General features: G+C 38.5%; 2 protein-coding genes and 1 long non-coding RNA gene across 3 annotated transcripts in view; all 3 read right to left on the bottom strand.

The window, feature by feature from the left end:
- LOC124159702 overlaps window positions 1-6,364 on the bottom strand; it is a 12,599-nt gene extending 6,235 nt beyond the window's left edge. Inside the window, exons 1-2 of the mRNA XM_046535612.1 lie at window positions 4,903-6,364; window positions 368-513 (exon numbers count right to left, since the gene is read on the bottom strand). Coding sequence (XP_046391568.1) covers window positions 368-513; window positions 4,903-6,364 — 1,608 coding nt within the window. The remainder of the gene's footprint in view (window positions 1-367; window positions 514-4,902) is intronic.
- A 99-nt stretch (window positions 6,365-6,463) lies between these two features.
- On the bottom strand, window positions 6,464-8,102 carry LOC124158942. Its single transcript, XR_006864889.1, has 4 exons — window positions 8,092-8,102; window positions 7,911-7,982; window positions 6,677-6,857; window positions 6,464-6,555 (listed from the first exon to the last, which is right to left on the bottom strand). It is a non-coding gene; the product is annotated as an uncharacterized LOC124158942 (long non-coding RNA).
- A 10,163-nt stretch (window positions 8,103-18,265) lies between these two features.
- Window positions 18,266-29,250, bottom strand: LOC124158941 (tyrosine 3-monooxygenase). Its single transcript, XM_046534376.1, has 12 exons — window positions 28,834-29,250; window positions 22,531-22,642; window positions 22,301-22,348; window positions 22,065-22,163; window positions 21,856-21,906; window positions 21,438-21,586; window positions 20,698-21,062; window positions 20,419-20,615; window positions 20,203-20,338; window positions 19,988-20,114; window positions 19,672-19,901; window positions 18,266-19,561 (listed from the first exon to the last, which is right to left on the bottom strand). The coding sequence occupies exons 1-12, from the start codon at window positions 28,897-28,899 to the stop codon at window positions 19,390-19,392; spliced, it is 1,752 nt and encodes a 583-aa protein (XP_046390332.1). The 5' UTR covers window positions 28,900-29,250; the 3' UTR covers window positions 18,266-19,389.
- Between the last annotated feature and the right edge of the window lie 42,839 nt (window positions 29,251-72,089).

Genomic DNA, 72,089 nt, shown 5'->3' with positions numbered 1-72,089 from the left:
TATCTGTTTTCCTTTGGCTATAAACAGAGATACGGCAAATAGAGAAAGCTGTGCTCACAAAAATACTAGTCTTCTGCATCATAGTGATGTAAGTATATGGAGATAAGCTGTTACCTATAAATTAAAGAAACACAGTACATTGTACAATGTGAATTCAATGCTTGATTTTTAACTGCCTTGAGTGGCAGTGGTAGAAAGATAACTCCTACACGAGTGCCGACTGCTGAAACTCTGCGTGGAAAGAGCTTGCTATTTTATTGAAATTTTAACTTGATACTGTAAACTAAACTTCAATATAAGTGTGTATATGTGTATATATTCATATACATAAATAAAATTTAAAAATTAAAATATTCAACATGCTTACATTTTCTTGAACAAATTCTTCAAGCTCGTGAACTCGGGTCCGTAAAAATTTGAGCCCCTCTTCCGCTGTAGCCATTCGTTTTTGCCATGTGTCACTCCTTTCCTTTTCAAGTCTCTCCCGTTCTAGATCATAGCAGTTTTTCGTATCTGGATAGAAGGATTATAGTTAGTTAGTTGAAAAGTATAAATTTGGATTATTTTTGCTATAGAATGGGTTATTACCCAAAATTAATGAAATTGCTTAACATTTATTTCTAGTTTAAGTAATGCGGTCAATTCAGAAAGATTAGTACCCTTATTTACCAATTATTCTATACTTATTGGTTTATGGATGCAAAGTTCACGCACCAGGTTTCTTCCGACTACTTCTAAATGCTGATAGAATATTATATATTTAATATTTAATGTGGTTGGACTTTAGTCATCTACAAATTCATCATTTTTGAAATTTTAAACTTTCGCCATTGAGTGCCGTGCACACGGTCAGCGTCTCCGCGCATTTATATTATAAGGCAATGATTATTAATATCGCGGGAGAACATCTTGCAACTTGAAATCATCAATGAAGTTGTCGCTGGGAGGAGACGCCTGGGCGGCTTGAATGATTTAGTCTCTCTGTGCAACTGAGGTGGGTTCCAAGCTCGAATCCCTTTCTATCTCATTTCGCCTATCCTACCTAAGATTATCTTCTTTTCATTTACCTAAACTGTTTACCTCCATAGTGTTGTCTGGATAAATCTACATCACCTCCAATCTACATTATGTTTGTTTTCAAGCCCTCGATCGTTCGTGAAGAGTCAAAAATATTTTTCTGACTGGTTGAATTTTTGTAATCATTTTATAAACACGAAAAGAAAACCTCGCGAGATATCACAATATCGTGTTGATACTATGTCTTGAGAAATCATGCGAAATAAAACGTGCCCTATTTATCTCTGATAAAGGTAATGAAGTAGTCCACATTTTATGTTGAAATGAATATTTTCATGAAATAAGTTGTTGGATAATATGTAGAGGCCCGTGAAAGTGGTTTTATTTTTTGCTAAAATTCGTTTTAAAACCATGTGATTTCGGTGTTATAGAAAATCTTGGCGGTGTTATTATAATGTTACATTTTTCCCGGTGTATAGGCGTTTTATTATTTTATGGTACTTGTTTCATTAATACCTATACTTTTATTAAGCATTTTACTTAACATTTAACACAATTTCGATAGCACAAAATTTCTGATAAAACAACATGAAAGAAGTGGTTCAGTTTATATTGGTTCAAGGTATATGAATGGTTCAAGTATGTAGTCTTAGCTAATACAATCAGCAAACGGCAAAATCCCCACTACCTTATGTGTGTATACTTCGAGAGCCATTCCGGGATTTTTGCATCGTCAAGTTTCTCTACACTAAATAAAGCCTTTAAAAATGCTTCTGTAGTAGCAACAACAAGCTCCTCCTTTCCTTTCTTTGAGTGAGTGACTGTGTGTTCAAATGATAGCTGTCGTTTTGTGGGTCCCCTTTCTTTCGCACGTTTATGAGTATCGCTACTGATGTGCTTTAACAAAGTGTCACACCTTTTGAATTAAAATCTTTTATCACAAACTTTGCACAATAATACTCTGTCTTTCACATAACATCCTTCTCAACTAAATTCACTTACCCTGGTGTGAAGAGTATCACTAGCTTTTGGCATTTTAAAATCCCTATCCTTCGTTCAATATTGAAAGCTGGAACTACGATAGAAAAAACAGTCTAACCCCAAAACACAACCTATCACGGTGGTGTTTTCAAACTGAGTGCTGGCTAGCTGCAGTACTGTATAACTTACAAATTGTCTGAAATGTTTCATGTCGTGGGTTCCCTTTCGATACCCCTCACCCAGGTGTTGAGGGAAGATGGGACAGCAGCTAGATACAACAAAGTCGCTTAGTTTTGATTACAGCTGTTGCCTATCAGTCAGGAAAGACAGAGAAAGAAGCGCACATAACAAAACATAATCGGATTCAAAGAAACTTGAAAAATTATTTCCCATTTATCGATCCTGAAGCATCTAGAATGAGACGCTTTCTCACCTGAAGAATTAGGTATTAGATTTGGCCAATGTCGAAATGATTTTTTTGCATTGTAGCTCAGAGGAGAGCTGAATATTCGACGATCCGTCTGCAAATAAGGAGAATCCCCTCTCCTCCTATCCTTCCTGTTCCTTCCTTCCCTTCTCCCAACTGCTAGCGCTTCGTGCTTTCAAATAACCTTACGTGTCTATGGATGTCTTAAGACGAATCGAACCGCGCAGTTAACGCACGGTGCCGTTGACGGCCGCCATGGTCACCACGGCGTCCATTTCAATCCGGCCTGGCGGTGCGCCGTGTACGGCGCGAAATACAGGCAGTGCTACATTGAGGCCGCTTTCTGACGAAACGACTTTTCGCCGGCCGCCGCTCACGTCACGACGCCGTGAAATTCAGGCCGCTTTCAGACGAGACGACTCTGCCACGCTGTGGGCCGTGCCGTGAACGGCGGCCCGGTCCCAGCCAGCGGCCGTGTTTAAGTCAACGAAATTGTTACATTAGACCCATACTCAAGGTAATCCTGCAACAAGTTATCCAATAACGCAGTCTAATGCGCCGCGGTGAGTCGCCGGAATTACTGCTCGGCATTGACGCGTATCGGGCGTGTGAGCTTGTATTTCCGCTCCTCCGCGGCCGCGCTAAATTTCTTTCCGCGCATTTTTAATTCATAATATCTAATTCTTCAGGTAAGAAAAAGGCAGTGATAAATTTAACGGAAATTCTGGCGGATAAATCACCACAGTGCGCGATATTACGCGGATGCGCGAGACTAAACGAGCCTATTGACCTTGGAATCGTAATGAGATAGAGCAAATGAACGTCGGCAGCGTTAAACAATGAAGGCTTATGTTTTAATAGATTACGACTCATTGCATATGATTTTTTCGCTAATCCACCTAAAATCGCAAATAACGCGAAATTTCGTTTTAAATAACCGATTTCGCGTTATTTCGCGATATGGCGTCTCGCGAAATTCACGGACCTCTAATAATATGGTGACTGATCTATACATTGTTAAGAAAATCCGGTGAATCTTTCTAGCAGACTGTAACCCTATTCTAAATTGACATTTTCGACATTGCTAGCTTGCACGATTTTTTCTGCTCAGTATTTATTTTACTAGTTGAGAGCGGGAGCTATATATTAACGTCCTGTGGCACCGCTTCTCCTATATGATTATTTATTCGATTCAAATTATTGTTAAATTTCCATTAAACGCTGAGAAAAATTCACATTTAATTCAACATATTTTATTGGCTACGATGATCATGAAAAATCTATGGAATAAAAGTTTTATCCATCCATTGCCTCTAAGATTTTAGGGGATTATTCAGGGCACTTGGTAACATAAATGAAACGTACTAGTAGTTGTTATTAGTTCGATATGAGCGTATTTTAACTATCAAAGATGCATGATATTGTTCTTCAATGATGTTATTTTGAGATACCCTACACATAAATGCATTAAATGCGTTAGAATTTCGAGAAAAATATGCATGTGGTGGTATATGTTCATTGATTATTGCTTCACTATCGTACGATATAAATTAAAAATCAATGGAATCAAAAAGCTATTACAATAACTATTTTAAGGCCATCACCGTTAAAGCATTATTTTCCTTCAATTATTTTCTGTATGAATGAATATCAATTGATCGTCTACAATATGTTCGACTGGAATTAAACCTCTACCAACAATTAGACCTTACGGATAACTTTGGAACCTAAGTTAAAGAAAATGTAAATGTATATTATTTGAAGAGATTTCACATGGAGGAAAGAATTCACCTGTTATTTATATTCGACGTTAGTTATTCGTTGCAGTTGTGTCGCGTAAATGGCATTTAATAATTAAGGCTCTTTCTCGAACCTATGTCAGTGAATGTTTTCCTTTTTGCAAGGAAACAATAACGCAGAATGCTTAGCTCTTTTTGTCGACTGCTATAATGGCCTAATTTTTGCAATCAATACAAGCACCACTGCAGCAAAATTTCAAAACAGGTGAGTCCCGTTCATTAAAGTATTCTATTTGGTATTTAAACTTCCATGGTCACTAGTGTGACGGCACCGACAAGGTCGCGTGCAGTCCAGTAATTTGAAACATATCTGTTATTTTAGTGTTCAATATCGCATGAATTAGATAGCTTCTGACAATATTCCTAATTTAACCCCCATATTCTCAATTGGTTGATTTTCTAGGAATGCCTAGACATTTCCCAAACGTTTTATCTAACCTGGTAACGGCCCTGTTTTTAACTATTATCTGCGTGTCAAATGATCAACTGTTTAGTTATTGTATCTGTGACCCTGAGCCGCGACCTTAACTTTCATACCTAATTGCGATTTTATAGAGAGACTATCGTAAATTTTATGTGGGGTCTCTCGGCACAAGTAAAACTGAGTGACGGACATGATAGTATGTAAAAATAACATTTTTCGTATCGCTATGGTAGCAGTTACGTCTTCGTTTGTACCTAATATATCCTTCAGACGATCCTCCTGGCCCATGTCTTCGGGGGGCGGTAGCCTCCGGTCCTGGCAACAGGGTTCCTTCTCCTTTTGGGCATCACATGGCTTTCTGCCGCCGGTTGCTCCTTCCCCATCCCAGGCCGCCGCATTCGAATCTCTAAAGCTCATTCGCTGACCCCCTACGGCGCCAGATCCTTCACGTCGCTGGCTGAGTGATCTAGTCCTTTCCTTTTCACTAGCGCATGGATCTCCGCGGGATTGGCCCAGTGATCTAGCTCTGTCCCTGCTTCCAGCATCAGGATCTTCAATCTGCCGGTATTGCGACCTGCCTCTATCTCTGACCCCAGCGCATGAGTCCTGTCTTAGTCGGCTACTAGACCTATCCCGTACCCCAGCGCAGGGGTCCTGTCCTTGTCGACCACTATCCCGTACCCCAGCGCAGGGGTCCTGTCCTTGTCGACTACTAGACATATCCCTACCCGTGGTTCCAGCGCAAGAATCTTCCCTCCCATATCCCCCTCTGTGACTAATATTTGCGCATGGGTCTCTATTCTCATTGCTCATAATTCCTGCGCATGGATCTTTGGCTTTATCGTCCTTATATTTTGCACATGGGTCCTCAGATTTGGATTTGAACTGGGCGCAAGGATCTTCCTCCTTGGCCGAAAGATTAGCACAAGGGTCTTTGTCCTCTATACTCATCAGACCAGCGCAAGGGTCGTCATCTTTTTTGGCCAACAGATCTGCACAAGGGTCTTTTTCCTCTGCTGACTTCTGGTCTGCCTCCCCCTCGCAGGCCTCTTTTCCTGCATCCTCTTCGTTTTCACCTGCCCCTTCCTCCGCGGCCCCCTCACCCGACCCCTCTCCCTCGGCAGCGCCCTCGGTTGCATCCCCGGTACCATCAGCATCATCTTTTTCAGTATCTTCCGCACCCTCTTTGTCTTCGCCTTCTTCACCCTCGGCACCCTCTTTGTCAGCAACTTCACCTTCCGTGCCTACCTCCCCAGGGGCTCCGTCTGCCGTCTCTCCTTCTGGTGCCTCCTCCTCATCTCCTTTCTCCCCCTCTACTCCAGCTTCGCCCTCTCCTTTCTCCTCTCCCTCCCCCTCGCCTCCTGGCTCCTCTCCCTCTTCGGGGTCGTCCCTACTAACCGTAGCCCACGCAACCGTAAATATTTTCCTGCTGTGCAAAGGTTGTGTATCCGTGAGTAAAATTCTTTGCGTTAACGAGTGGAATAATTCATTCTTAGCGTCAAGTTTAACCCCCGTGCCAACCCAGGCATCCCCTCCGCCCAAATCTGATGCGTTACGTCTCTTAGTTGCACTCACAGTGATCTTAGCCTTACTGTTAGTCGCCTGCAACGGTTCTTCAGAGCATCCGTCCTCATCCCAAGAATAGGAATCCGAGCACTCGGCATCCTCTTGACAGTCGAAATCATCATCGTCAGGTGGACAATCTCCTGTATCCATCGTCGGACAATCGGGTCTGGCTACGGGACACTGAAATTCTATCTTCTTAGGAGTGGGAAAAAATAGCCACTTCACCGCAAGAGAAGCGAGAAGAAGAATTATAAGGGCAGCAAAGATCTCGCAATTAGTTGCGCGGTATGTATTGGTTCTGGCGAAAGAGATAGTTTCCTTTTTTACTGTTTCTTTACACTCTGAAATGAAAAAAGAGATTATGAACATTTTTTTGGTGATAGCGGTGTTTCAGCTTGTGGCAGGCCCGCCGAGACGAGGGGCATAGGGGCGCTGAACATAATGTATGGAGTGGATACATACCAGTGCTTAACCCCGAGGCCCAACCCGACTCTCAGCGGCCCTGGATTTAGATGATTTTAACTTGAAAACACTAGTCATACTTTAGACAACATTCAGCTTTTGGTCAATGTGTGCGGCACAATGATATTTTTGGAAAACATTTTCATGCACTTGCCATTCACTTTCAGAACTTTTTATTCACCTGTTGAATAATCATGGACTTTCTCTCAGTAATTAAGCTCATGGACATTGCATTAAGGGCCACTACACAATTTAAGATAAGTTGATGGTTAAGTTTAAGAAGATTAAATGAAAAGGATGACACTGACAGATGCGTGATTTCCAAGTACCATTTTTGAAGTTGTGGTAAAAAAGATCGAGTTTTGATCGCACTATTTCTTAAAGAGCCATGTTTTTTCACCGAGCTATCTATTAGTTCTACGGTTGATTGCTAAAGGATTATCTTTAAGTAATAGAGGCGTTACACAGAAGAAATTTTATAAATAAATTAGGGAGAATAAAGTAAGTGGATTTTACACTCTTAGTGTTAAGAAAATTCTAATTAGGAGTGATAGTTAACGAGCGTAATGAAAGGTGCCTGTGGCAGATCATAATTTTGGTATGTCAAATTCCTCAATCCCTTAAGAATTGCGATGAGTACTCATTCAGGTCTTAACAATCCCATACTTATTACCGAAGATTTTCCCGGAAATGTAAAACCTGGGTAGGATATAAATTTACTCCACCCGAAGCGATGCTGATGTTCAGGCATTTAATCTCAGGTTGTGCTTTAAAATTCTCTGATTGCTAATCACTAGTATTATGACTACCTCTTGAAGCTCAATTCTTTCACCATTATATTAAGTACCATTAGAAATAAATCTTCCCAACCTCCGTTAAATTAAGATTCAATTGCATAAAAAACGTAGGAAGAATTTACGTGAAATTGCCATGCACCTATTCATTGTTATTGAAATTCTTCGTTAACTGGCAGATCGAAACCCAAATGATGAAGGATGAAGTTGATCACAACCGGAAAGGTATACTTTAATTATTGTATTTTAAAGTGAAATTGAAAAATAATTACGGACCTACATTGCAGTTAACCTCCTTTTCAAGAGGTCTATGGATTTCTATCGAGGATGCAGTTCAATAATGCAATTGGGTCAACGTATGCGTGAGAACTATCTCCTCTGGAGTATGCACAGTTTACTAACGAAGACATATAATGCAAAATATTTTGACTTTCACTTACCTTGAATACCATTTCGTTCTATCTTGCATTCGGCTGTGACTATGGTGGGCTGACAGATGAGATACACTATTGCTACAATTATAATTTTGGGACAAATTTTGAAATTATGAACATAGTTCCTTAAAAGAGCTTGCTCTTACCATGAAAAATATGAAATTTAATTTGAATTATCAGAACTTACTTAAAATTTTGATAATGAGAGGCATTGCATCCTTCTGCCTTTAACTACATAACAGTATCGTTAATCAAAACAGCAACGGCAACAATGATAAAATGCTTGCTCGGGAAAACTTATCCGGCTTTGAATACGGAAATATCAATGATTGTGAATCGTTGCTCTTATTTTACCTTGCCATTTTAGTGATTGAATCTGAGAGGCCATAATTAGTCATTGTCTTAGTTCTCGCCGTAAAAACTATTTGTTTTATGTACTGCCATTAACTCTGCGTAGGGGAAGGGCCCATCGTGATGATTTTCTGTCGCGAAAAATCGTAGTGGCGCTCTCCGATGTTTATTTCTGTTTCCGTTTTGTTATGGATCTCAAAATAGGTGACAGATCATGCAGATAAATGTAAGTATCTATTTCACTACCGAAATCCATATTTCATGCGTTCAGAGTTTTTTAGATAATGCAGAAATGAATCCAATTCTGATTTTTTTTACATCTGGTTCTCCTTCCTCCGGCCACCTCCGGACAAATCCGTCCTTACTCGAAACTATATGGATGGCGAGTTAATCGCGAAAAACCGGCGAACTCAGTCGATGCGGTTATGTCAATATGCATCTTCAAAATTCGCGGGCAAAGTACAAAATATTGCATAGTTTACATTTAACACTCGTTGTGTCTCAATTACTCCTGGATGGGCTATGATTTTGTTCTTATTTATGTTTGAATATTATATAGATTTGAAAATTGTTATACCCCTCATAATTTTTTCAAAGGCATGTTTACTTACAGTGAGAAATCGCTATGGTTTGTTCTTCTCTTCTTATATTTCTATAGAAAACTAAAATGAAAGCCTTGGAAAACACTCAAATCAAGGATTTTATTACATATTTAAAGTAATTTGAACTATGGAGAGTTTTATTTTAATTTCTTCATAATTTTTTCCTCTTTATCCTAACTTTAGAAATGACATTTATCTTTTGTGTTTGCTTGTTGCGCTTTAATTTTGTAGATGGTATAAATGCAGGAAGATCATTTTTAAAATTAATCTTATTTTAAAATAAAAGCTCTCAGGACGTGAGTCATTCGTTTGAGAAAGTTACTGAAAAATTATCAGCTAATTTGCTGCTCACATCCAATATTAATATACTTCCTTGTTATACTTCTGATGGTTTCAAAATAATTCATGGTAAATATTTTATTGTTAGATTTTTTTATTATTCTCACAATGCAATAAGTCAGCAGCTACGAATGAAAGTTTAAAATCCACGTGTGCTGCTTAAACTTACTCAAAATATAGTTTAAAAAATGGTCAAGAGAAATTGGTTGAATGGCAAAGAGATATTGGTTGAATGGCAAAATTTGAATTAGGGGCATTTCTTATGGTTTTGTGGGACTAAGGGATGGTGGATTTACATAAAAACTGGGAATCTTGTATGGTATATTTAATTTTTGTTTAATTGGAGGCCACATCATTAAGATGAACAATAGGGTGGTTTCCTATTATTTTTTATTGCCTAAATCGAAAGATTATTACTCCTGGAGTACGTATTTGACGCATTTAGATTTTTAAATGACGATATCTATTTTTCGCGATTAAATGAAAAGTGAAAATTTTCAAGCGCACGAAAACGCGACGCGTAAGTATGAATGTCGGGAAATCTCTCCGTGTGACGTATTTCTGGTGCCCGCTGCCGCCCTGTGAGGTGACCTTGAGGCGAGGCTTAGCGCTGATACGACGCAGGCTGCTAGCGGGTAGCTGAGTGCCCTGCTGGCTGGTAGCGCTTGGCTTAAATAAGGATTATTAATACCTTATCAAATGAAGAAAACTTTCCAACCTTAGCCAGTTTTAATAAGTGATTATTGAGATATGTTTCCCTGAGCTCTGCGCCTCATGTATGCATTGGTAACCTCAGACGATGTATAACACCTATCTTCTCCTATAGAAACTAAGTCCCTGTGACGTCACGTGGAGTGGCATCACATGGGCGCCAATCTGGCCCTTTTCAAATGAGGATAAAAATGGACCAATGCCATTCATCTAAACCGGTATTTCTATAATCAGATAATTTGTATATTATGAATACACTAATGGTGGGTAACGGATCGCAATCAATGCCTTTCGTTTTCTTTGATGAAGGAAACTACCCTATTGGCAAAACACATTTCCCTCTGTTTTTTCACAAACTGGTGTTAGTACTCTGAAGTTGATGAATTAATATTGGACAAAGACAGCATACATAAGATGAATAATAGAACAAGATGCCCATGATATCATATGGCAAGAAATCCTTGTTATCAATAACTGCTGCATTCTAATTGGCTTTTGTGAATATGTAGTTAGTACTTCACTGCAATTAATTGAATATCTATCATTGTATGAAGAAAAGGATTGGGGAATAACCATGGATGAAATTTTAATGAAAAAAATCTTGGTATAGCTTATGAAATGAGCTCTTATAAAAAAAACAACATTTTTAGACAAATATACTATTTTAGGCCTTAGAGTGGCAAATATTACCAATATATTAGTAGCATATCTAAGAGCATCTTTTATCAATCTTCAAATTTAAGCTATCTCATCTTTTGCTGTGATTATTATCATCAGATTTTAACATGATGCAGCAGCTAAGTGTAGTCAATTTTTATTTATGAATGTAAAACCAATATATCCAGAACTCCTCAAGTTAAGGAAAGTAGCTGTCAAGGATTAATTGTTTGTCATTAATTAGAGGATACAGTATTTGATGAATGGATCTTGTGAATGAGAGCAAATGGACTGTATTTCTGTTAGCCTTCGAGATTCTGTTGAACATTTTTAGTCACTGCACAAAATTTAGTTAAGCATATTGGCTCAGGGAACAGTTGATTATTAGTCCTATTAATAACTATTCATAGAACTACATTTAATGGCACTAAGGATATTTTCACGATTTGAATTACAGCTAGGTAATTGGTCTGGTGGCATCAATTGTCCAGTGTCTGCATACAAAAACCATATGAATGTAATTTTTATATACAAATTTTTTTCTATGTCTAATGATAGAAAGCAGTTTTTATGTAAGCTTTGTAAAATTGGTGTTGGATTGTGCGATGACTATCACTGGCTAAAATATTCCCCATTTTAGGAGACTTACATTAAAATGCTTTCCATGGGTTTTTAGCACTGGTCCTCTTCATCGAAACTTTTTGTACCTAACAACCTGGCAAGACGTGTCATGTTCTCATACAGCAGATCGGGGTAAGAAGTGAAATCTTTCATGAGAGATGATTCATCAGACAAGGGACAACACTTTAATCAGTTTAATAAGGCTAATCGCTTTTAGATATATGGAAAATCATAGGACTTTTCTTTTCCATAAGATAAGTCTTTCCTTTCTCTAGAAACATTTAATTATGGTTTCCCTAGAAGAATCCCAATTCCAACATTAGGGCCCAAAATGCCCTAATGTTGGAGTTGGGATTATCCCTCTCTTCCATCCCTAGTCTTTCCCTGGAGGTGTTGTCTAGCTGTCATCATGGTGGCGCCTCCTATCCTTTTTCCTTCCTCTGTCTTTCCCCTCCTGAGCTGTGTGGGTGAAAAATCTCGGACTGAAAGATCCAGCCCTCAGGAGTGTAACCCTGCAAGCCCGCCATGGGTCCTCACTTCCATTTGTCTTTAATAGCAGATGATTAAAAATCTTTTGCAAAGGGCCCTGCAGATTTCTACCCACACAGCCACCTTTTTTCATTTTTACATCATAAAATTCTTATGAAAGGTTTGAAGGCTTTATAGGTACTTAAAAACTCTTGACATCATTTTGAAATGCTATCACATTATTGCTTGTATGACAATGAGTTGACCAGCATTGCAGTTGGCATCTTCAGGTTGAATTACCAGTATGATTTCATTTTATACTTTTTGTACTAGTGAGCCGGGATCTGCCCAGGTGGTGGTGACCTATGATTGGTTTGTGGCTGGGCACAATATTCACTTTTAGGTATTGTAGAATCTGTAATATTTTTTCCTGTTGAAGTTGGCTGTATTTTTTATTATTAATTATTTCGATTACATTGTGGTCAAGAGGCCAACTTCATTTGGAAAAAACTCTTTCAAACTCCTCATTATCTGGAGGAGAATAATTAACCCAACCACGAACCTAACAAAAGTCACTTCAGCCTGGGAAGATTCTGCCTCTCCAGCATCAAAAGCGTACAATGAAACCATCTTAAACCATCTTGGTATGACCACATGAAAAAGCCTGCTCCAATTGGGAGAAAATTTTGAAACATATGTATTCAGTGCACTCAATGGAATTCCGAAAAAATGTGAAAACTTCATACTGTGCCATAACTGTACTTCTTACTATTATTTGTTTATCAACTTTGTGTGTGGTTATAATTAAAAATTTTATCAGGCCAGAGATCATGCATCTAAAATGAAAAAATATCATAACTTGCTGTCTGGTGTAGATAATAGTTCAATTCCTATGCTGATTGTTGCTCACACATTTGTATGACAGAATTTGTTGACCAGCCTCTTAAATATTGCAAGTAAGGACAGCTTGAAATTCATTTTCCTTTTTCTGCCGTTACATTTATTATTGTACCCAAATTCTGCTCAATTGTTTCCGTGATTCCCTCTCAGTATTTATAATGTATGTAAATGCAAAAAGAATCAATTCCTTCCTGTTTTCCCAAATAAATTTCACATTTGCTTGAATAATCATGAAGTAGATATTCATTTGATGTGAATGCAACTCACGATATCAGAGATAGTATGTATTTGCAAAATAATTTTGCTAACAAATACTGATGGAGGGAAATAGAATAGAAACAGAATAACAGACATATATATCTATATTTTTATTGAATTTGGGCCTTGAAAATCTTCCGAGGATATCAACTGTGTTTACGTTAAGTTCCTCGGACTGAAATTAGTTTCTTTTTTTGATCTGAAGTTGTGAATAATTTTTTATGATGAAGAGCATATTACTAGATGATTTGTGTTCGTAATGAATGATACAGGAAAAATTAAATATTGTATATTAACTCAATTTTACAATAAAATGCAATGTATATTTTATTTTTCTCAATAGGATGTCGTGAATATCTTATGTGAGTGAGATTTCTGACCATAGGAAAAATAAATCATGCTAAAATTACTTTCACTGGGCTGTAAATTTGTGGGAAAAAACTCAGATACGAATGATCTAACTAGAGGGCAAGAAAATTATTGCTCATCAAAATCGCTCTGATGGCCAATCACCTATGCGACTGTACCTGAGGGTTGAAAAGAGCCATGTTTGTTGTTAAAAAAGATGGATTTTACCTCTGCATCCCTAACCTTAAGCATTCCCTGCAAATCTTTTGCGAGTGTTGTGTCTTTAACTGTGTCTTATGTTGTTTATATTGGTAGGGAGAATGACTGGACAAGCTTACATTTCTGGATGTTGAAATAGGTTGCTGGAAGTTTGAAAAGGGTATAAGTGTAAGGTGGAAGGGATAACAAGTTGGCGAGTAGGAGCGACAATTTCACAATGGAGAGGCAGAAGTCATGAAGTGAGATTTTTGGATGGAATCTAGTAAGCCAGAAGTAACTGTTGATAAATAAGATGTGAAAAAAGTGGATACTTATTTTTGATATTTTCTGTGAAAATATAGTGGTGATGCATTTCCTCTTTGCTGAGAGGTAATTCTTAGTTTTGTCCAAAGGTTTGAGCTTGAAACTTTCATTGTAAAATGTGTAGCAAATACAGTACAGTCTAATTAGGGATAATAGTACAGTCTATTTAGGGATACCTCTTTCCAAAAGGTTCCTAAGCATTGAATTGAAGTATTCGCCCAATGATTTTAAATGGGCTACCTCAAGGTGTGAAAAGCTATAATATTATATTTTTACCCACGGCAGTTATAATATCATTTAAAAATCAGTGACTGTGCTTAGCTCCAAACATATAGCAGAGCTTCTGAAATTGTGATGAAAGAAATATGTTGTTAGGTTCATCTGTTCATGCAATTTCACATGCAAGCCGTAATTACTGAATAATATTTATGGTGAGCACACAAAGAAAGCATGTTCCCTGGTGGCTCTGATGAGCGAGGGACATTTTGGTATCAACAGTTTCTCAGTATAAAGGTGGTGGGTGCTGTAGCTTTAAAATGAAATTTAAACCTGCTGATATATATGCATGCATTTAGCCTATTAAATAAATTATTCAATACAGAAATCTCAAAATAGACAAAATGGCTAGGTTTTGTGCTGTTAATCTAATCTTGAGCCTTCCAAGATACACACAATCTTTGCAAATGCAGCTTTAAACAGCTACAAAAAGACACTTAATGAAAAAAGTATCCGCATTTGTTTGAAGGCTGTTGTAAGAATTCAGGGTTCAGGGAGAGACAAAAAAAATCATCAATTCTTCTTCCTTCTTTCCTCCCAGTCACGCATGTTTCCTTTGTCGCTCATTCCACATTCACCAACCTTTTCCTTGGCCAATCCTCCTTTTCAACTTTGGATTATCTTATCTTGTCACCTTCACCATCCTCTGTTTATAATGCCTGATGATATGCTATGATGTTTGTGTTCATTCCATTCCACCTCTCTTTGAGGAACTCACTGATTAACATCTTCACATTTTCCTCCTATCTACTCATACCTTTCTCTGCCATACACTATTTTGTGAGCAACCCTCCCCAGAATTTTTGTCTCCAAGGTTTCAAGTAATGTTCTGTGATATCTGATCTTGTTGTCCCCTGTTAAGATTTGTCTCACCACAGCCTTGTATATTCAGCTCTTTATTCATTTCCTCACGTACTTGTTTTGCTATATCAGCATATGAAGATAACTAGAAACTGTTTGCTTTTGCCACTTACTCTAACTTATATGGATGGAATAAATTATTGTTCTGGAGGAGTCATAGTGCATGAAATTAGAACTCTATAAAAGGTTGTTTTCGAGAATTTACTTAAAAAAATAATATTTATGAAGCACATAAACTGTAAACTTATCATCATCACTGGTCAACAATCCTTAGATTGGTTTGACGCAGCTCTCCTCTCAAATCTCCTATCAGCTAATATGTTTTACTCCTACTATTTCTTCTTTTTCGCATTCTCTTTTCGCCTGCTCTATATCTTTTAGTCAGGTCTTCTTTTCCCATTTTTGCCTCCCACTTGTCTCTTGACAGTTGTCTTCATCAGGACATCATGTCTCGAGATGTGGCCAATAAGAATTTTTTGTCTTATTTTCTAGGTTTTCATGAGGCTTCTCTTCTCTCCTATTCTTCTTAGGACTTCCACATTACTAACTCGGTCGATCAATTAGATCCTCATCATTCTCCTCCTTTTGAATACCTCCTCCCTTGATTTGTCCATTGCAGTCATTGTCCATACCTCACTAATTTGGAGAAGCATATTCCAAATGTAAGTTCTGATAATATTTTTTTCTTATTTTTATGCTTAATTTTTATGTGAGCAGTAAGCAGATCTTTCTTTTTGTTAATTGCTGTCTTTGCCTTAGCTGTTCTGCTGATGATTTCTATCTTGCTTCTTGTGTCACTAGTTTGTTATTCTTCATCCCAAATGAAAGAATTCATTCACCTCTTATGGTTCTTGTTTCCCTGTTTTAATGCTAGCCTTGACTTCTTCTCTTCTGTTACATGCTTCTTCTTCAAGACCTTCTCTGCCTATGCCATGACAGCTATGCCATCAGATAATCAAAGCATGCTAATTTATTCTCTATAGATATTCACTCCTGATTTTTTTACATTCATTTCTACTGTTTGCATAAGCGTTATATATTGTGGTGGGTATTTTTTTAGCATTGAATTTCTAATAAAACTAATGAGTTGTATGTTTCTATACTTATCCATGGATAGGTGGTAACTAGGAGCACCTTTAACAGAAGCTGCTATACTCAAACTTATTGAACTTCCAATTTTTAGTATTATTAATAATTCATTTCATTGACATTCTTTGTGAAAGTATTTCAGTTCTCCACCTAAAATATATTCTATGTAAACATACTTACTAAATATATTACACATTCAGTTCATTTTGTTGCATAAAAATCATTGTAAGAGTATATTTCTGTAATTAGTTCTATTTTATCACCTAGAACGAAAATCTACATACAATTAAGGATTTATTGACTTAAACCATGTATGTTTAAATCATTATTTTTGTATGAGCATGATTTTTACATATATTCAAGCCAGAATTGATCAATTCAGATACGTATAATGTATTTAAATAATGATTTTTGGATGGACAGGATTTTTAACAAGTGCATAATATAAAAATAATGAAAAAATATTATTCTTATGATATATTTAGAACAAATTCGTGTATAGCAAAATAAAAGTATGGTTCCTATCTTCCACCCACTGACTATGCATCAATGCATTCATTCTACTGATAGCAATCGTCTTCACAGCAAAAATTTATATACAAAAATGAAATTTTGGCACATAAGGTATGTCAACTGTACTGAAAGAATTGTGAGATTCTGTCTCTTAACATTCCAATTTTTGCCAGATGTCTTAATGATGCATACTGTGATTCTCCTATTAGTAATTATTGAAATGAATTGTTTCAATGCTGTGATTGGCAATGATTTAAGAGCACTTAAATGCATATCTCTAACATAACATATTTGAATTTAGACCATGTTTGTAAAGAGAGTTTTACTAAAGTGACTTGTGTTTTTAACAGTTGTTGAAATAGCAAACATACTATCCATATCTAGCACCACACTTGCCATATCTGGCTAGGATAGGTCATTGTTGCAAGACAATATCTGACAATGGCTAATATTATACTACTGACCTAAGCAAAATTTGAAGATATCATTTAAGTCACTAATTTATTTCAAGACAAATTGACCATCGGCCTGAAGTTAAGTTACTATGTTTGAATGATCTAAGGCAAGTTGGCAGTATAATCCAGGGAATGAACTATTAAAAGAAGTAATTCTAACATTGTGCCCGAATAGTGTGGCATTTTTTGAGTATACCTTCCTCGGACAATCTACCCTCCAAGAATCTTCCTCCAGGACTTCAACGCTAAGGATATTCATTCTACGGACATTTTCAACAAGGATATTTGCCCAAAGGACAGCCCAAAAAAGCTGGAGAGACTAATATCGGAACTCTAGCCAGGCATGCCTTCCCACACTGCTTACTACTATGTTATCTCTTACATAGCAGTCCTATGGGTAAATATATGGGTTATAGGGAGTCCAGGGTAGTGATGTCCATAGCAATATTCCTCATTTGGTTATGAGAATCAGTCAACAATTCTTCAACCATTCGTCTATCTCTCCCCCTCCAGCAATCATCCTTCTATTTCACCCCCTTCATGGCTAGCTATCTCTCTCCTGAATGACTCCCTCTTTCCATCTGGTACCGTGAGCAAATGAGTCCGAAGGGAAGTGAATTCAAGGAATCGTTTCCCCACCTGCTATTTTGCCTCACCTCCAGGTTAGTGTTCTACCAGTTTTCTGGTTTTCCCCCAAAATGGACTGACTAGTGAAGTCAATCATATCTTTATTTCACCTCATCCCCATGTCTTGAATCCTCAAGGAACAGTACATCTCTTAATATCCCCTCTCCTTCAGACTTAAAAAGCCAACTTACCCTCCCTTGCCAATCTTCATGAATGAAAGTATCCATTTTGTTTTGTCAATGCCATAGTATTCAAACCGTATCTAGAATTGTCGCTCACCGTTTAAGTTTTCCTTTTGTGTAGTGTAAGAATTGTTACTGAGAATATTGATTTTTATTAATTTTTGAAATTGTGGCTAAAGTAAAATATATTGATCAGTTGATCGTTCTTTCATTTTGTTTGTCTTTGTGGAGTTTTTCCTCATGTGTTGCCAGTAGAAAAAGAGTCATGGGGGTAAATTTAGTAACCTCCTATTTGAAAACTTTCCACCACACTGGTGCACACTATTTATTGCATTCTACATCATTTGGAAGGCACACCCAGAAGTCTCACCGGAATCGAGCAACGAGATCAACAGAAAACTCCAAGAGCTAGTAATTAATCCTCAAAGATGTGTTATGGATTGAGATGGGCAACATTCTTTCCTGACATTAGTGGTTGTATCAGGATGAGAGAATTCATGGAAGGGATAGGGGCAGAGGCAAGCATGCATGTTACAGAAACTATTACTACATGTATCGTAGCAGAGAATAAAAGTGACTTGTTTCAGTACTGACAGTCTGTATATTTTCATTTTATGTACAGGTTAAAATTGTGCACATTTAAAATATTTGAGGATCATACAATCCACCATGGACAAGGCAGAGTCATAAATACATAACACTCATGACTAATACAAATTTGTATGCTACCACACAAATCTTTGGATATAGTGGCAAGATCCAAGCAGACGTGAATTAGCACACAAAAACATACACCTCAAGTCTATTAGAGTCAGCTATTTAACATCAAGGGTTGTACACAACACGTAATACTCCCCAAGAAATTCAAGGTTGTTAAAGGCATAGCTAAAGTGCACGTTGACAGTTCTTATCACACACAGTATCTCATAAAAATAAGTTAAAACATGTTTGGGTGTGTGGCCCAAATAGAAGCCTCACATGGACTACACTATGCTGTCGTAAGTAAAGTATCATGTGTTGACAAGAAATGGAAATAAAAAATAAAATAATACTTATTTGTAATAATACTCATTTTGAGTCATATGTACATGTTCAAAAAATGGAGCACTCTTTTAGATATAATATTCAACACTTATAGATAAATTAACGTAAAGGAAGGGAATACTTTATAAGTTTGCATTTAAATAAAATGAAATGACAATTTGAGTTTAAAAAATTCCATAGTGCTGTGCTGAAAAGGGTGCTTATGAACAGAACCTTGAACAGTAAGCAGAGGGGACAGAAGAGAAGAAGACTGCGACAATAAATAGATTTAAAATCTCCCAAAATAGTCAGCTGGAATTCAGAAAGAGAAAGGGCACTAGCAAAACTGAATGAATACAAAGATTCATTACAAGGTAAATTAAAATCTTGATTATCACCGATGGAAGATTTCCACCTTGTGACTGCTCTGAAGGGAAGAGCTCAATGGGCCGAGTTTGAGGAAAGCATATGAAAATGAGGCGAAAAGTGGAAAATATTCCCGTAGCATTTGAAAAATATGTACATATAAGGAACAATGGAAGCCAATATTTGTAAGAAAGTCATACAGGAACCAATCACTGATGCAACTGTAACCTATGATGTCTTCCTTTCTCTTATGGCTGAAATTTGATTTCCATTAGCCCCATTCAGTCTCTACTTAAACAACATAATGCTTCATGTTTTAACACCCAAATTTTAACTTTTTCAGAGCATTGTTGAGGTGGAGCATTTCGAGATTCATCTGGGAGATGAGGGATTCCAAGCTGTCAACGGAGTCCAAGATCTCCACCCTCTCTGTGTGTGGGTTGAATCTAACCTCAAAGGGCCTGGACATGCAGGTTGAGACCCACCTCCTGAAGAAGAAAAAAAGGTAGGCATTAAATGAAGGCCCAAGCAAGCAAAATGGATAGAATCGTCTGTGAAGCTTGCTAATATAAACACTTTGTGAAAAGACCCTTCTCACCTGAACTTCTCCTTGGCATCTTCAAAGCTGTCTGCAACGTAGTAAACTGGCTGGTATTCTTGGTCCTGGTAGGGTTGGACAGCAGTGCTGGCTGGCTCGAATGAACGGTGCTCAGGCTTGTCAGAAAGGGCATGTAGAAGCTCACCGTAGCTGGAGAGGAGTCCAGCACCATAAGCCTTAACATCACCACCTTCCTTGCAGAGTCCAAACTCGACTGTGAACCAGTAGACCTGAGAAAAATGAAATACATTAGGAAAAGTCGCAGAGGGGAACATTTTTGTAATGGTATGGACTAAGATGAAAACATTCAACTTACTGTTGAGAGCTTTTCAATTTCAGCATCAGATGCACCCAGAGATGCCAATCCAATTTCTTGGGAGAACTGAGCAAAGCTAGGGTCAGCAAGCAGGGGCATGTGTCCAAGTAGTTCATGGATGCAATCTCTGCAAATGGGAAGAAAAGATTGCGTTAGGGCAAATGTTTGAATGTACAAATAATTGGAAAAAAGGAGAGGACAAGAAATATACTCACGGTTCAGGGGTATGGTATGGAGAAGAGGTGTGCCTGACATATTGAGTGCTCTGGAACACCCTAAAGGCAAGGCTGGCGAGGAAGTCCCTAGCAGTCAACAGTCCGGCAGCAGGTCGCAGGGTAAAGCCAGTGTGCTCTGAAACGTAATTACAGAACATCAGTCGAGGAAATCGGGTCGGATGACGAGTCGGATAAGGTTCATGGTAGTGGACTCACTTTTCAGGAAGGCAGACATATCCTCAAGTTGAGGAATGCGATCCTCGCGGAAAATGCCTTCCTTCATCAATAAAGCGAAGACTTCGCGGAATTGGGAGCAAGCATGCTTGGGCATCAGGTCAAGCACTTGTCGGAAAACACCCGTCCAGGTGGCAGTCTCAGTTTCTGTGTACTCGATGCGGGGAATGGGTTGACCGCTGAAAGAGAGGCAGTCAATTTAGAAGGAGAGTTCAGAAGAGGTGAGATCAAAAAACGAAACTCATTGCAAGTGGTACTCACTATTTGTATGCGAAAGCGATGGCTGCAATTTCTCGCCTTCTCTCCCTGTACACTTTGTCGGCGAATCCAGGATGATTCATGTCCAGCTCGGGTTCGTATTTAGTCATGAGGTGGTTGCAATTGTCCAGGTCCGATGCGTGTTTGGGGAACCAGGGATCCTTGACAGTCAGGGTAGCTCCGGCAGCTGTGGCCGGGGTAGGGTCAGCGAGAAGCGAAACTCCTGCCAAGGAAGATGACTGACGCAATGAGCGGAGCAAATTCAAAAGGCAGGAGCGGGGCATCTGCACCCTAACGAGGACGTCGTACTGCACGCCCTCTGTCTTTGATGGACGAGACTCCACATGAGTCGCGGTACCCTTGAGGTTCTGCAATAAGAAAAGCCATAATTACGCTTATTAGTTTAATGTGTTAGGTAGAGTGCATGTCAGTGTCGTTCGAGGCATCTGCGGTTAATGATGCTGAACGCCGACAATAGTAGCGGGCCATGGCCAAAATCAATGGCTACAATCCAGGCAGTAAATTGGAAGGTGTTTAAATAAGCAAATACCGCGCCGCAAGTTAGCAGTTTGTGTAATTGAACTGGTTTGAAAGTGACGAGTGGGATTCAAGGACTTACGAAGTTTTGTCAACGTGAAAAGGGGAGGCAAAGCGGCACTAAGGAAATCTAATACCACGATCATGGTTATGAATAGGTTAATGTTTAGTGAAAGGTTACATGAGGGAGGTTCGAAAGTGCTTACCTCAATAGTCTTCAAAATCCGGGCAAGAGAATTGATGCCATCGCGCATGCGAAGGACGAGAGCTGCCCATTGCACTTGATCTTTTTCGGCTTCACTTCCCTCTTGAATGACCTTAGCCAGGAAGGCCTCTTCTTCTGTCATTCCCTCATCTTTGGAAAAAGAAGGAAATTGTCCATTAGAAAAAGCTATTATCACCATCCACATTCGAGTTGCGGTGCGTGAAAAAGTGGTGATTATTTGAAGGTGCAGTGGCGAATGAAGATCAAAAATAGGTCGATTAAATGGTCATAATCCGGCTATCAGCGATGCCGGTGTAGTAAAGGAAGCGAAAGTTACGTCCACGGGTTAAAGGGGTCAATGTACAATGAAGGGAGGTACAAGAACAGTAAGGTCACGATAAGAAGCAGGGAAAACTCACCTGAGTCATTCTGTTGTCCCTCTGCAAGTGGGAGGTCGTCAATGGCATACTCTAAAGAAACGAACAAAAAAAATGATACTAAGGAATGCGCGGAGGTTGAAATGAAGAAAATTAAAATTAAAAGTTAATGGTTTGCAGGGTATAAAGAACATTTAAGCGCCAGGGAAATAAAATAGGTGGCAGGATAGCCTAAGGAAAGGGTAACTTACCAATAGCATCGTTTTCAGCGGCGGCAGCTTCTCCAGCACTTCCTTGCGGAGTGCCAACTTCCACTTCACCGTGAAATACATCGTCATTGGACTGACACACTAGCGGAGGTGCAACATTGAAAAGAAAAGCGACAGAGGCAAATTAAACGAGGGTCGGCTAAGAACATGCCAAGCTAAAGCAAAGAAAATCAGGAGGGTAATAATGCCACGGAAGGGACAAAAAAATTAGGCATTACCTGCGTGCTCTTCGTCATTGGGGATCTGGTAGGATTCGGCAGAAGAGTCTGTTAAAGGAATAAAAAAGAAAGCTAAATGAAGAGTTTGGGAATGATGCGGTAAAGTAAAATAAAAAAACTGAAGGCGTTGAAAATATAAAATAAATAAGATAAAAAATAAACTGGGTATCTCCCGTTTAATCGCAGTGCAGATTATTTAAGAACCACAAGGGGTATGGAGCCGTGCCTACCATTGCAGCGCTGGCGAGCTTCCTCCAGTACGGACTGTTTAGTCTGCTTCACGACTAAAGTCTCGAATCTGGCGTCGTCAACAAGGGAGCGACGACGAGCCGGATAACCATTCTGAAAAGAATAATACAAAACCCATTATATGGCTGGAAGGCACGAAGTGTCGCAGAAAAATTTTTGGTGCTTACTCTTTCAAAATATACAACTCATTTGCAATGCCAATGTTATAATTTAAGGGAGAAGACCAGATATGGACAGGTTAGGCACGTCATTACGGCACATAATTCGCTAAGTAATCTTTTTAAAGGTAGTGAAGCTGAAAGAAATATTGTATGGGTTACATCAGCGCAAAAAGGAATTATTTGCATCGTCGGCAAATCAGGTGGCAAAAATTACCTTACAAATTGTTGGCTTTAGTCTCGTCTCGAAAATGGAATAGTGAAATGAGTCAACTCAGGGGTGGGCATTTGATGAAAGCTATCTCACGGCGCTAACGAAATTTTCGAGGTGACGGCAGTGTCGACGCCGAGACACGCGCTACCACTACGGGCCATTCGAGATTAAATTCCCGTTCCATTAACAAGGTCCTTTGAGAGAGAATTCCCTATACCATCGCACCCCCGTCGGTTCGGGAGGGGAGCGTTAAACCAGACAGGTTGCCCGAGGCGCATAAAGTGGAGGTTTACTCTGAAATACAGAAGGCCGGGTTGGAAGAGGAGCGTGCAGGGGCGGAAGAAGAATTCCCCTGTGGATGACGCTCCGGAAAGTGTCTCGGAATCTAATTTCCCATCCATCTGCCCCCTGCTAACCTTGTAGGTGTTCTCGCCGGCTAGAATGCCAGGCAGAGCTTTGAGAATACGTAGGGTGAAAGGAGGAATTGTGCCGAGATTTTAATGTCCTGTGAATTAAGCTTTAATAGTTAGAAATATAAAATTGCCATCGTGTGATCGAGGTAGTCTCGTAGAATTGTTATGGAAATTAATAATGTAGAAGCAGTTCTGACGGAGTGCAATTTGTGTACAACCACTTTTACGTTTCAGTGTGCTTATTCGGTAACCAATACGTAATCATTATTCATAAATGTTGTCGGTGGCAAATTATGTAGCTGAATGCAAGGAGATCTCCCTTTAAGGAAGCAACTATCGTATCAAAAATCCTTTTAGCACAGTTGACTGTAAGAACAATCCCTTCGCTTCATATTATAAGTCCATTTCTCGAGCGGGCGAGAGATTTAAGGCAAGTGGGCGGCATAAAAGGAGGCGGTGAAGTATTGTGTGAGTCTTGAGTGCTGTGAAAGGATTTAGGGGAGTGCGGGAGGAGAATAGCTAAGGCGCAGGGACCTGTTGCGGAAAGGAGTGTAGGGGAGTAAGGGAGAGCAAAAAGCAGAGATGGAGGTTCTTCGGAACAAGTTTCCACTCAAATGAATACAGCCACTGGCGGCCTAATGATCCCCTTCCTTCCTGCTCCCTCGTCCCTCAATAGTATCCGATTAAGGCCCCACGAGACCCATCTCTCCCCTTCAACCCACCGAAGATTCTCCTCAAACTGTCGTCATTGCAATGTCTCGCGATCTCTGGAAAGCTATTGCTAGGCATATTGAAAAAAATCTGAACGTGAGAGACGAGCTCTGGAGCCCAGCACGCACTTCCTTTCGTGTGAGATATGTGACCTTTAGAACCATTACTTTCGTGAAGCTTACAAGACTGAAAACATCACATTCCATGAACTGACTTCTTAGCATAAAATCGGGGAGAGACTAAATTGGGAAGAACTTCCTCTTTGGTGCGGAATGCAACGGCTACCTGGTATGTATGGTCGCGGTTTTATTAGGTGCTGTAAATTTCCGGGAAAGTTTACGTTGAGCTAAACTGAAAATAAAGACGACTCAATCTATGCTTGAACTTCTCATTTATGTGGAAGCCGTATATGAAACGCACGAATTGTCATAATTCGTCAAGAATGCTATGTAATCGCCTTCCCCTCAATGTTATTCCTTACGTCCAGTCAGATTAGCAATGAATATGCTTTTACAGGGTCTAGGGTTCTTATTCTCGAATCGAGTCTGCTTCACCAGGCACAGCTCCCTACTCCCATCTTCTCTCTACCGCGCTGTGATTTATGGCGAAGTGGAGTGCAACTTAAGAGGAAGTCTATTTTCCCCTAATGGCACTGTGACTGCGGAGCGAATTTTAAGAGCAAGCCTGGCAGCTGCTCGACTTCCCTTCTTTCACGCATATAAAAAAAATAGAAATTCGAGAATGTAACATGGAAATATGTAATAAACTAACTAGCAATAAATTGGTGAATGCGCACGAAAGTTTTCTACATGGATGAAGCGCCTTTCGTGCGCAAGTTCTTAAACCAGTACCCTACCTTGAATAACTAATGATTGCCGTAGCGGATTCAATAGTCTTAGTGATAAGTGAAAACAATTGCTGCGGGCAAAGGGTTTTCAACGGAACTAGAAGGCTTTGCAAGACCCGTTAAGGGTGGAATTAGACACTGCTCTCAAGAGGAAAGTGGAATGTTTATTGTCGTAACTAATAGATGCCGTTCTTATTTCCTCACCGTTCTAATTAGTGCCTGCTAGTCATTACATTCGTGATGACTAAGATTCCAGACGATTCCATAGCAATTCAGTTAAACTAACTGCCATTTTATAAGTTAAAAGGAAACTTAAAATAAAAATGCTTTCGTCATCTTTTTTCCCCTAGCCCTAGTTCACACTGTTAGTGATTCGCTTACTAGGGAATAGCTAAAAACTTGAGTAAGTATCTTAACCATATCAATCGGTTACCAATACTAAATATGTAATTTTGTGGGAAAAAAAGCTTATTATCCGTTAAGTCGTGGTACCCTCGATAACTTTCTTTCGCTGCGGAATAGCGCGTTCAATTAATGAGAATGATAATGTGATCAGAATGCGGAATACTTAACGGCCGTCTGTTATCTCTTCTTGGAATGATTTACTCATCGGCAAAACCCGAAGTCCGGCCGAACGCAGAACAGTTATCTGTTGCCCATCCTCGCACAGCTCCGGTTTAGGCCCAGTAAACTATCTTATGAACAAGTGGACATGGCAAACGTCACGTCTTTCCCCAAGTGTACATGCCTTGTATATGCCCCCACCGTGTAGGGAAGTAACGTTATGAATGTCTGGGAACAAAAGTGAATGTTACATAATAATCGCGGTTCGTAGTAAGATGGTTGACTATGCAAGTTCAGGAAATTAATACAGTATAATTTTAATATTCATAGTTATGAAATGGAAGTATTCTCTGAAATGAAAAGGTAACAGGAGCGAATGAAAATCTAAGATTACGTTATCACGAGATAATTCAGGCTAATCATGTGCATGACATGCAAAGGCATTCTCGCTTCAAGTAAATGCTAAATTCAAATTAATCTGGACTGAAATCCCAGTTTTCCTGATAAAACCCCAATTTAGTTGGTTATTTGCTAATGTCCTTCCAAGCTATTTAAAGAAAATGATAAACAGGAAAATTGAATCCAACGAAGCAATTTAAGTTACATCTCGAAAGAAGCATGGATAACTTACTACAAAATGTATACATATTCTGAGAATGTTTTTCCATTGTAAACAACCTGGAGAAGTAAATGGTAAGGATTTACAATTATCGCATGTAGGATTATTCGGGTGGGGAAGACCGACTTTGGACACTGAAGGTCCTTCTTGACTAGATCGGAAGTATCGTGGGTCGCGTATACCAGGTCAGCCCTTGAGAAATGAAATAGCTCAGATCCACGCGCGACCTTGACTCCCCCCCCCCCCCTCACTTTTCCGCAGCAGAGCACCTTTCACTGCCACTTCCTTGGTCAGGATTGCAGACCGGACGGGAGAAAACGGGGAGGTAAACCTGGGCAGCCGCAAGGATTGAGTTTTTTTTTTTGACGCGAGGGGGGAAAGAGCATAAATGCTCGATACTTGTTCTCGGCAGCAATCCCGGTTGGCCTTAGGCCGCTACATTCCCCTCGATCGCAACTTCCTATTGTTACCACTTGTCGCGAAACTAGTGCCCTTCCACCAATTTTCGAGACCTTTGGAATAACATGGGGTGAGTTGACCTCACTCTCAATGTTTCAGACGAGGTTCTTTGGAGTTCCTACTTTCAAAAATGAGTTTCGCAACAGCACCGAGGAGGATATGCGGCGCGTACTCTATTGAATAAAATGCGTTGCGTGAAAATAATTAACTGAATTTAATGCAATAGCTAGTATTGACCTTAACATATTACTCACGCAAATCTACTGTTACAGACGTAATATATTTATTTTCAAAGTTGTTTGCAGAGAGAGAAGAGCTGAATGACATAGTATCGCCTCAGGAGGAAGACAGATTGGAACTACTTGCGCATATAGATAAACATCCCTAGCAAATTTCCTCAATTTATTGGTGCGACTCGTTTCGACGCTAAGGCGTCATCTTCGAATGCAAAATATTAACAGAATTATTTACCAGGTTAAAATCTTTTTACTCTATATTGACGAATTAGCGTCGAAACGCGTCGTGCCAATAAAAATTGTGAAAATTAACAAGGATTGTTTATCTGCATTCAGCATGAATTTTCATCGAGTGAAAGCAGAGTCTATCGATATCATCGGAACTACTGGCAATCTGCGATTTCCCTTTCAAATATGGTCTATAAACATCAAAAGACTGCCTTAAAGGCATCGGAATTTCACGGGAGATTAAAGGTGCAGTAACCAGCGACGTCATGGCAAAATTAGCAGTACCGGAACGCACTTTCCTTTTCTTTACCTACAAGTGAAATATTACTCTGTCTTTCATTACAATTTTTTGTTTTGGTTACGAATTTATGCACTAAAAATTTTGAAGCTCGAAAATTGATAAAAATGATACTCTACTATAATGTCTTTTGTTAACCAGTGACCACCATAACACCGCTGACAGTAACGGGAAAGAGGCTGAGGGGCAGGAGAGGTATGAAGCAAGGGGAGAGTGGGCGGGGTCGGTTAATGAATTTAAGCATTGCCAAGGAAAGGGTGAGGGCGTTCAGGAGTCTTGAGGCGAGAAGAGGCGTAGCCGGTGGGGATGGAATAAGTGTGGCTCCTTATGTGGTTACTAGCGGGAATCAAAAGCTGTCCGTCTCACTAGAAACTTTAATACCACCCATCGCAGCGCGTAAGAAAATAGTCAATATACATATAAAACTGAGCCGCGAACATAATTTCTTTCTTTGGATCACGAATTATTGGCAGGTTTAAAATGCTGAAATTTAAATTGAATAGCGAAACATGTTTTACCTTAACTCGCATTAGGCACAAAATGTTATACATCAGATGTCACGTGGTCATTTTCATACATTACTGTTAACAGAAGCCATTAATGAGATTACGGCTTTTAAGAAGTTTTACCGAAGTTTATGGGAATCGTAACTTTGCCTCTCTTAGTGAAGTCCTACCTAGCATTCGAATTTGAGCTTTTCGTCGAATTCCTCAACAAAGGCTAAGAAGACGCCCTCGCCCTAGATTCTCCTAGTCAGTCGCCCTTCTGGCTGCGGAAAGTAGGAGGTCATCTACGCGTCGCAGGTTAAACTGAATAGTTATTTTATAAAATAAAGAACTTCAGCGGATGCACCTAGTACAAAGCTTAAATGCTCTCCAGCCGCCCCTTAACGATCGACTAGCGAGACTTCGTGAATAGTCGAAATGGCACTACAATCTGGCTCACACACAATATAGTGAACGCCGTGAAGTCCAATCAAAACATCTATAAGCTACATTTATCCTTACTTAAACCCCCGCAGTTGTTTAAAATGGACATACTACGTGTTACAACTTACATAAGGAACATATCAATGCACTATTAACGGGAAATAGCACTGTCAAACAAAAATATATAGTTAACTGCCGTAATGATGAATTATCAAACAGTCAATAAATACAAGAACAAGATTTATTGATAACATTTCAAGTTTTTGAAGCAACACTATTTCAAAGAAGTCACTTGAGAGAAACTCAAAGATTTAAACAATGGTGATAGTATGTCGCACGCCAGCAACCAATAGTTTTTAGATTAACGTTGTATCATTATTTGCTATAGAATTGCTACTGAGACTTTAAACTTTCTCATCAAGTGTTATAAAAGATTACTTTATAATTTTATGAGAACACTAGCGAAATGGAAGTTCTGCACCGCGCCTTTCAATTTCACACCACTGATTTAACACAGAAGGAAATACACGCTCTAACACATACCAAAACCAAACTGCAAAATATCCGCGTAATTCTATCACTTTCGGAGTTGGACAATGTAAACTTACCTCAATGCTGTAAGACTTCTTGATAGCGAACATCTCGCGGTTCTTCTGTGCTGCTACGGCCATCATCTTGGAGCGGATGTCCTGGCTGTTGGTCCTTAGTCGATGAACTTGAAGAGCGCAAACCGCCTCTGCAGGACTATCAAAGATTTCCTCCGTCGAAGTACGAGGAGCTAAAATTCTCTGAGCTCTCTTAGAGCCGATCTGCAACGCTGCTCAACAAGTGCCGTGGACTTCGAAATAATCCAACGCAGGACAAACTCTTCAGGTCTCCGAACAATTGATCCGCTCAGGCCTTTACACCAAAAAGTGTAAACTGCTAAATGGATGATAGATCAAGATAATGTCGTAGCCCAAAAGTCTCCTTCCCACAGTCCGTACGACCCTTCTGCTTCCAGATCCTGAGTGTGTCTGTAGCTACCAGTCGGTCAGGTGCTCCTTTTAAACAAGGGTAGGGGCGCAGCGTTGTCACCCCTGCCGCCGGCCGCCCCGCCGCGCCCACCCCCCGTGACCCCCTCTCCCACCCGCGCCCTCCGCCTCGGCCGCCGCGGAAAACCCTACCCCTCCCCCCGCTGGGGCCGCCTCACCCCGCCGCAGACGTCACCCCCAACTCCCGCGGTGTCCCTCCCCACCTCTGACTCCTCCCTTCACTTCTTCTCCCTAGGCACCCCACGGCCATTACGAAATAGTGATCGTTAAGGTTGGAGATGTTCGTACTCGGGGACGATCGTAGGTGTCCACCCTCAACACCCCACCCACCAGTTGAATCCTTCCCGCCTCTCTCTCTATACCCTCCCCCTCTCACACCCCCTCTCTCTGACGCCACTTCTATCAAGAGTATAGAAACATTGTCTTCCCTCCCCCACCTCTTCATTCACGTATCTCGCCACCTTCCAACATTCTCACACACCTCCTTCATTTTTCTCAGCATACCCTCTTTTCCTTCACCACCCAACGTCCGAGGCATAAAAAAATGTTCTCTTCGCATTGGCAGTCTCGGGTAGAGCAAGCGTGGAAACTAGTGACCTCTAAATTGTTGTATCCAAATGATAGTATACGCCAAGTGTGATTGGGTATGGATTGCAGCATCGTAGCCTCATGATTTAGCCAGCTTCAGTGCAAATTATTCCCCTTTGTGGTGTTTCATTTGCCGGCAAAATAATCTCATCACATTTTCATCTTTCTGTGGCGACCAGAGGCCGAGGAGATTTCAAAAGACATCAAAACCAACTCCTATGAATGGCTGGGATGAATCGTGCCCGAGATACCCGAAGCGCGGGATTCCCGTGGACTTTGCCTATCGCAGAGTTCAAAGGGCTTGGGAAGTCTTCGTGAAGCGTATTGCTCGTTACAGCCCCCGGGTTATAGTTTGCCTGGGAAAGCCATATTATTTTACGATTGCAATTTTTCCGCTGACATTAATATATTTATGTTTGAATTGGAAAAAAATGACCCAAGCACGTTATTCGTCTTTACTCTGGCATTCCAAGATGTTGTGAAGATTGCATTGTTTTGTATATGCGAAAAACTGAACAATTTCAAATCCTGCAATAAGTTCACGAAACACAATAGCCTTCTGTTTTAGTACAAAAATTTAATGTAAGCTTAACATTTAATTCTAGAACTAGTGCGTACGATACCAGGTTATTGATATTTTATGATGAAACTAAAATTATAATAACGTGTTTTCCGTCAAGGAAAAGAAGTTCATTTATCGGGATAAAATGATAATGGTCAACATATCATATTATTTAAAATTATGATGATATGAAGACCAATTAGCCTAAGGCATATAAGTTTCAAGTTCTTAGAGTATTGTGCTTCATCATCGTAAAACATTTAGTACTAATTCATTTTATGCATGGTAAGACCCACCTAGTTAATCATGAGATCTATTCCACATGCAACGAAAGCCGTTTCCCAAATAAATTATCGATAAAATCGAATGGAACTCAATGGTATTAGCACATGTCGGACGGAGGTCACTTGGAATGTGAGAGGAATATCGTGTTCGGAAGTGGAGCATGTCTTAGATCCTTTCTGGGACTCATTGGATTGTATTCATGAGAATTGTGCCTTAGCCTCAATCTTGTCAAATCTTTCGACTGCCGTTGTTGCGTTCTATTTGGTTATTTAAGTCTGTCGAAGATTGGATCATCTACAGGTAAATTATTGCGTTTTTGTCACCGCGATTGATTTAGGAATATATGTAAACTACTGTATAAACTTCGAAAAAAGATTTTTGAGTTAGTTATCAATCAAAATTGGATTTATGTGTATATTTTAATATAACAGAAAGATGGTCATCCACTGACCATTTCTTAGAAAATACCTCTTGATTCTTCGCTGATAGTTTAATTATTCATGTCGCAAGGAAGAGTTTTGCAAATTTAACCAGGTACTTCACTGCCTCTACCACTGTTTACTTGTGGACATGAAGAAACAGAAAGGTGGATATCCACTGACCATTTCTTGGAAAATATCTCTCCATTCTCCGCTGATAGTTTAATTATTAATGACGCAAGAAAGAGTTTTGCAAATTAAATCAGGTACTTCACTGCTTCTTCCACTTTTTACGTGTGAATACACTTATTGATCTGTGATTCGATGTTTTGAATTGGTCAATGGCGTTTTGCCTAGCGTATTAATGTTATTACCTTTGAGAATCAAGTATTCTTCTTCAAATAATTTACATAATGAAGCAAATGGGAAAAGCATTTCTTAACATTTACAGCAAGAAATTTCCAATTGACTGCTGTCATTCATCTTTCTTTTGACTTACCTACATATAATTGGGATTACCACTGGTTGTGCCATCCATTGTAATTGTAATATGGGATGTCATATTTTGGATTCAGTAAGCCTATATTTGCAACTTCTAGACGTTGTGAACAAATCAGTGTTACTATCTATTTTTAACATAACCAGAATTATTAGTCTGCGTTTGGTAATCATCGCATTTACGTGGCAGATGTTATTGAGGGAATTTAAGCGTTAATTATCAATGAGTGAAAACTATTGGTAAAGTATGAGATAGAAGTTTGCTTTTGATGCAAAGTAAATACATCTCTTCTGAGATTTTTTAAGTGATTTGAGTCAACGTCACAGTTGATTTCAACTCAGGACATCATCAGGTCTAATTGAATGGGAACTGATGAAACGACTTAATAAATATCACCTCGTAGGTTTCCCTACTGTAGAAAGGAACTGGAACTCAATTAAACTATTCTTACTCTGATCTACGCTCAGTTGGCCCTAGTATTTTTTTAATTTCATATTGTAGATCGTGTGTGAATGAGGCCGAACACAATTGGCTGTTGCCCTTGTTTATCTAATAATGTACGATACGATGAATGCCTGAAATTGAGGTGCTGCTCCACGTGTGAAAGAACAGTGTACTCTCAGTAGTGTCATTCATTCCCTAAAAATGTATTTTATTCGTCATAGATGGGGAACCTAGTTTTTATACATGGATAAATTATAATTTCTTTCTCGAGATAATATTTCATATGCTTCACCAGCAACTATCTTCTGAGCATTACAATTTAGGAGGCCCTCTAAATGAGAAACAATGTTTCAGATGTAGGGAAATCAAACGTTCACTCTTTGTGTGTTGTAATACCTTGCTGCGATGAATGTAGCTGAGATGGGTTGCGTTTTCTCAATGAAGTTTCGTAGTGATGGGAATGTTGTAACTTCATTCCTTTGTTATTACATAAAATGAATTGTAAAATTCTATATTAGGAGTCTTCCTATTTTCGTAGAATGCTGTTTTTCCGCGATCAATGAGAGACTATAACGGCAGCTTTAGGACTTGACTTAAGGTTAGTTGATTGGTAGTGTAACTTACTAACTTATGTACTCCTTAATGCATCTATATGAATTTTCCTAGTGATAACAACAGCATTCTTAGCATGTTCTAGCTGCATAGGAGGATTGCCTTAATACGTTGTTGGCAAGTTTTGCCTTTGTGAATGTGGAAGCATAATTTGTTAGCACGCGTAACATTTTTATGACCGTGTAGTCTGAATGTGGGAATCCTCTTGCCTGCTGCATACTGGTGATTGATCACCCCCTGCCAAACATCTTAAAGTTGGCTGGCAGGGGATTATGTAGACAGATTTATTGAAAAGCCCAAAATATTGAAATATTCTTTCTCAATAATTTCTTTTTCAATCTTATTCAGAATCATTTATTTATTTAATTACTATATATTTCAGTGGAATATCACCTGTCTTTACTCCGTGATATTCACCTTAAAGTTGATTTCATTCCAAAGAGACTTCACCAAGAGACTTCATTCATTTCATATTCTTGTGGAGCTTGAATCATTCGTTCATATTCACCACTGAATGTTCGGTAGCGAGCCTAGGCCCCTACGCTGCATTTTCGAGTGGAGTTCAATCCATCACGCACTTACCACCTCCGCCGCGACCTCTGACACCCACTCTGCGAAGAGGGAAACCCTGTTCCCGTTCCACCCACTCGCCCACCGACCACCAGTAGTCAGTTAGTCACTGCCCCCCGCCTCCCCCATCGCTCCCTCACTTTACTCTCTTTACCTGCCTCACACTATCTCTTCGCCGCGTCCGTAAAAGCTCTCTCCGGCCACGCCCCCTTCCTAGTCCGGCCTTTCCCTCCACTCACCGTGCGCGCCAACCTGCCTGCTGAAAGCCGATTGGTCCCGATCGCGGCACCCGGAGGGTGCGGGAAGCGGAATTCCCTGCTCCCGCCCCGAGTTCTCGCCTCTTCCCCCACCCTCTCTCCGCAAGCCGCGGCCGCCGCACCCGCGCCCCCTTCCGACGCCACTTCCCCCTCCTCCTCCCCCGCTCCCGTCCGCACCTCCTCCTTGCATCCGCCCTTATCTCAATTCTCCCTTCCATTGCTCGACTTTCGGAGGAGAGTGTTTTCCCGATCCGATGGTGTGAGGGAGAGAGGTGACTCATGTGATGGGGTTGCTTTGATAGAGGAGTTCTCCCTGCCTCCATGTGGAAGCGAAAATTCCCGACCTGGGGCTTTCGCCAGGTCACAATTCGTTTAGGCGAGAAGTGCTGCGTGGAGGGGTGAGGGTGGTGTTGTTAAGGAAGGGAATTGGGGGTTACCGAATCCCAGACGTCACGAAATGTTCGAAGAAAGAGGTCTCGTGCGACCAGCTGGCCGATGCAATCAGTTTTGACGTGGGTCGAACGCGTCTCTTTGGAGTAGTAAGTGTGCCCGGTCTAATCTTCATGACGTCACATCATTAACGGACCTCGTAGCAGCGGACGCTCACTACGAGAAAGGAGGGATTTCCGAATTGCTTCTTGAATAAGGAAACCCCGAAAACATTTGGCTATAAGGCGACGCACATCAAGAAGTCCGTATCTTCCATCAGCGGGCGGAAGTCTACGGGAGTGTATTGATTTAGATTGGAATCGTGGCAGTGGGGCAGAAAAAATCCAGGGTGGGGCGTTCCTGAATTCATGTGACTAATGTCTACGCAAAAAGAGATTTTTCACTGTTTAGTTTGATTCGATGTTTTTCGGACTTAAATTTATCTATCTTAGTAAATTCTTGTATTCCAAAATAGTCTCTCGAACGCACTCGAATTTCCTAGTCTACGAAGACTTATATTCTCTGTTTTTGCCTCTCAAAATTTTTGAATAAATTGTATACACAATGGAGCATCAGAATTTGTAATTGAAATAATGACTCAATAACATGCTTGCAATGTGTACGTTTACATAATTCTCTAGATGCATCATCAGTGGTGAAATCTGTTGCTCTCGATGAAATATCGTAATTCTTAGAAATAATTCTCCGCTACACTGCTGCTTAGTTAATATTTATTTATTTGGTTTATTTGATCGAAATATTCCTCACGGTCTTCATGTAATTCGGCTATTCCTGTGCTTCTTTGCTTTATTCTTTACCATATTCAAAAATAAAATAATACTGATTTATTTATGCATACCGGTACTCGCCACGATGATAACTTTTACGGAGTCGCCCCCAATGCACAAATTGTGCGAAAAAGCCTCGGTAGCTCAACTGGCCAAAGCACTCGGCCGGAAATCGAGGGATCCGGGATTGAATCCCGGTCAAGGCGAATGATTTTTCCTCTGTGGATCTTTTCGCACAGTACTGATTTGTTTTATTTTGAGGGCTGATACCATGATTTTGATTTGGCACTGAGGTAAGTTAATTTGTTGCCAAATAAAGTAGATTTTATGCGCGCACATGTTAAGGCTGGCGTTAGGATGAGGATTTGTACAAATGGCATGGTTCTTTATGAGGCGAAAATATCGTGGTCCCGCAGTGATATTCTAGTAAGTCATTTCTAGTGCTTACTTTATTTGGATATTCTGGATCATTTCTCTAGAAGAGATCATGTTAATTGTGTAAATGCGTACGTATTTTGCTTTAATTAGTAGTCCCTTCTGTAACACACCTTAAAGTAATTTGCGCGATGAAAAATCTCACCACATTGAGTGATGCGGTTTCTTTGGGACCTCACTTTACCTGCACACTTATGTGGTAGTTCTACGGTAATCGTGGTGCTTAGTGTGACTTTTTAGGGCATTTTTTTAATTCTAAGGTTAAGATATTTTTTTTGAAAATTTTCAGCTATTTTGCAATGAAAATCGTACTGTTGAAATTTCATCCTTCAGTTTTTCTCTCTTCTCCAGACGCCAAATTTTATATGAAGATGATAAAAGATGCTGGAAATAGACAAGCTCAAGTTGACGCGATATTTTTAGACTTTAGAAATAGATTTGATACGTTATGCATTAAGACTGGTGCAAAAGTTGGGAGCATATGGAATGATTGACGATGAAGTTGGTGGAATAAAGGATATTTTAAAGGATGGCTTACAGATTGTTGTTTCTTACGGATGATTGTTACAGATGGTAGAGTTATCAAGCATACTGTAACGTCTGCCTCTGATGTACTCTGCCTAAGTACCTTTTGGGAGAATAATGGGACCACTGTTGTTCCTGTTTTACATACACATAAATCATTAATAAAGCGGTCTGGAGCAAGATTCAATTCTTTGCGGATTTTATAGTCTTTAAGTGATAATTATTTTTAGAAAAATACCTCGCTGCCATACATGAATTATTTAGTACTTGAAAGTTGGAATTAATTGTTGATATGTGTTTTTTAGCACCCTTGCATAGATAAAGTTATTTTAATTGTTAATCAGTTTCTTATTAGAACGTTTTCATTAACTCGCTGTGATGTTTGTCGTCTTGCCCGTGTCAAATCATGCAACTCAATATTAACCCTTTTTTCCGATTAGCCGTCTTTGAACCCGTAGACCAGCTGGAACACGCCCGAAACTGTCGTTCGCCAAAAATGAGTCGACGCGTAATTAACCTGGAAACGAATCATCATTTTAATCACCACGGAAGCCTCCGTAATAACATGAGTATTAGTTAAAAAAATAGCCACCAAAAACCGATGGCAGCGCTGCGATCATTAAAAGGAAGGAGAATGATAGAAAATTGTAACAACCAATTTGTTTGGATAAAAGTTTTTTAAATTATTGATTGGGCTAAGATTTACAAACAAAAAAGCAGAAGTGAAGTAGGAAAAGGAAAAGTGGGAAATAAGAAGGATCTGAAACGAAAATAGGAGAAAGATATAAAAGGTAGGAGAAAAGGTAGGAAATTTACAATGTAATTTTGTAAAGTAAAATTCTTCATAGATTTTTTACATATGAACAAACCACATTAAAAAATCTGTTTATGTGATTTCTTAAAACTGGATATTATCTTTCTTTTTCGCAATTATTACTTCCCGAAACTATAGGTACTTGCCTATTCATTTCGCCTCATTCAAGAGTGTTTTTTTTAGTTTAAAAAAAGAAATTGCGAAAAATAATACTTAACGGTAGAAACACAAAATCGCCACTAAAATTTTTTTCTTATAATTGTATGAAAACAAGTTAAGAATGAATCGATATACGAAATCAACTAGGTCGTGGAATAAGTATATGTACAAACTATTATTTTCATTCGACTACCACTGTTTGATAGTAATCTGACATTTAATGACTGATCCTTTTTATCGTATGGATGGAAAATAAATTATTGTGAACAGACCATAAAATATTGATTGATTTCAAAATTTTATTTAAACGAAAAAATAAAAAAACAATATTTCAACATAAAAATAAATTTTTATAAAAAACGTTTACTCGCGAAATAAACAGGAATATAATGATTTTTTATGAGCCTGACTGTCTCCACATAAATTGCTTCATGTACAACGACACACGTTGTGCGCTTATTTCACTCCAACACTCAATTTATGCTTAACATCAATTAGAATGTAATTAACTGTAGTTCATTGTATTTCGTATTTTCATTATTTTAAGATGTTGGTGAATGAATTTTCACTTTTTTTAAATATAAATTCTTTTTCTTGGAATTTTATTTATTATTCCATTCCTATTAAACCCATTTGAGAGGTGTCTATTCTAGGAATAATGAATCGCAGACTTTATTTTAGGTTTACTGTTGGATCCATGGATGGATCCGTGACTTCTTAATTGGGTTATAAATACAATATATCTTCTAGATTGATAATTTTGACTCTAACGGTGTTCAGCATTTTAAACAATCTCCACCGTATGCTACGAGGAAGCTGTTTGAAATATCGTATTTGGTTATGTGACCTGGAATGACTGCTGTTTCTGCGGATAACCTGAATTCATATACCTACATCCACAAACTATTTTAAAAAAATTCCCTTGTCCTGCAACGGTATTTGACTGGTGATGAGTTTTCTATTACAGGTACCTCGTGCTATTTTTTGTGCTAGTTAAAAAATTCGCTATATTTGAGTGCCGAAACCTCAATCCCCTTAGATTGCCATACGTAAAAAATCCGCAGGGGTTCCAACACAGGGTTTCAGGACTACGAGTACGCCGTTGAAATCAGAGTAGGCTAGTGAAAATGTATTAATTACTGGGTAAATTTAATTTTTCGTTTTATTAAGATAGTGCAGCTTTAAGACTGATTTTCGTGTTTAAATATCAGTAAAACGACGAAGAGGGGTCCTTGTGTTGTTATGCTTAATAATTAACACAATGTGTCGTAATAATTTTGTGATTTCTATTAAGTTCCATCAAAAAGCGATGGAGGATAGGAAGTTTTGTTCATTTCCGTTGCAAAGATGCTTATTGCATTAAAACTTTAGGTTGAGTTGAATTTTCACGTTAGAAGGATATGAACCTTCTGTCGTGGGTGTGACGTGGACTAATGCTTCAGCGATTTATATTTGATCATTGCATTGATGACTGAATATGTGAAGAAAAAATCATTAAATCATCATTCCTTTAAAACCATTCATTTATATTTTCAGGGGCGGAAATTAACGCTAATCCCTGGAATCCAGTTATCGTAGTGAATTGTATGGACCTTATGCTGGAATGAGACATAAGCATGGGCGTAGCCAGGGAATTTGGGAATAATGGGATACATCTACATCTACATAATACCCTGCGAGCCACCTCTAGGGTGTTTGGCAGGGGGTGATCAATCACCAGCATGCAGCCAGCATTTGGACTCCCACATGCACACCACACCGTCCAAAAAACGTCCCGTATAATAACAAACTATACTACTATATGCTGTTAGAAATAGAATATAGAATAGAAATTCAGAAACATGCATTAAGTTTTACATAGGTTAGTAGGCTACACTACAAGTCATGCAATCTATTTACGAGTTCTATTGCGGCCGTTATAATCTGTTATTGATCGTGGAAAAAATGACATTCGGAATCTGTCTGTTCTGCAATCTATCTCTCTTATTTTATTTATATGATCTGATCTTCCGTAGTAGGTTGGCGTCCGCAAGATATGGTTAACTTCGTCAGAAAAGACACTGCTCTTGAATTTATCTAAATTGATACCGCACGCTCCGAAGAAGTTACCCCCACTGGAGTGTTTCTCCACAGAAAACTTTGTTAAAATTAAACTGCCACGTGAATGTATTGATTTGACAAATAATATGGGAGGGGGATGGCGCAAGTCTTCTGGGCTGATCTCCCTAGCTACGGCCATGGTCACTAGACTTCTGAATCCAAGCTCCTTGGGCTATCTGCTGTAAATTGGTGTGTCAGGCAGCAGAGGATCTTTTGGGACATCTGTTAGTGCGCGGTGGACAGTCATATACTATCAAAAAGAGACTGACCAGCTCATACAATGAGGAAAAGAATTCATTCTCTGTACTCGTCGTTGCCGGTAAGAAGTGTTCCTTTACTCTATTTGAATTAGCTCATTAAAAAAATCATTTTCGTCCGTAACCCAGAAATATGCGTGCGAAATATGTGTTTTGATATGGTTTGAGCCTTAGAAAATATGAGGGAGGAACCTTTGAAAATAAGTTGTAGTGGGGGTTCAGGCATACAATGTTGACGAAAACTATTTTATAAAAATCAATGAGAACAGATGGAGAGATGCTCCAGTTTTAAATTGTTAAAATAAAATATGTTAAAATATTATTTAATTAATTAAATTTTTAATTAAAATAAAATATATTTAAATTAAAGGGAAGAAATGAATATTTGAATGAAGGTATGTATTATTATTAGTTTCACAAATTGCTGTTAATGGAAATAGAAATGGAACAAGGAAGTTAATTATCAGAAAACATTCGATTTTAAGATTTTTTCGTTTGAAGTTGAGCGGGGAGGCGGAGGACGTCGTCAGAACGAGAGAGAGATAGGGTGGACAGGCCGTGAAGTTTGAAGGGGTAGCCACCCCGTATTTAGGTGTCATTATTTAGTCGAACTACATGGCTCAATTGTGGTTATGAAGTACTGTGGTATTTAAGCGATCAGAATTTTACTTATCTCTAGAGAGTTCATCTCGCGTAATACAGATTAATGCTACTCATTATAGGTTTTGGTCTTCAGCCCAGTTGACCTCAAACGATATTTGCATCTTGCGTTCGAACCAGGTACCAGTTTGTGCCATTAATATGCGGGAACCACATCCTTTATGTAGCCACAGCCTCAACTAAGGACTGAGCACATACCAACCTGTAGAGCAGTTGAGCTATTTTAATGTGGATTCGTTCTCCGTGCTTGTACCGTATCGACGTACATTACTGGTTTACGACGAGCTCATTTGAAAATATTAAACCATTTGATCTTATTTGGGATAGTATTCGTCTTTATCGTCCCTTAAACTCAATGTAACAAAAATTTATGGCTCGAATGTTAGTTGTATTTTCACATTGAGCGTGAATGATCAAGTACCATTTATTTCATTTATATGCAAAGCATATATAATGAAGATACCTTTATTTCCTTGAACTATGTAGCGCAAATAGTTTCCATATATACAAAATGGGTTATTATTTTCACTACGGCAGTGAGATGATGCTTTAAATTAATTTTTCCGAATTAATCATTTAGCAAAAACTTTGAATGATCAGTCTCGTTGGTACTATTCACCTTTTATAAATTTTGATAGTATTTTTTACTTGTTGGCTTGTGTGTCGCTTTCAGCGATTTACTTTTTGTAAAAGGTCTAGCCGTATGTGCATGCATGTGTTCGTTGCATTTTTATTATAAAGCAGCGTGTGGTAAGGTGAAAAAAAGGAGGATATGACCTCCTGTCAAATATTTAATACGCTGCTGAGAGAGTGTAATGTAGTTGTTGTATTCGGGCAAACACTATCATTTTGTCATGATTCGCCTCGTGCTTTTTCATTATTAGATACTGTCTCTGGCCCGTTTTGCCTATGGAAGTTGAGACATATAGGAAATCATTGCGTGTAATGCAGAGAGGAAGAGGAGTATTCAGACCATTGACTTTGTTGTCTAGAGGCCTGGTTATATCATATTTTAACCATTGTGGAGTCCATGAGCATTAACGTGAACAATTTCTAGAGATCATAATGGGAAAACGTTGCCCGTTTTTATTTTCCAGGAACCGGACGAGCAGAAATTTACATGTTACATTATCCAGAGTGGTGAAAAAAACCCACTCAGGCATAACTCGGACCTGCGACTCCAGGATTAGGCAAAATATTTCCTTGCCGCCTCTGGGGCCGGCAGCGAGACGTGGGCTCACACAAGCCGTGAGTGCATTATGGACTTATGTAACATACTCAAAGCTTGTAAAGCACGATGCACGAGGCACCAACAAACGCCGGCACTAGCCGTGACGCACTCATCATTCTTCATATCAGACTTTCTCTCAGGTTGTTCCCCGCGCGTATGCTGCATTTCCTCGTGGAGGAAAGAAGGCCCGTCATGAGAAATTTCTATAATCGTCCTGCTCCACGCGCGTCACTGCGTATGCAATGAGACCAAGCCGGGAGGATTTTTCGTGCGTCGTTGCGAGAGTGTGAGTTGGTTTGGGGTGGCAGAGTAGGCAGGGATTTGAAGCTCTTCCTCCGTGCTTAGGCACATCTTCACTACCTCTCTTGCCTCATCCCTCTCTCTCTGGGAAGGGGTGGTCGTTTTAGGGGTCCCCTGTGTGCGCGGGGATAATGGCATTTGTGAAGCGAGCGAGAGTGGGCCAATGAGAGGGGGCAATTGACAACGCAGGGATAATGAAAAGGTTTTCGAGGGAGTTGATGACGCGCTGAGTAAGGGTGAGAATGCCACTCGGTTAGATTTTGAACGATGGGACACCTGCGATTGACTTGTGCCTCCGCTTAGCGTCCGCCATTGTTGTTTTGAATCGGAGCGGATTGGCGGTATGTGTCATGCGGCCGCGGTTGTGGAAGGGGGTGGTTTAGACGTCATTCACCCTCGCGATCAGGGTGGTCGTCAGTGAAATGTTCTGCCTGCAAAACTATACAAGGATTTCTGAAGGCCTAATCCATTAAAAATATCGTAAAATGACCAAACTGGCTCGCTTATCTTATAATTTCAAAATCAAAAGTCGTGAAAAAATCTGAGATTTCAATTAATTTCGTAATACGAAATTATTTTCTACTCTTAAAATTAATCTAAAAAATACATTCTTTAACCGTTTCCTAGTTGCATAACTCTAAAAAATTTGAGCTTTTAGGTGCACTTGAAATTCCCCGGTATCTTTGCGCTAAATCGGAATAAATTGCGTTCATAAAAATGTACCCAGTAAACATTCAAATTTGTTATCATTGAAATAATGACGTTAAAGCTCTGTGCTAAGTGCTTTACTTACGGTGTGTTTTTGTTCCCTTGTAAGCAGTATGATTCCAAGGTCGACGCTGCTGAATTAACGCGTTTATGAACGGCAACACTGTTTCAGCCTTTGAGAGGGCAAGAGGGGAAAGCGTGCCTCTGCGGTCAATGTAGTATGTGTGGGTGTTGTACTTGAAGGTGATTTTTCTTCTCAGTGACGAGTTTGATTTGCCGCGGAGACTTTCCATGGTAAAATTTTTTATACCATGCGCAGTCGTTCAAGGGTTTCCGCGAGTGCTGTCCGCATTTTACGCCGTGCTGATTGAAGGCGTTCGTTGATGGGATTTGAAGGAAAGTGACCGAGTAACCGTCAGTTTTATAATTTCGCGGAAAAATATCTTGCGCTTGGTGATTTTTTTTGTACCTGAGCTTCGTCATCAGCCACTTTATGGTTACGCTGCGTCGCCTCGTGAAGGAATTATTCCTCCTTGAGTTTTCAGTGGCTTTTCAACACGTATCTCGTTTCAGTAAACAGGAAAAATCCATTACGGTCATAATGAATGCAATACCGAGACTTGGGTATGCGGTATGATTTTGTAAATTGATATTGTACAGTATATTTGTTGCATCAGGTAATTTGCTAGCTAATAATGGGAATCCAATATCACTTCACTCGAATATGCTCTTCTTATTTACACTTTTCTATCTTGAGAAGAAGCTTGAAAATAGATGATGCTTCGATGTCGTCCTAATTTCTCATTTATGAATTGCTTTATTAGAGAGCATTCTATCTAGGTATACGTAACACCCTAAAAACCACCTTTCGATTCGAGGTTTATGCTTGGGGGTATATTTACTCAGCATGACCATCTCCTCGTGTTACCAACTTTTAGGCAATGCCACAAGGTAAGAAGATGAACGAATGGAAACAAATCCCGCTAAGCATGAGTTATTCATTTTATGTGCTTTATCTTTTATTGATTTATGAGTTTTGATGTGTCTATTTATTATGTCTGTTCTGGCGATGAGGCATGTGGCCTGAGGAGCAAATACTCTGTAAAGATGGTTTATTATTGCCATTCCATAGATAGATAAACATAATATCCTTGTAAGTGATTAGATACTCCGATCCCAATTATATTTTTAAACTCCAATCAGGTCAAGGCTGGGAAATTCGTAAATTTCGTGGAATCGCGATGGCCTTAGAGTTTCGGAAATAATATTTCGAAAATACTTTCTCAGCAGAAGATTTGAGTATACGTCGGTAATGGTGGTGTAAGCATTCGATCTTAAACAATCATGAATATACCCTGAAAGACTCCTCGAATTATTCGTCCGCATTCATTCAATTAGTAATGGATGTAGTCGGTTACCAGCTTATTCGTCTTTCTTAAAGCCAACGATGAGAGTTATGCATGGCGAAATTAATGATTAAGATAAGGATTTTAATCACTTTTATGTTATTACATATTGTTTTCTACGATACAAAGACAGTATTGCCTATTAGTAAGCGGAGACAGACCGCACAAATGAGCCTCGTGGCTGCTTTCAATCGGCGCTTTTTCCTTCTCGAGTGCGTATTTCTTTTTCCTTCTTCTTGACACCTCTCACACTCTTTCCTCATCAAATTAACACGAATTCTTCTCCCATTACTTTTTTTCCTGACAATTTAGAAAATATTTGGCCTCCCCTTGGGCACTTGTTCATATCCTTCTGCCTCGAAATCATACGTACTGTTGCTAAAAGAGCGGGAGGTAAGAGTTTGCATGCCTATTGCCGAACATCGCGCACTTAGTTGGACGAGCTAAGGAGTCATTATTTAAAGATCTAAAATTCGACAATAGTTAGGCGCGTTGTGATTGATTCCGGGCCCCGAGGAAAATTGGTCCTCAGGTCCTTGGGGAAATATGTTGTACTTGACGCCTGCAGTTTCTATCCTTCATCCTTCAAAATCAACCCAATAATCTAAAGTATCAGAAGTAATTTAGATTTCACTTTTTCCAACTAGTTTGACTTACGTTCTATTTTATCCAGTGGTGGCCGTTAACTCTTTCTTACTTCTTTCTTCTTTTAACTCTTCCGTTAACTCTTTCTCTTCTCTCTTCTTTCATAGCTGCTTCTGGGAGAAATTAAATTTCAAGACCTCTCATTTTAAAATAAGTGAATATTTTCTACTCAATCATAACTACTGTGGCAGCTACATATTTCACCATTAAAATTTATGGCACAAAATAACACGTAGTTAATCTTTCCTGAATAGAGCTAAAAGTGAATACATTTTTGATGTTACTTAGAAGCGAAATTGGGTTATAATGGTTTAATAGAATAAGGGCAGTCAAACCACCGGAAACGCATAGGGTAATTTTTCTGGCCCGAAAGTATAGCCCGGATTGCCGGATACAAATGCTTAGTGCGAATTTACATCCTTGGTGGAATGGTGGACCCGTGCGCGTGACTGTTAAGTCACTTGTCACGTGTAGTGTTTAGGTTTTCGTTATTGTCGGCGAATATGCTAGCGTATGATAATTTGAGATTCGTTATCCTAGCGAAATTACCTTATGTATTGTCGTAGCAGTTCCCGTTATTTAATACTTACCTAATTTGATAATTTGTGTTACGTATAAGGAAGAATTGATACGCACTTTTTGTTGGAGTATTCGATAATGTCAACTAAGAATAATTTTGGGACTCCCTGCATCCGAATTTCATATATGGTGATGTATTGCGTCACGATTTACTATCAAATGGGCACCAATGAACAAATTACCCAGAGAAATACTAAATTTTATGCTATTAAATAGTGTTATACAGAAAACAAATATCATCTTAATTTTTCTGAAAAATTTTCAGGAGATTCGAATATGCTATTTGTAGAGACAAAGTAAACCGTTGAATTATCTGTTTGATTTATGACAGTTCCTATATTTTCTCTGGCAAGTAAATTTATAAATTCACACCAGGAAATTAAATTATATCTAGACTCGAGTTGCTTTTAGGTCTTTAAACGTAGTCACTAAGGTACACTCTCTGTCGATATCATTGCAGGCTAGGCATTGCAGTTCGTTCGCTTGAAGCGTTTATGTGATCTCCTAAATGTCTTCCTGGAACGGCTGAAGGTCCATAAATTTCCCACAGTTACCATTGACTCATTCGACCTATGCCGTCCTCAAATATGATACAAAGGAATCTGGTCAGTCTTAGAGACAGGCGCTTCGGATGAATAAGCGCAAATCGTTTAGCCTAGCCTTCCCGAATACTTCCGGCCTCAAGGCATTCGTTGTACCAGGAAGTTTCTCTCGGACACCTTGTCTACTCTCCTCTCGCACATTATTCACGTTTAACCTCGAAATTCTTTCAAATAGCACCTACTGGTCAGCACTGTTATTGAAGGGGCGGAATGCATCCAGAACTGCGCTAATAGTACTCAGAGTGATGCTGGTTCTACTTGTAAATCTGTATTTACATTTTGACCAAAATTTGACGATTTTCATTCGCGTTTATTTCTATGCATATCTCTGACCACTTTGCGAAGATAAGCCGTCACTCATTTTTACCATTATGCCCTCCGTCCATCACCCATTTCCTCCTGAATTTCGGTTATTTATTTCACCACCAGATTGTTGGCGATATTTTGCTGGGAATGGTGACTAGTAATTCTATAACTCCAATTACTTTTTTTCTCAGTCAGCTGACAAAACAGGTAATAGAACGATGAGTTCTGAAGCTACTTATTTGATTAAGAAACTGAATTAAGCAAATATTTTATTCCCGACTTCATGATTGGGGAAATATGAATTATATTAATGTTTAGTCTGTAATGTCTTGATTTTTGTGCAATATTTAGCTAAAGTATGTGATTCTTTTAAAATTATCTCAGTACGACGCCAAGGTCTCATATATTGATTCAAATTATAATTACTTCCGTAATATTATGCAAAAATTTGATAACATATTTTCATCGCAACTCGTTCAACCTGTGCCATGAAACCCTATGGCGATGGGAGGCTACATGCACCCATTAAAAGTTGTGTCATTGCCTTTGAACACCTCACCAGGGGGATGTACTTGACACTGGTTGGAATTATTCCGATCGATTTTCATTCCAAACGGTTGATTGGTTAGCGATCGGAATTTGTTGTGCTGGAAAATTTTCATTCCGATGATAACGTAATACCTTTTAGTGAATCATCCGGGTAAAAAAGTCGAACAAAACTTCGTTCCAACTAATCGGAATCAACCCTTTAGAATGGAATTCATTGGGAATACTTACGATCGGTCAAGCGCATCCCCCCTGCCTAAATATTGTGAAGAATGACGCATGTCACAGCCGGGGAAATTTACATTCTTACATCATACAACTCAATATCTTCTCAGGAATGCAATATCTCAATGCAATACGGTTTTTAATATTTGTTGTAATAGTTTCGCCTGCTTAAGTAATTTTGCCTGCTGAAGTCGAAATTTCTGTCAAATTGGTGGTGTGTGTAGCGTTAAATTTTATTTTAATCAAAGGAATAAAAATGAATTCACCGGTGGATCCGATTCCTCATATTTTTTACGAATGTATCTATGTGAAAATTTTCACTTTAATTTTAGTTTAAATTTTGCGAATGACATTATTACTGCTGAAATGAGTGGTCTATTATGGATATCCCTTCCACGAACAGAATTCAGTATTGTGAGTAGACCCCTACGGAATAGATATCCGTATTTTTTCCATAGTAACAACTTCGGGGAAGATTCTTATTTTGCTTGGACATAAAAAGTAAGTTTGCAATAGAATGAGGGAATGATGATGCCCGCGTAGCTTCCGGATTTTTGGTCACGTGAACGATAGTGATTTAGGGTTCTGACCTTGGTCATAGCGTTTCGGCACTACTTGCCTGATAAGAGTATTTCGAAAATTCGTTGAAACTGGAACGTTAATGGCCATTACAAAAGACGAGACCTTTTAGAACTCCATTTCTGGATAGTGGCAAAAACTGTAATAATCGTTCTTCTTGACAGTATTCGGCTGTAAATGGTTTGATCGGAATTTAATGCTTACCAGTTAAAGAGCTCAGTGGTGTGCGGCTGTCACGCTGCAGTTGTTTCCGGTAACACTTGCATTTTCTTAAAAAGGTTAATACAGTGAGTGAAAACGGACACCTGAATTTTTTGTATTAAATGAAGTCATAAGGCACACTTTACTCAATACTTAGCATTTTTTGGCATTCCTTTTGGTTTTAAGGACTGTATGAAGGCAATTTGCCATTGAATGGACCAATTTTGATGTGACAATAGGGGGTATTTTGTCCACTCTTCTAGGAAAGCAGTCTTGAGATCATTCTTGTTTGATATATGCCTTTCCATAATTTTTGTTTTCAGAATAATCCACAGACACACTATCGATTTGAGGTGTAGTGATTGCGGATGGGTGTTCAACTCTTTGAATGCTTTGTATTCGATCCACGGCTTTGTATTCTTTGGCGTGTGTTTGAAATCATTGTCCTGTTGAAATATGTATTTGTTTCTCAGTTACATCTTCTGAGTATTAACTTAAAAATTTTGCTTCAGTATGACGATATACATCTTGTGGTCCATTTTCCCTTCCACAAAGTGCAAACCACCCATTCCAGACGAGCCCATCCACCCCCACACCATCAAAGAAATAACCCCATAAATAACTGCTGCTTTCAAGTTCTTGGAATCAAGCTCAGTATAATTCTGACGCCACATCATATGATGAACATCGAATCAGAATATGTTGTACTTGCTCTCGTCAGTGAAAATCACGCTATTCCACTACTCTAAAGGCTCAGATTGATGTTCCCGCGTGAAATCTACCTGCCCCTTGCAATTGACCATGCTGATCCACGGCATCCTCCTTGCTACTCGGCCGTGGTTACTATTTTGCTTCAACACATTCCGGACGGTATCTAAATATACGTTAACACCACACTTTTGTTCGCGATCGTTTCGTGCAAAACGATTGAATCACCATGTGAATCAAAAGACTTATGATTCTTTTCTCGTAAGCAAGTTGATCAACAATCAGTCCTATCTTCCTGAAATAAGTGCGGGGGCATCTGAGGGAATTTTATGGTTTTGACTGGTTTGAAATATGGAAAACGCTCTGGAATTGATCGAGAAATGGAATGCCACAATAGTGATATCGTTTATCAGTTCCTGATTTGGAAGTAACGGTTATACGATTTTCAATATGTGTAACGTCGATTGTGCTTATCATGAAGGATAGGACCTCTATTGTAGTGACCACCGAATCCTTCGAATCTCAAAATAGAAACTCCTAACGAGAAATGTTTTTGATAAATGAGGGGCCATAATCATATAGATAAGTAAGATTTAATATAAAAACTCAGGTGTGGTAACAAAATCTATACATTAAACAATTATCAATATCTTAATTTAAAATAACCTATAAATTTTAAAAGTGCATCCATCACATCTTATAGCATGTAATTGAATGCACTGCGTAGAATATATAAATGATTATAAAAATCAAAATCTAGCGTTTTTAATAAACCAGTTAATTACAGTCGCGAAACTATGGGGGTATGAGGAGAAAGATCCCCCCCTCAAAGCCACGGAGGAAAAAAAAATTAAAGCCATTGTCTAGTTTGCCATCTAATAACTACATATTCTTAGAGTTAAATCTTTAGTGCCATAATGATGTAAAAATATATTTGCAGGCATGTGATTTTTCAAAAATTTACCGTCGACACCTCCTCTTCCCCCCCTCCGCCATCCGAGACCATCCCATCCCCCTAAGCATATTCCTGGTAACGCCACTGAGTTAATACGTATATACCAGGCCCATGACGATCGAGAACGAGAATCGTGAAGGGGAACGGTGAATCCCACATGAGAGAAGAATCATGATTATTCTATGACTGAATCATTCAAGTGACTTGAATGAGCAAAATGAACCATTCGCCCCATCTGTAGTAGTTACCTTGGGAGCGCTGGTTTTTGGGTCTTTCTTGATCTCCCGCACGATGAATCGGTTGTTACTGTCAGTCAATTTCCGTGGACGTCTGCTTCGGGGCCTGTTTACAACATTCTTGGTCTTCCCGAACCGATTTACTATGTCGCACACAGTTGACTTATGTCGTCCGACAAGTCCATCTATTTGATTCAGTGACTTACATTGATTATAGTTTCTAATAATGAGCTTTCGCTCTCAGTCAGTCGTCTTAATTGCCTTCGTCCCATTCCTGACAGCACTTCAGGTTGCCGTTCGGTCAAAGATGCGTTTCACCTCGCCACAGCCAAGCGGAAGCATATGCGCCCACAGCTGCAGAGCAACGATACCGGTGGATTCGTACTATAAACGCGTTTAAATCGACGTGCAACGTGTGTCCGAATACTTTTTGTGCGCGAAAGTTTTGCATATTCGGATCTTGGACTCAATTTATAGCGAAGTAGCTACAAATTCTCGTTCTTCTTCAAAATGGTAATAGTGGATGGAAACAAGTACCGTCCGAATACTATTTGCACTCACTGTATGTGTCACTAAGTTACAAAAAACACATTTTCCACGATAGTTATTAAGAGTACCAGCGCTGATGACTCGGTTATTTACCGAACAATACACTTGACATACTGTGAAGAAACCAGAAATAGAATAATACGGCACATGTTGTAGGAAATTAGCAGAAATGTGACCAAAGAGAAAGCTAAGACTTTTTGTATGCTTATTGAGGCTATATTATTTTCGAAATTATTGGAATTAGCATCATTTTGGGATAAAGTGCCGAGTCCATCCGCGATTTTTATCCATCCTGCGAATGGGCTACTGCTTCCTCTACGCGATTATGGCTGTAACCTGCGTGAGATGTAACAGCGATTGAGATTTCTTAAATCAATGGCTGCTTAGTTAGTTTTTAATTCGCCTAGATGGTAAAAACACTCCAACGTATTTGCATTATTTGAAATCTCCATTAGTTAAAATGATAACACTAATCAATCCATCGATGAAAGAAATATATCGCTTGAACTTACATCGTCTGTGCTTCTCTGGTAGCCGTAATTATGCTAAATTTCTTCAGGCAGCTACACTAACGGAAGTCAACTCCGGTAGAAGTCTAAATTGAAATGATACATCGACGTCAATTGCTACTACAGAGATGTGGCATTCATTTGAGATTGTGGTCAAAACATTTTTTCAGGAATAAAGAGAAGTGATCTTGTAAAACTTTTCAACAATGGGTTGGGAGTACAAAATTGGTAACACTAATCAATCCATCGATGAAAGAAATATATCGCTTGAACTTACATCGTCTGTGCTTCTCTGGTAGCCGTAATTATGCTAAATTTCTTCAGGCAGCTACACTAACGGAAGTCAACTCCGGTAGAAGTCTAAATTGAAATGATACATCGACGTCAATTGCTACTACAGAGATGTGGCATTCATTTGAGATTGTGGTCAAAACATTTTTTCAGGAATAAAGAGAAGTGATCTTGTAAAACTTTTCAACAATGGGTTGGGAGTACAAAATTGGTTAAATGAAGGAAGATGTAGTTTACTTTCATTATTTTATATAGGATTTTCAATTGTGTTATATACTGTATTGGACTTAAACACACTGAGGTAAAAAAAGATTTAATTTTGTCATCTATTTGCTTTTATTTTTTTTCTGGAAATAGTTATTAATCATTTTGCCACCATTTTAAGCTGTCATATGCGTACTATTCTCTAATGTGTCCTATAAACTTATTTAACTCTTAATATTACCTCGATTATTTACAATTGTATACTTCACCACTAATAATTCGTTATGCTGCCTGCATTCCTATTCAAATTTCCTTATCGATGTGGATCATAATTGGGTGTCCTTTCCCAAGGTCGATCGAATGAGCTCGTTTTCATTGGTGGCCAGGAATTGAAATTGCAATAGCTCCTTGTCTGCCGTTGTCGGAGGAGATAGATTTGAGGGGGTATGTGAAGCACTATTAAAAATGAGCGAGTAAAATTTATCGTTATAAGTATAGTTTACGTAATGAATCACTTCATTTTAAAGTTTCAGGTGTTTAAACTTAATAAAGTATTTAAAAGTAGTTGAAAAATATTTTTTTACTTATAAGTAATTATTTTTTAGCCATAAATTTATCGGTCACTTTACCTGGAAAGAAACAATGAAATTTAACTTGTTAATTTTTTTCAAAGATTAGGATTAACTATTATGAGTTTCTGTGTAACCTTCTCATCGAAGATGTGGAACGTCTCTCCCTCACGCGGTATAAGTGTAGTGCGTTGCTTTTCTTCTCGTCCTTCCCTAACTTGGACGACGCAGAGCGCGCGGCCGAGGCCTTTAACCTCTGGTCCCTCGTGCATACATATTCTCCTCGGTCGCTTTCGAGAAATCGGCCGCTAAGCACCGTCGCCATCGCTGTCGCTTTCTTCGGAATCCGCTATCTCCTCACCCACGCCAAATCCATCTCGTTCTTCTTATCACCCATCCTTGCTCGAGCGAAACGGCGATAAGAATTTTTTCTTCGTTTCAGACCAATGGAGTTCGCCGATCTTGTTTTTTTCCCCAATTGAATCTGGTTCGGATTTTCCAAAGTTGTGACGTCTCCCCCTAGCCAGAGATCGTGGTTTCGGCGTGGTTTGCCGTCTCCGATGTGCAGAAAAGCCCCAAATGATAAACGGAAAGTTTGGCCTTGTTTATTTACAGAACCCGCTTGATTTTGTTACGATGAAAGCATTGAGACCCTATGATTGTGATCCATTCGAATAGTTTGCGTATCCGTCGTTTGTATGGATGTAACAGGGTAAATCGTTTTTCATTTAATCCCAGCATCGAATATGTTTTTAAACATGAAAGTAATAGAAATTTCCAAAAGTGATTATTGAATTTGCTTCTGAAATTAAGAAAGCAATACCTATACATGTTCCCATGTTTGGAAACCATCGCGTAGGTACGAAAATATTTTCTTCCATCAAAATTTGATTATTAATGCTAACAAGTCAATTAAATTGTTAATTTCGTTCATTTTCGCATATACTTATATCAATTTATGCCACTGTCAAGTATTTCTAATCAAATCTTAGTAGTTACCGTAACAAGAGAAACGAAATCCCAAAAGTATGATTCTTTTTCATTTTTCTGGATCAGAAAGTAGTTCAAATGGGCTGTAATTTTGAACATATATTACAATTCATTAATTTTTACCGGGCAGCTTTATTTCCGAAGAATCCTCGAATTTGTTCACCTTTTTGCCTCATTTTTATATCCTTCTGTTTATTTTGAACCTATTGCATTTGAAAGAGTGCTAGGCCAAAATTACTGTTTCACCTCATTATAGGACGTGGGGTAATGGAATGATGAGTTCTTCAGTCAGACTTTCTCAAGATAAAGTCATGTTTCAATGAACTCATTCTTCTTATATTACTATCCTCGCTATGCTATCTTAATAGACTCGGTTGTCGTGCCAACGTTTACGTGGACATGAAGTGAGTAACAGTACGTGATGAACTCGATGCTCAAATTCCTTTGTTTGTTTTCCTTCGCTCATTTGTATTTTTATTATTTTGCAGTTGTGGACAATTAACTTTGAAATAGTCGTGCCTCCTTCGTCTTATTCTCCAGATGCTGACAAATTGCTTTTGATCGCCTTATGTAGATAATCCTTCGTGTACTTAGAGCATAAAGAATGAAATATGCACGAGCGTGATGCTAGTTTCCTCTTATTTGTGCCTGGTCCCCAGTATTCCGGCCGGGACTACTTCCAGCCCTCTCCCCTTGACCATTCTCCAGCCAGACCATCGCCCAAAAGTCCCTTCACCCACCTTCACCTCCTTTCTAAAAACAAGGTCCGCGAGTCCCGGAGTAGGCGTGAACATCGAATACATTCTCCCAGTGCGGCAAAGGCTTCCCTCCTGATCCAGCTACCGTTGGTGCCCGAGTTACTTGCATCCCACGGAGCGAATCATAGATCTAGCGCCATTTCAGATTTTTTTCTTTGTCTTCGTGCCGACTATTCATTTTTGAATTTTTTAAATGCCGTCATTCGTCTAGAGTCCCCAAGGGGTGCGTGAACGAAATTCAAATTTTATTTCATGTCAAAAATATTATACGATCTCTTGACAGGTTTCATTTCATTAGGAAAATTGAAAAAGATTGGGAAAGTTAAATTTTTTTTCCTATGAAACGGGTATTTCCGAACGTGAGGTTTGAAATGGTCTAATTGCTCACGAATCGGTACTATAAGGTTTTCCTGAGAACACGTGCCGCTATTCTGTCGTAATCGTGGAAATGTAATGCCTAATTTAGATTTATATACTGCAGAAAATATTATCCAATGCTGATTATAAATATTGATGAATATATGGCGGAAGGATGTCAAAGAAAATATGTACCCAAGTAATTTAAAAAGATTTGCGGATATGAAAATTAGTGGATAGATGTGTCAAATCAGTTCCATGGTTGTTGAATGCTGATGAATGTTTTGTGCAATGTGTCACTTAGCTGAAGGTATATATTAGGTTGTGGGATGAATTTTAAGTAAAAATGCGAATATAGTGGAAATGCAACTTTTGTATCTTGAGTCTACTCAGGCAAAGATAATATATTTTTATGATCTATTTCCTTATGCGTGCCACAAAACCGTTGGTGTATTTCATAGTTGTGCTGCGTACCTCTGACATACTTTTTAATGGGCATTTATTTTATCATTTCACTCATTCGCTGGATTTACCTATTATGTTCTCTTATTTATTATAACTGTGTTAACGTTGTTTTTAGTATTCTTTCTAACGAACTTAGTATTTTCCTCTTCTTATCCCTCGTGATTCTTCTGCCAACTACTCCGTCAACTCTTCTATAGAAACAGAGAGCTTTTCTTCTCAAGCAAACAACACAACTGTACTCTTCCGTGGTCCTTCTTTCCTCGTCCTCGTTATCTCTTGTTTGTATTTGCTGTAAGCAGTTGCTGGTTACGTGATTACAACAGCAATGGGTCGAAATATTTACTTATCCTTTCTTATTTTCTTGCCTTGATTAAAATTCCATGCAATGTGATGAGCATATAACTTTATATAACTTGTCCATTTATCATGATTATTGAAGCATGTATTTATGTATCTCTCACCTCTCGTAAACGAAATATTTTAGCATTCCATTTATAATTGATGAAATGTAAACCCATGAAAAGCGATAGTTGTACTTATATTTGTGCTCTTTTATAGCTGTTAGAGAATATTGGTGACTTCATTTTGTAGAATAAAAAATGTTGATCAACATTGGTACTCTTTAAAAAAAATACTACCCGGAATATAAAAGCAGTTAGATGCTTTTATTTCCTAATTTGAGGATCCATATCATGGATGGGCGAATATGTGACACCATGCTATCGGACATGAGAAAACATGCTTATAAAAAAACTGAATGGAAACTATTGATGAAGGGCTCTGTATAAGTCAAGACACAACCCCATAAGTTGTTTCTATTGGCGTGTGGCGACGTTGGAACATCAGCCGCTCCCAATAAAAGGAAAGGAAATTCAATGGATGAGCAGCTAAGGTCACCAAGGGAGTAATTTAACAATGTTTTACGTGTGAGTGGTTAATAAGATGCTTGATAGAAGAAAGGGTTTTGGATAAAATATTTTAGGTTAAAACTCACAAGGATAATTGGAAAACATTTTGATAACGTAATTGGTCAAATTATGATGCGTGATGGCCCAATAAAGATAATCGTTGAAGGAAGTCAAAAGAAGCCCTCGAATGAGTTGCGTAGGACTAATGATTAAGGGCTTAAAATTAAATAAATGTAAAGAGAGCGGAGTGGAGAGATGTATCAAGCTCATCTTCGGATTGGTGACTTAGGATGGTGGTGATAAATGTTATTACTAAATTTCGAAAGTTGTTGTGTGTTACAAGAATTGCATTCATATTTTATACCGAGTTTTATAAGGAATAACTATCTCTTAGACGCATGAAAATGCAGCGTGTTATTCCGGAGAAAATTACGCACTAGATTTCCTGTCTGTAATAAGTGACTTTAAGGCCGTTTTACACGGGGCACGTCATTGCGCAATCTGACGTATGTACCAAGGAGCAATCAAAATTGCGTCGTGTAAAGCGATGAATTGCTAGAACGAATGCGAGAATGCATAGACGTGAGATGGCAAAATAGCCCCTTCCCTAATTCCGAGCCCGTTTTTTTGGCAATTTCAAAATGTTTTAAGTGCTAACCTGGGCAATGACATGCCCCGTGTGAAACGGCCTGTACACTTTAACGTCACGGTCATATTTTATTTCGTGGAGACAACTTCAGTGAGGGAATCGAGGATTACATGATAAATGGCTCTGAAATATTCTTTCAATTGACGACTTTGTCATGTAAGATACTCCTAGGTTCTTTAAATTCCAAGCTGGGGATATGGACACTCAAGATATTAAAGAAATTTGATGCTAATCCATACGATATAGTTTGAAATAACTGCATAACCAAAGGAAAGTTCAATTGGGATGATGAGCGTTGAGTTCGAATAATGTAACGGCGTAGGGTTTATATTTTGAGATTGCATTAGAAAATTGCGTCACATGTACTCGTAGTTCACGTAATATGCGGAGCATAAAATAAAAAGCAAAGCCCCGATGCAGGTAATCATCTAAAGAAAGGTGGATCGTTAAAACTTAGCGTTACGATTTTATTGTTGTTTGTCATGGCTATTGATTGTTTTATTGCATTAGTAAGTTCAACCACAGACATAGTTAAATGGGCAATAAGGATAATGAGCCCTTGATGGGGAGTGGGCAAGATGGAAATTTACAGTGGATGACGAGTGACGAGGTTAGGGGGTGCGTTGGGGAGTGAGAGAAAATGTGGAGGACCATACAATAACTTTTTATGCGTCTTCTACATGCTACCCTCTGAGCCGTCTCAATAGGCATTCCTGGGGGTGTTTGGACAACAGGCACTAGCAAAACAGAAAAGTAAACGGCATGCACGTTGGAGATATGTCACTAGTCGAGTTATACCTATAATTCATTAAAAATCTTCATTTTTTTGGGAGAGAAACGGATACCAATACCTATCCGTTTGGTAAAATATTTTTCTTAACCTATTGTATCTGTCGGACCTAAAACCTAGCGTGATTCTAATACGATTATCTATGTGTTCCTCTGAAAAATTCCTGTTCTCAACACCTTCAACAATTTAAGCCGCAAACAGTGGCTACGTCGTAGCCTCAAGTCCCTAGAGACTCCCAGCTTAATTCGCGTAAAAGCTAAGTAACGTTTTCCGTTCGCTCGTAGCATATTTTGACGAATCGCGCAGATTTCCTTCGTATTTTATTAATTTCACGGATTAAGTATTTCCGTGCCGAATCCTTTATGCTCACCGCGTATTCAAAGTGGGGCCTGACTAGTGCGAAGTAGCAACTCTCTTTTCACCTTTTCGTCCAAAAACCTTCCCGCGACACTTGTGACGAGTCGTAGCTTCTTCATGGCTATGGCGCAACATTTCATACAAGTGTTCCCGATGTGAGGGTTGGATGATAATGAGTTGATTTAGTTGCACGATTATAGAAAGAAAAGTTTGATTTTGAAGGTTTGATACCCTGTATATTAAAGGGAATGCAAAGTGGAACAACTAGACGGCTCTGAGACCTTCAGCTTTGAATTGAGGGTATCCACAACATGACTGTAGTCTCTATTTAAAGGCGTGAAAGCATTTGGTGTGGGTAATGGGGAAAATAGAACTCTATTGCATAGATTGTCTGTTAACTAGATCAATGACTTACATTGGAGACAATTGGGATAGTAACCGAGAAGAAGAAAAACAAAATAAACTCTCGTGCGGTTACAACTGTTTCATTTCAGGATATTTTACGTTCTGCAGATTCTTTGAACGAATGGCGACTTTAAAAAAATCTTATCATCCTCAAAATAGTGGTAAAAAAGGACTTTATATCCAAGGATTTTTCAAGGTTATCATGAAACGGTATAAATTTCTTTTTCCAAAAATTTTTATTTCCAATATTAAATTTTAAGTGTTTCTCATAGATAGCGATGATACCCCCTGAAGACCTGGGTGGCGAATCTTGCATTTTAATATGGTAATGTGACATGAAGAATGTATTTTCTTTTTATATCCGCTTAAAAACTTTTTTTTTCACTTAGAAACCTTAAACACCATACCTCAGTTTTTATTCTTGAATTTCTCTATCCTTAATCGTTATCACAAGTCAACAATCCGGAGATTGGTTTGACTCAGTTTTCCTCTCTGCTCTCTTGTCAGTTAATATTACCTCTCTTTTACATCACGCCTGACCAATGTACCATCTCGAATCTATCTTTATAAACTGTATAACTTTGCGACTTGATATATAGCGAAGTTTTCTTGTGAAACGAAAATTGCAGTGCACTGAAATTGATTATGGGATATGCATAGTTTAGATTCCCAGTAACAAACACTTTTAAGATGTGTAGATTTTTAATTATTTTGAAAAAATATTAGTATAAGTTAAAGTTTAGCCTAAAAATAATGATTTTTGTTCATGGTGTTCCTCATTGCATCATTTTATTTCTTTGTCTCCTCTAACTTTGCAGCTAGAATTCAGAATTATGTAGCGTCTAAATCACAAAAAAGCATGATGTAATAATAAAATATATTTCGTGTTCATGGGTTAGAATTGCGAATCAAACGATAACGAGCCATATGAAGAGAATACAATGCTAACAGCTTTACGATTTTTAAGAATGGAGGTATGCGGGGAAACAGCCTTTTCTTGCCTCAATTTTCTCTCTGAAATATCATCCAATTGGATGATTGAAAATGTTACTGCAAATTCTGTGCTCATTTTTTATTTTATTTTTTACCATCCCGTATTTGCCATTCATATTATTCTGCATGGCTTAACCTTGGCCTGGCCTTTTCCCTTGCAACATTCTTTTTCCTTCATTGTAGTTGGTGCCCGAGACAAATCCTTGGAAGGATACCGAAGCAATATATTGCGGCTTTAATTTGAATGTGATGTTGGGTCCTTATAAAAAAACAATATTTCTCTTAGCTTTGATGTGCTTTATTCCGTTGTGATTCTCGTTCGCTAAGGAGCGGATTAAGGTTGTTGTTTTGGGATGGGCGGGCGAGTCATGACTTTCCGCGGCGCCTTAGTGGTATGCAATATCCCTATGCGAAAATACGTGTCTGATTGTGAGTTCTGAAATGCGTGGACAAGTGGCTTTTCGCTATCAATCAATCATTTTTAAACATTGTTTGTTGGGCTGGTGGAAATTTAAAAAAGTAATGGAAGGCCACCTCATAGATGACCATCTTTTAAAATGTTTTCGTAGATATTTCGAAGAGCGGCCACACCCCTTGTTCTCACCCCCATATCCGCCACTGCGTACGCATCGTTGATTGAAAATCGATTCTCAATATAGATGTTCAGTTTTTGTTGCTAAATTCCGCCAAAGTTTGGCCAATTCCCTTTCCCCGCAAGGGCGTTACAATAGCTACTGATGATTTTGATCTCCTCGTGTTTCATTTTTTTTGCCGTTGCGCATGCGTGCGATTTGGATCCTTTCGCTCGACCCTGAGTTCTCTTGAGAAGATACATGTGGTTGATCACGTTCGCATTTGTACGGATGGATGGTCCGAATATCCTGTTTGTAATAGAGGGGTCTACCGATGCTACCAAACTGGCTAATTGTATGATACTCTCCATGCAGTGAGGGAAAAAGCTATCTTCTCTTTATGTTTTCATTGATCTGAAAAATTTGAAACCACATTTTCTACCAATTCGCATCCATTTGTGTGCCTTTATTAGTTGAGGTGACAGATATATGCATAACTTTATATTTTCGGCACTAAACATTTTAGCACGTTTCACTAACCTTAAGAGTCAGTGGTAATAAGGTGAAATATAGAAATTTTTGCATAGTTCCCTTTCAATTGAATTTTTTTAGCGTCATTATAGTTGTATCATAATTAAAGGTTTGAATGTGTGTTATCTCATTGTTCAGGACAGATCGCTCATGGTTTTAACGAGGGAATATTTCAAATCAGGGCAGAAATGGAATTTGTTTAATTTACCGGAGGATACTTTTGAGTGCAATTAGACCGCTGCAATTAGAATCGTTAGTAAGTTAATTACTCGTCTGATATTTTCTTATTTACAAAATGAAAATAAGCTCTACGACCTTAATAGATTAACAGTTAAAGAAAGGGTCTCCAATTGCCGTAAAATGTGGCATCACTCGTCAAACCAAAACCAGGAAGCCTTTGATATCTTCTGCTAATGCTTTCTTACTTCCAAAAATTGAATGTACATGTTGGGTAATTTGAAAAGTTTGTCTTCGGGAATTGTAAAGTGTTATCGTGATACTCTCGGAAAACCATCCGCAAATTTATCTTGGCCTTCACGTTTCTCTCATGGGAACATTGGCAGCCCTGACGATTCCTCTACCTCGAGGGAGTATGGAGTGAGAGCCACAATGCCTGAGACGCAGTTGGAGCCTCATCCACCATTTTGTTATGTTTTTTTGAAGGATGATTGAGTGGAATTATTCACTTACTAGGACTAGGATAGCTATGAATTCCGTGAGAGCTACGAATTATTCGTCCCCTATAAGTTTTCCTTGACAAAGTTGCCCTTTAATGAAATTTCGGCAAATAAATTTACTCCGAAGTTGGATGACGAAATATTGTACAGAGTTGCGTGAAATTCCTCTGAGTTCCATCTCATACGACATTTGTCCTTGAATTCTCTCCATGGAGAATCCGGTAGGATTAGAATTCTTTCCACGATTCGTACCGCCATTGCAAGGGACAGCCTTCCACTCCGGCGGGAATTCTCATGTTCCCCTCCGATCTATCCTCAGGCAAAAAGCTCGCGGACGCCATCTTCTTCTGTCGCAACTCGTATGCATATTATCTTAGCAATTTAATATTGCTTAGGAATATTTAGTGTCATGGTACCGCTCTTCCGATCATTTCGATGATGATTATTTTATGATTTAATATTCTCTGTTCCCTTTATTGTTGGGAAATATCCTTTTATTCTTTAAAGTTTTTTTTGTTCCTTTTGGTCAGCGTCGTTTATGATACTTGTCATTTTCATTGACTATTTGCTTTTTACCGTGGGGAAAAATAGCCAAAATGTTTCTTATTAATACGTTCCGCGTCGCAGTCGCTTTCATTCTAATTTTGTAATGATAAAACTCATTGTGAAAATTAGTAATCAAATATCTCTGTCGGTGGTTTGTAAATCGTAGTTTCTTATTGTGGTTTCGTTTGACGCAAGTTAAAAATTTGACTCTATTAGTGGGTAAATTCCCACGCAGTTGCTGCGGTCTTGAGCTTCACCGATTAAATAGAAAGTTGTATTTCCCTTTATCTATCGTTTCAATTTTAACCCTATAATAACCCGCGTACAGCATATAATGATTATTTTCTTATTCCGTACTCATAGGAACAGGGAATAAGCCGTAATGTATTCGTGTATCCTCTACGCAACGCACTAATATATTCCCAATCCTCCTGATTCCCCTTTCATATTTTGTGGTAAGTCAGTAGTCTTTATTTCAAAATCCGAAGTACCCTTGTAATCTTTTCAGCATTATTTCCTTAAATCGGGTTACTCCCGCTCAGAACTACTAAATATGGGGTGGTGCTTTCGTTCCCTCTCGTCCTTTCCTCTTTAATGTGAAAGACGATCAAATGAAATTGACTTAAGATTTCATCGTTCTATTACAGAGGCTGGCAAATTGTGGCCCACCACAAAGTTTGTAATGGCCCGAAATAAAATTTTAAAAAATATGATAGGGTACAATTGTTTCATTAAATTGACTATATAATTAAATGTGCTGGCAGATAGAAAGCTAACTAAAATAAAGTTAACCAAATAAATAAGTTGAATAGAACTACCACTTTTTTAAATTTTTATTTTACAATTTATATTTTTTTCTGAAATTCAATATTATTTTAACTCATGAATACAATCATGGAAAACGGTGCGACCCTCCGATAACCTTCACTCATAAGTGGCCCTCGAGCCCAAAAAAATGCCCACCCCTATTCTAGTCTGTCCCTGTCTTATCTTAACAGTCATCTTTGAAATCATATACTACACTAACTTTCTGAATAACTGTAATTCCATTTGTGCCTTGATAGGAGCTAAGTATTTCTTTTGAAGAACTATTCTCTCTCTCACTCGAAGCCAAATATTTCAGCGGTTGAATTTTAGCCTCCATGTAGACGATCGTGATATATAGATGTAAAAAGAGAGGGGAGAATGCACCTTCTAAAGAAAGGCATGGGAACGATTTTGACTTATGTCTTCTCATTATTTTTGTCAAAGCTCAAAGTCGTGATGCTTATTAGTGATTCACAACTATCCATTGTCCACTAATAGTGAATCTGACCTGGTATCTTAGTCAAGTAACTAAGCTTTTTAAGTTTAGTTTTTGTCTTTTTTTCGCTATATTGCGAAATTTGGAGTTTTCAGTTTGAGTTTTGTGTTTTCTCTTAATATGTGGAGCAAAATTCACGCCTGAAACCTCGAGAAAAAATTTTCGAGCTTAAAAAAATCTCCCTAGATTTAGCATTAGAATGCCTGTTATTCCCCTTACTCTTAACATGCTTGAACACTTCTCATTCTTTTGTTCTGCTAAGTCAGCGAAAATTTATCGTTTTTTTGTAATTCCTGCGTATAAAACGACCTTGTAACCCTGAAAAATTCTCCTCGAAAATTGGGGGTCGTCTTATATGCCGCGTTTGGTTTCTTAGTGCCAAATTTCAGATTGTCGTGCAGGATTATATAATCCAAGGTCTCCGTATAGGGCGGGATAAACTCAAAAACGGCCGCTCCTGTATCTTCCTCATATAGAGTTACCGAATGAAAACAGCAAGGACAAGCATTTCAAGCAATAATAATTTAACAACAAAGATATATAAATATGATCCCGAGGTGCAAGTTGGTGTGCGCTGGAAGGGAGCTGGTGTTGTACGGTGAGTGTGACCCAAAATCTGTACTTTTAACTGCAAAAACTTGTGGTCATCTTGTACGCAGGAATATAGTGTCTCCCTTTCTTCAGTATGAAAGTATTTACTCCTAGTAATTAAAATCTAAATTATAATCGTCGCCAGAAAAATTTCTTTCTTCATCGCCTTAAGCATCAAAAGGTTGCTTAATGAATATTTCAAATCATATCTTTCCTTCCTTAAAGTTCCTCTTAACAATTATCATGCTTCTACTATCATACATAATATTTTCTCATACTCTTTCGTCTACTTCTAAACCGTTTCCGTTTTCCTTTTTCACTCTATTTTTTTTAAATCCACTCTCTTATGTTCCTTATATCACGCATAAAAATTTGTTCATCTTTACATATCAAACTTGGTACTAGTGCCAGTTAGTTTGTCAAAAGGAAATTTATTTTCTAATCTATTTTTCATCTATATTTTTAGGCACATCCAGGATAGCCTTTGAAACTTGTAGAACTTTGCAGGTCATCTAATGCAATTTCCTTAAATAGCGTGGGAAGTCCAATATGTCTTGAATGGCAGTTGGTAGAGCATGTAAATAAAGCGATATTCTCGTTAAAATAGTTTCAACTCCACGTCGAGGTGAAAACTTAACATCCGATGGGCGGGGTAGTTTAATTCTCGAAGAACTTAGTTGAAGGTCGAAATTCGTGTGAAATAACACATCCACTGCCGGGATTACATCCCCGGTCCTTGGAGTGTGAAGCAAGCATGCGATCACATCCATCACAATGACTTTTAACCTATTGGTATTTATTCATTCAAGTGCGAACCGAAATATTAGCTCACTTGTGTCAATTTTTTAGAAGAAGCAATGATTATACCAGAGCTGGTAACGCTCACTCCGCAATCCTCGATTATCTTCTTTATTCATCGGTCGTCGTGTCTCTAATTCTCGAGAAGATTAAAACAACTTTAACACTAGTTATTTATTTAACATTGGTAATAAACAAATTATCCGGCCTCGGTGGCGGCGGGGTTAAGTCCTCCACTGCCAAATCTATGGTCACGGGTTCGAGGCACGCCTGGGAATGGGCGCTTTTAAATGTATTGTCCAAATATATTAGGATGATCGTAATTTCGAAATCCTGTGATCGTAACAGACATTATTACTATTATTATTTCCCGGGTTTTTAACATTATTTAAATTTTTGGAGAAATTGAGACTTCTCTTTTAAGCAGATGAAATTGCGCATTTGTTCATTTTAATCATTGGATGTGGGTTACTTTAATGATAATAAACACTGGTACTCATTTTTTCCGGAGAGAAAAGCTCCAAATCCTCTTTTCCTTAGTACACGCTTATGGAAGAGTATGGCTATAGGTGCTCTTTTCTCTTTTCTCTTTCTTTCACCTTCCTTCCTCCTCCACCTGTTGGTCGCCAAAGTAAAGAGATGTTGAATCAAGGTGGTTTAAACTACATCACGAAGGATCTGTGAGTGTTTGCTATCATGGGTCACACTTAGGTGGGTTCATCAATTTCTTTTTCATTCCATTGGAAAACTCGATGCCAGCCATCTTTTTCAGTGCCGATGCCTCTTCTTGGTGCACTCTTCGACTTAATCGATAAAATCCATCAGTGCTGACCTTTGAGGTTTCCCGAAACGAGGAATTGCTCGAAGGACACTGGTTTTAAAGTTGCCTTCCTTTCATGGATGCGCAGTTCGGTTACATGTTAATATCCCTTATAGTCTTACTCGATCTTTATGATGGAAACTTGGACTTCGCCCTTTGTCTCTTCTTACCCATTAATGCCTTTTTCCAGTCGAATACGTAATCGGCTGCTTTTAAGTTCAATGCCGTAGATATCCAACGATGCTCACATATGGCGAGAAATTAAAATTCCAATTGGTTTTCCATGGAAGGAAACTGGCTGAGTAGAACTCGTTAGCCTCCGCAGAGGTCATATCCGTATTGAGTGTGTTGACGAAAAATCCAACTTTCTCTCTGAATTGTTCTCTTCCAAATATTTTGTGCTTTTTCGCGTTGGTGATGATTAAATCTGGATCGGGCATTTAGTCCAGGAAAAGAATTTCATTAAATGATAAATAAACACGGTTTATCTCTATGCAGAAAGTGTATTATGAAATCATAATTTTAAAATTCCTTTATGGATTATTTCAAAATTTGTCGATAGTTATTTATTGAACGCTGTATATTGCAGACTAATTTTGATAGCGAGGTATAAGTCTTCAAATGTATGCTCATTTTATCTTCAAAAGTAGACACGTTGTAACATATAAAATTTCAGTTAGGTATGGTGACCGATGCATTTGTAATATATTTATTGAGAGTTTTTGAATTATTTGAGTAAATATAAAAAATGAGGAATTTTAAGAATGCGGTAAAAAGACAGTATCAGTAGCTAATAAAAACCCTTTTTGGATTTTGGGATATATGGGTTAAAATCTGATCGGTGCGTGAAAAATAATGAATTAATAAACTTCAAAATTTAAATGTATACGCTTGGAGAGAAGCTAATAGGGTGGATTTGGTAGAAAGGAAATTTTTTAGGTTAGTTCCAGATATGTCTTAGGAAGGGTTCGATGGCTGGGCGCATAAGAAACTAACGTATTAGGGTCGAAGACGTGATGAGAAATAACGAAGCTAAGAAGGATAGTTGGAAGGGATATGTTTACAATTGGACGGTTATGATCAAGAATTTGAAACGGCGTATAAGTAGGCAGAGGATGCGGACTTGGTGGAAAAGATCACAAGGCAAGGAAGAAGACTTGGTTGAGTAGAGATTCCTGGAATGAGTGGATTAGACAAGAATACACTTGTAATTAACTGCGGTGAAGTGCGCTAGAATTTTTCCAAAAATGAATCTTAACTTGCGGACCGGGAATAGGGTGGTTGCCTATTACTTTTTATTGCCTAAATCGAAAGATTATTACTCCTGGAGTACGTATTTCACGCTTTTAGATTTTTAAATACGATATCTATTTTTCGCGATTAAATGAAAAGTGAACATTTTCAAGCGCGCGAAAACGTGACGGGTAAGTATGAATGCCGGGAAAACTCCCGTGATACGTCGCGTCGTTCTGGTTCCCGCTGCCGCAAGGGAGATGACCTTGGGGCGAGGCTCTAAGCGCTGATACGACGCAGGATGCTAGCAGGTAGCAGAGTACCATGCTGGCTGGTAGCGCTTGGCTTAAATAAGGATTATTAATACGTTATCAAACGAAGAAAACTTTCCGACCTTAGCCAGTTTTAATAGGTGATTATTAAGACATGTTTCCCTGAGCTCTGTGCCTCATGCATGCATTGGTGATCTCAGACGATGTAAAACTCCTATCTACTCGTATAGAAACTAGGTCCCTGTGACGTCACGTGGAGTGGCATCGCATGGGCGCCAATCTGGCCTTTTTCAATTGAGGATAAAATTGATCCTTGCCATTCGTCTAAATCGGTATTTCTAAAACCAAATAATTTGTATATTATGATTACACTAATGGTGGGTAACGATTCGCAATCAATGCCTTTCGTTTTCTTTGATGAAGCAAACTACCCTATTGAATCGCGACCTCTAGCTAGCGAAACAAGGGACCTTAGTTCAAATATGGATACAAATAGCTTTATACGTGGCAACACACAAGAAGGCTTTTCTTTTGTGGGGAAAACAATGCCAGTGCATTCCCAAAACTCAATATTCTGGGATTTAATTGGAATGCATAAAAGAAATCACAGTTTTAAAATATAGGAAATAATTTAATACCCTCGATGAGGCGTGAGTAGATATCTTTTTACTAGCCTAATTGGAGATTATGAGCCGAAGAAATAAATTTCTCCTTCTGCTGCATCGGTACAACACTGACATGAGACTATATTTAGAAATAATCAGCGTTTAGCCTCTGACATATACACGTGATCCGGATGTCTTTTAACGTGATAGACTATTGGTACAGCAAATTTAAACCTGGATTATCACGTCTCTGCTCCGTAAATGGATATTCATGTGACAATAAATTGCTTGATATCAACTTTTTCGCAACTTTTTTCGTGAAAGTGAAAAATGCTACGTGCCGTATATAGATTGGTAACCTTTTGTTCCGCTTCGTCTCTTTGCATTAATGCGCTATATTGGCGCTAGGAGACCACGTGTTATGATAGCCAGATGGCCATTTGAATCATTACTTGTTGGTTATTAATTAAATTTTTCATTCTTGTGAGGTATGAGCGATGGGCGGTATCAAGGACGGTATAAGTGGTTGTCGATCGTTTCAAAATGGTCGCTTGAGAAAGAATCGGCTAGCGTGGACTCGAGTGAAATCCTATATATAAATCAAGATTTTTTGTTAAGACTTTTTTTCCTATTTGAATGTTTTCTTTCTAGTTATTGAAAATGGATTATTTTATTATTCTGAAAGTAAAAATTTCATAGCTATTTAAAAAATTTTTACTACAGAGTCGGCTGGATATGGAGGTAGTGTTCACTGCAGTCAGTTGAATATTTGGTAGTACTTTGGATGAAATTGGGTTGAGTTGTGAAGACATCAGGAATCGGTTGTCTAAGGAGGAAGTGTAATGCAATTGAGCTAGAACTAGGGAAATTTTAGCAGAAATAATTCCTCCCTGTTGCGCTATCCTTTGCAGACTGTGGAAATTTAAGACCTCGAGGAACACCTAACAATGGTGTTAATATGAAATAGTTCAAGATAGGATGGGGAATTTGACCAAATGTCTTATGTCCTCAAATGGCTCAAACCGGAAACGTTGGACCATGTCTCTATTCTCAACGAAGCAACTTCTTCGGCTTGACGCAAGGCCAATCCTCTTTATTCTATCGATGAAATCATTTGTCTCCCTCCCCCTTCTTCGCAGATCTTCCCTAAATAAGGGTTTTCAATATCGTAGAAAATTGTTGCGCTCGCCCATTTCCGTCTAGAGTAGAGAGGGTTAGAAAACGGCTAGGGCGTGAGGATTTGGGGTTTAAATAGATTATCTGATTTAGGAAGAAATAACCAATGTGGATAAATAAATTAAAAAAAATAAAATGTACGATCGACTTTTCTGCAGTCGTATAATTGATTAGATAACTGTGGAAAGTTATAACCGCTATTTTATTTTTTTAATATTTCCAACCTCTGTTATATCTCGCCTGAATCGATCAAATTTAATTTAGTTAGAAATGGGTTGTGCGAGGAAGGAAAAAATGAGAGCAGGAAAGCTGGAACTGCTGCTTAGTTTATAATTGGCGATAGCAAATGAGTCAATAGGATAAGTTAGGATAGTTAACTATGAAGTAAAAAGTTAGTATTGGAGAAAAAAATCATAATTTTTATTATGCAATATGTATTTGTGGAATTTTTATAGCAATACATTCAAGGTGCACATTTTATCTCTAATAGCAATTTTCCAAGTGCTGAGAATAGTTTGAAAATACGCTTGAAAAATCGAATCAATATTTCTTTAGCAAAGAGCGCGGCTTGGTATAAAGGTTGTACTCACTGCAGCTGGTTGAATTTTGGAAGACTTATGTAGTACGTTCGAAAATAATTTGGTGAAGTAGTAAGAAAACCAGGGATCGGTAATCAAAGGAGGAATTGTGTAACAATGGAGAAAAATGTGCCCGCTTTTTGGATAGCAAATCACAGGAAATACTCGCAAAGAGTTTGGTCTTGCGTATCAGGTTTCACGGTACGAAAATGTGGGCGATGTGAAAGGAGAGATGGAGTGTGAGGATGAAAGATTCGGAATGTTGCGGAGGAAAGAGAGGATAGCGGAAGATGAAGTGCTCGACATGGCTGTAAATTAGAGAAAAAAATAAAATTTAGGGGTTAATACCGCCTCCTTGATGTGTATAGCTGCGTGACAATAGGTAGACACTTTGTGAATAACTTGGTATATGGCCATTTTTATGTAAATGGGAAAGCCCGGTAGTTAAAGTGTGCAGTAAGTTTATCAAAGGCGATTTACTGTTAGCCATTAAATATCTGTAGGCCCACTCAAATGATTTGGGTGGCCTTAAACTTGGATGTGGCAGTCCAAAGAAACCGGTTTCGATGAAGAAATCAAGGTGGGGAGGAAGGCCAAGTGAAAGGATGGCATGTGTTTAATATATACATCTTGGACTGTGTTTATCTTTGCTCGAATCGTGGGTTATAAAATACTAGGTTGCCTTGTCCGACAACAAAACACAACAGCTACCTTCTTTAGCGTCTTGTTATCTACATAAGTCACTCAGTTACTTTGATAAAGAATACAATATTGCTCATTTTGTAGAAGGCGTTTTTTGACCACTGTATGCTATCGTTTACGTCGAAGGATGGTTAAAAAAATGTCAAAACGTCTTTTTAAAGGTTTAATGGTTTTTATTCCGAAAGAACTTGATTTATACTCATGGACTATATATTTAACTATTTATTAACATATTACAAGTAATCACTCAGGAGGCGTAACTCTGCGAAGGTGGCTTACATTCATAATGTAATTAACTTCGTTTCAAAGGTTAAAGAAATTTATTTTCATTATGAAGGTAAAAAACTTCCACAAGGATAACCCTAGAGTGATTACTCATGTTCCATTAATATGTAGTTAATATGTAATTAACAGCCTTAACGTCAAAATTTCTGCATCAACGCACAATGACAGTTTTCTAAGGCTATCTCATGCTTCTGTCCTTCAAATCTATCTGCGTTTTCCCGCGCTGTTTGTATCACCCCACTGGGGCCTTGAATTACTTTACATTTATTAACATTTATAGTAAGTTTTCAATTTTGTTGATCCCTAGACGGCCGCTGTACGAACTGCGTCTGTCAGTTAAGTTTTTTAATTAATTATGGAATAATCAACCATTTTAAATTAATTTTATGTTCACTGATTTGGAAAGGCGCCGGTAACCTTTTCCTGCATGCAGTGTTTATTCAAATCGCCATGGTTACGTGAGGCGTAAAAAAACATAATTTTCTTGATGTAGTATATGGAATTCGTACAGAAATGCATCCTATTAATACATTTCCAAAAGCAGTCACAATTATCCCATTATTGAGAGATTATCCAAGAATGAAAAGCTAATGTTATGCAAATTGAATGTTTTTGTTAATTAATTATTATCTACTACTTATAAATGTATTGAATATATTTATTCACGGGAGATGATGCCGCTAGCTGGCCAAGTTTGCCGATCACTGAACTAAAGCATAAAACGACTATCAAATGAAGTTTGCACCCCATTTATTGTCACCTTATAAGCTAAGTGAAACTTTCATCCCATTCGGTTTTATGGGTGTAATTATGACAGATTGAACTTCAACTCAGCTAGAATTAGAGTTCATTCTATTCGCAGCGAGAAGCTGGTAACTTTTCGTGATTTTGTGTTCAACGAAAATTCGAAGGTAAGGATCAATATTTCTGTTTCGAAATCACCCAGAAAGCGAAAGGATAAAAAAATGGAAGGCAGATAGTAGACTAGCGCGAGTATGAATACCTCTGGCTTCGTCTGTAACTCTCATATAAAATACGATATTGAACGGCTGGAAGTAAGGGGTGAAATAAGTGGTACGTAACCACTGCCTAAATATCTTCTTTTGTGGTATAGACGTGCATATTTGAAGGCGGATGCTTGTTGTAAGGTGTTCATATTTTTTGCGTGAACATTTTACAAATGAATGATGAGCAGTTTATCTGGATCAGGGAGTCTTTCGCCCTTAGTGTATCCCAACCTCCATAAGATTTATATCTGACAATTGTTAATTATTTTTTATCATTGTCTTTGGGTCATTATTGTTTAGCTACTGGCGTAAGCGCAACATAAGATATTCCTGACTCTTGTGCTCTTTGACTAGTACCTATTTATAACTTTCCTTCAAAATAGAAGTTTTTCTTATAAATATTTCCTCTTTAGTGCTACCAATGCAAGTAATTATTTAATTGCACATACAGCAATATTTATACTTCAGCTGTATTAAAATCGAATTTTGTGAACTTTTATAACTACTGTGTAACGCTAATTTAATTTGGGGGAGAGAGTGAAAATAGTATTTTGGCGAGACTGCAAGGGATCATCGCTGAGGGACTCGTCGGTATCGCCATATACTTGAGTGACCACATTTTTATGTTATCATTCAACAGTGAAAACCTGGTCTGTATCCTAAGCCAATTTTTATCATTATAAATGATAAGTGTTTAAAATATTTCCGAGAAAGTGCTTAGCTGAAGAGATCTAAATCGGTTGAAGTCAGGCAGAGTTCCGATTTGGAGCGTGATCGTTTATTTCTCGGGAATTGCAAAAGGAATGGTAAAAGCACCGTAGTGCCTGACTTGTCTCACTCTAGTGAGTCGGGAAGTGATATGCGTAGAGCGTGAAATCATATTCAGTTAATGCATCACGATCATGGATATGGTTGTGTGGCCATACGTTCCTATTTATGAATGTTGTGACCAAGCCTTAGTCAGCTGAGGAAGATAACATGGTAATCTATTTTTCCTTTCTTTGTAATAATTATATTTGAGGGTCGTTTAACATTTATAATCACATCCTATGAACGTATTTACGTAATAGAGTTTTTTGATCGTGCAGTTGTGGCAAAATGATCACCAAAAAAGGCTGTTTCAATAATTAAGATATTTTATTTGTATTCACTTGACTAAATTCTTAAGTCCTAGTGATTGTGTCATTTGGGAATAGAAGAAATAAGCACGGAAAAATAATTGTTATTTCACCTACGGTTATCGTTGTTCGTTTTTTAGTTTTTGAATTAAGTCTTGAAAATAATGTTGGAAATTTATTACCGCTGAAATAACTCAGGTGAGCTGTGGAATGTAAAAAATCTATAACTTATTGAGAAATCGTTGACAGGATAAGTATTTGGGAAAATGATGGGTTTAAGCAGATAATTTATAAGAATCGGACATTGCTGGCAGGACTTATTGTTCAGGTCAATCCATCCTGAACATTGTAATTGAAGTTATGTTTATTTTAATTAATAAAAATTTTTAAGTTACTCGCTTCAGTGAGTTAAAATGTACTTAAAAAATGAAACTAATTTGAAAACACTAAGTTATTCAAGCAAACTCATTTTCAAATCACATAACGTTCATAAGTGTGGCTTAGTAAATGTATAATTTACATTCTTACACCGTGCTCCTTTCGTGTACTCTTTTCTGTTCTGAAAAGCCCCTTTTTCACCGCTTTTCTCATTTTGATTTTTATACACCCGTGTCTGTTTTGAACTAATGCCCCAATTCTTAATCGTTCCGCCTACTCAAGCTTGTGGCAGCCGTCTTAATTATGCGTCCCACGTGCTTTTCTCTCGAACATGCTCTAAAGTGTAAAACTTATTTGTTTTGTGAATGATCTTCGTTTCGTTTTCCTCTGATTCTTCACTTAACGAATCAACCCGCGCCCGAAAGCTTATCTCTGAACAAAGAGTAAATAAAACCAATGGTGATTTACAGTAAGCGACAAAAATTGATGGTACCACTTATATTCCTAGATCATGAGATGTGTCTGATACGTGCGATAGGCTGGCTACGACGCGACGGTGGCGTTTGATGTCAATTCGGAATGGAATTTTATTTTTATTAACTATAATGCATACTGATAATACTATAATACTAAAATATAATGAAATAAACATAATGAAATACTATAATGCTAAAAAGTATCAGGATTTTAATCGATTGTGTGTATGAGTAACATATTCCTTTTCGTATCATAATACTCCACTAGGGATTTTTACATTCGCCTCGGCTTTTGGTTTCTGCGCAGCCACTTTGAACGCTTTGGCCAAATGACTGCTTCACGCCTGGTCATCAGCGAGTATATCCGACTTAAACTTGTCCGAGAAACAGACAAAAAGCACCAATCCACCGTTCCACTTTGACTCACGCACGTACATATTCCTTCCCACGTCTCTCATTATATTTTCTCGGCACACGCGTTAAAACAGCTAAGGCCACAGCGGACAGCCTCACCTTACTCACCTGCCTGTGACTGCCGTCGTGATTCTCTATCGGGTACTCTCACTTGCGCGGTTCGGTCCATTCTAATGAGTAGCATGACCTTCCAATTCATGGCTATGAATTTTATAAGAAGCAACACGTGGAGCATTTAGATGAAATTAGTTTATATTAACACGATTTCGTCAGTTATTTCTTCTCCAACACGAACGAAACCTTTATAAAGCTTTCGATTGTTTC

This window comes from Ischnura elegans, chromosome 5 (genome assembly GCF_921293095.1).
Source record: "Ischnura elegans chromosome 5, ioIscEleg1.1, whole genome shotgun sequence".
NCBI lineage: Eukaryota > Metazoa > Arthropoda > Insecta > Odonata > Coenagrionidae > Ischnura > Ischnura elegans.
The sequence above is the reverse complement of the archived record's forward strand: the minus strand, read 5'-3'. Positions and strand labels throughout refer to the sequence as shown.

Coding starts and splice junctions, on each gene's coding strand:
- LOC124158941 (XM_046534376.1), bottom strand. CDS start 28,899: ATGATGGCCGTAGCAGCACAGAAGAACCGCGAGATGTTCGCTATCAAG. Junction 21,907..22,064: donor CGCTGAAAACGATGCTATTG/GTAAGTTACCCT, acceptor TCGTTTCTTTAG/AGTATGCCATTGACGACCTC. Junction 19,562..19,671: donor GATGCCAAGGAGAAGTTCAG/GTGAGAAGGGTC, acceptor TTTCTTCTTCAG/GAGGTGGGTCTCAACCTGCA.